The sequence below is a fragment of the Beta vulgaris genome, chromosome 6 (genome assembly GCF_026745355.1).
Source record: "Beta vulgaris subsp. vulgaris cultivar EL10 chromosome 6, EL10.2, whole genome shotgun sequence".
Taxonomy (NCBI): domain Eukaryota; kingdom Viridiplantae; phylum Streptophyta; class Magnoliopsida; order Caryophyllales; family Amaranthaceae; genus Beta; species Beta vulgaris.
The window spans coordinates 27,493,489-27,565,577 of record NC_079207.1 but is presented as its reverse complement, the minus strand read 5'-3'; the positions used below and the strand labels follow the sequence as shown (position 1 = coordinate 27,565,577).

The window sequence follows — 72,089 nt, the reverse complement described above, 5'->3', positions numbered from 1 at the left end:
TTCGCCGACTCGAAAGCATCAACGACCTCTTTCTTCAGGTCGTGATTTTTTGCTCGAAGAAAGCAATTCTTTCTCCGAAGCTCAATGGCCGTCAGAAGGGCCGTGTTTCTTTCGTCCTTCAGAGTCCGCTCAAGGACAACCTTCAGCCGAGATGGAATCGGCCAACAAAAGATATCTAGAAATAAAGCCGCTGAGAAGTCGTCATCCGATAGGAACCGTTAGGAGCTATCTCAGCTACCCCTTTGCCTTTATCTGAAAGAGGAGACTCGTCAGTATTTCTGATGGGTATAACCACGACCATTTTGTTGGACGGACTCATCGGATGCCCGCCAACGCGCAAAGTCCTAACAATGTTAGAGTAATAAGACTCACCTGAAGATCGAGAGGCCGATCTATAAGCCTGGGGAATTTGTGAAACAATCCCCGCTACAGGGCCGAAAAAAGTCGAGCCGTCCTTAGCCGCGTTCGGCTGAGAAACGTTTAGTTCGGCCCCTTCCGCCTCGTCCAAATTCACAACTGCGTCCGGTTTTTCAGTATAATAGGGGGTGCCAAACCTACTTGGCCAGTATAAGGAACCATGGCCTTTTCTTCGGTTGAAGGAGGAACTTATTCCTCCCTTCAAGGGGGAATCTCGACCTTCGGCAGGGAAGGCCGGTCAGTTGTCTTCTTCTTGGCCGTGAAGCCTTTGATTTTTTGGGAGGAGGGGTGTCTCCCATTATAGCCGGTCTTTTCTTCGAGGCTATCTTCTTCGCCAACGCCTTAGACGTTGGGGAATTTTCCTGAAAATAAAAGACACAAGTTAAATACGTAAGCATCAAGAAAAAAGAAAAGGAGATCGTCCAAAAGAACGACAAGACTCCAATTTGGACGAGGTCCTGCCAAAAAGGGAGATCGTCCAAAAGAATGGCAAGACTCCAATTTGGACAAGGTCCTGTCAAGAAGGGAGATCGTCCAATGAAAATAAAAAGTGTTTCCGGACGACGTCTCCCCACGGGAGCAAACCGGCCACAAAAGCATTGGCCGCCTTTCTCCTTGAAGCCAGAAGCGTCCTTATGAAGGAGCCCGTCCAAGAAGTTAACAAACATATCGATTCTCTGGACGGGGTCCTGCAAAATAAGGAAGTCAGCCAAGGGAAATTTGGCCGGCTTCCTCTTTGAAATAGGGAACGTCTGGATTGATGCCCGTCTAGAAAACCAATACATTGATTCGCTGGATGAGCCTCAGGGGTTAAAGAAGGTCGACCATATGATTCTTGGATGCCTTCCATTTTAGGGAAAGGTTCGTCCTAAAAAAAATAAAGAAGAAATTTTTACTTACCAAGGTGTCCGTCCTCTATTCAAAGCCGGGCTTGCTGTACTCCTTTCATAGAGTGTTTCTGAACTTGGACATGCTGATATCTCTTGTCCAAGACTTCTTCAGGACGGCTCTTGCAGAAGCTACACAAAAAGAAAGGCGTAGATTAGTTAATTATAATCATCATATGAGGGCATTTACTTGGGAAAAATTCAGAAGTATACCTCTATCCTCGGCCTTCCGCAAGCCTGCAACGACCAAGAAATTATCATTATAGAACATCTCTTTAAAAGGAATCCAGTTGGACGGACCCTTAAAAGAAGAGTTGTTTGGGGTGGAATACTCTGATATCCTGAAGTATTACATCATCTCTTCAGCCGAGTCGTCCTCTAATTCTGAGAAGGACGCCGTCCATCCAGTATTGGTGGTAGCTCGGCTGAAATATCGATATCGTCTAGCCACAACATCATTAGGGGTCTGGATGTATAAAAATTTTGCCTTACAAGTGTGCATCTTGGACGTTTTGTCCCAAGACGTCAAGAAGCCATGACGGTTGCATGCGCTGAACCAAGCCCCTTCCACTGTCCTGGGAACTTTAGATACATAGTGTATCTGGGTAAAAGCGGCCAAGGAGGGAGCGACACCTTTCAGCTCGCAGACGGCCAGGAAGGTTAAAATATTTTGCCAAGAATTTGGGGCAAGTTGGTTATGGCCGATGCTATAGTGTGGGAGAAGCCGGCTTATAAAAGGGTGCAAAGGAAAATGCAAACCTGCATCTAAAGCTAGACGGTAGACAGAGAAGTGGCCGGACGGGGCACTAACTATAGTATCCTCTCATCCTAGCAAAACAAAGGAGTACCCCGGCATAGGCATGGCCGAGGAGAAATGCTTAAGGTCTGAGCCTACTCGTCCAAGCCAACTATTTTCAGCTAGGATGAACCTAGGGTCAGATAGAGGTCCTAAGCGGCGCCTAATTTCAGAAGAGGTAGTAGAGGGGTCGTCCGAATTATTGGACGAATTCAGAGTAACATCTATCTCGTTGGCCTCGTCCACCGTCATACCTTGTGTGGACGGGCTCGCTTCAAGAACTCCCTCATTTATCCTCTCATCCTAGATGCTTTCAGGAGAAGGGGTTCTGTTTGCTGGCCGAGCGCTTTGAATCTTGCGCTCCCCCTCGGCAGGGATTCGACCGGTTGATGCCTCCATTTCTGAGCTGGAGGCCGGGAGATTCACCCCTCATCTAATGCGAGTTGTTTGCTTGACGTGCAAGATTACCCTGCACAGGTAAAGACTGGGTCGTCTGACTTTGTCGTCCATGTCGAAAAAAATAAAATGCATGGCTGGCCAAGATAGGCCCAACTCTAGAATGTGCCGAGGAAGAAAGGCTCTCTATTCTAAGGTCAAGACCAACCCTTAAGCGGCCGGGGATATTCGATGAAGAAGACAAATTCATTTTTTCTTGAAAAAGAATGAAAAAGGAAAAGCACGAAATAAGAATTAATAGAAGGAATACATGTTGAATTGCTCGGACGGATAGAGGAAACTTAGCGAAGTCTTGGATGAAGGCTCTTTCTCTCTCTAAAGTTCACTAAAAATTTAGTAGAGTCTCTCTCTCTGAAAAACTCTCTCAAGGATGTGAAAATGATTTCAGAAAGGACAAGGAGTCCTACTTATAGGGAGGTAAAAATGACCCCCCCTCCTCCGATAAAGTGACGGTTGCATGCCAAAAAACTCTTGAAGGTTGACCTGTTGAGACCGGCTAAATGGCGCCCATTTTATCTTGAAAAAATATGGGGCAGTTCCCGTCGGTTAAAAGAGAATTCCAACCGTCTTGGCACCTAAATGGTAAAAATCCTCTTTTAAGGGGCAAATGTTGTAGCATGAAAAATCAACGGCTATAAATGAGACACGTGGCCCCATCACAACCCTACAAGTGGCACTTTTTACCTGTTGTAAAGTACATGGACCAGAAGCATGTATGGACTAAAGTACATTTTTCTGAATAAAGAAAGGTTTACAAGCCCTTCTTATGGCCCAATCTATACTTAGGCCCAGTAAAAACAAAGAGCATCTTTTTGTAATACATGATGTGTGCTCTCCAATCAATGATCGCCACGTGTCATAACATTATTGCTTAGCCAATCAGATGCTCCCAAATTAGGGTGACATTGTAATCCCCCATAATTTTAAAGGATTTTATAATATATTTTAGTATTTATATATTTATATTTAAACATAATTTAGTTTTAAAATGATTTGACTATTTAAAAATGTTGACTATTTTAAAAGTCAAATGAAATTATTTTAATGATTTAAGGAAGTTAAAAATATTTCATTTAGGCATGCTTTGAAAAACGTTGAAATACTAATTTGACTTGGAAAAGAAGTCTAAGTGGGCTTGAGGAACCCAAAATATAAATAGATGAGGAAAAAGGAGTTATATTAATGTTAGGAGTTCTATTTTATTTATCCTATTCATCATCAAACTTTATATGAGCCCAATCTCCTTTTTCCTAAGCCCAAAAGGAAGTTTCCTTATAAATACCTCAATACCCAATTATTTTACCCCACACAAAGAATATTTTCTATCTCCTCTTCATCAAACCACACGGCCAGCCTTGTGTTTCTCTCTCCTCACCGATTTTCGAATTCTCTCTCTAGACTTTTCTTCTTCTTCATGTAACGTTTCTTCCTCAACAAGAAACGTCACAAAACCTTAAAAAAATTTCATCTTGGGCGACGATCTACTGCTACATGGCCTGCTAAGTTCCGGCGCCTTTGTCTTCTTCTTGGTTCTTTGTTCCTTTGGTTAATTTCTTTTCTTCTTCCTCAAGATTCTATTAAAGACTATGTTTTTATGCTTTCTTCTAATGTTAATCACGATTATTGGTTCTAATTTACTGTTTTAATAAATAATCTTGATTCATGTATATTATATACTATAAGAATAAAAATTCAGATTTGTTTATTATGGTTAGATTGAAGTTTAATCATTAAAGCATGGATTTTTAGGGTTTTAATTACTTAAAAATCATAGTAGCATGTTATATACTATGAAATTGATTTAGATTATGATTTTAATCATGTCTGCATATGTTTAAAGAGGGTTTTATGATTTTTAAAGTTGCTGTAATTTCATAAAGAATTTTATTAATGGAGTTTTAAGAGTTCTAATTACTAGTATGGTAGTACTATGCTAGGAATTAAAAGTAATGGAAGTTTTGATAGTAAAATCAACTTTTGAATATGTTTAATGGGGATTTTAAATATTTTAGAGTTGATGTATTTTTATTTAAGAGTATTGATTTTAGTTATATTGATTTCTAGGCGGAGAATACTCTGTAGGAGACTTTTAAAGAATTAAAAGTGGTCTGTCGACTAGTTTACTCAAGGTACGTACATACCTATGTGCTATGTGATTAGTATCATGATTTAAGGATAATGAATTTTAGTATCATGTATAGGAACTTATTAAGTTCATATGTGATTTCTGGTATTATTGATTGTTACATGTTTTATGTCTGTGTGCAAGCATGTGATTTTTGAGATTTATTATAAGTAAAGATTTTCATGTTTGTATGGAATAATTGATGCAAGCATGTAGAAGGGAATTTTATTTATTAATTCACATGAGGAATTAATATATGTTATGGAGATTGAATCATGTTATTCATATGTTCCCGTACAAGTATTATTTTCACTATCTTATGAGGACTGTGGGCCTTGTTTGGTAAGTTGATAAGTTGTGCCTTTTTAAAGGTAAGTTAGATTGTTGGCTAGTTTCAACAAAATAAGAAATATTGAGATTAAAGAAAGTAATCTTGGATTGTAAGTTGTGTGATCACTTATTAAATCCTAAGATAAAAGAAGTTCAGTCGTGAATGTTTGTTATTTATGTGTTAAGTTTGTGTGTCATAACAAGTAATAATTTGTAATTAACGTAAAGTGTAACAAGAATAGTTGTAGACTTTAGACTTGTTCACGTCTAGAGTTGGACATTAGGAGTTGGAGTACATGGTGGTAGCCCATGGCTTTTCTAGGAGATGGATTGATCACCATCCCTCTTTTATTTTCAAAGGTTCCTCGATATCGCAGGTCATTCTGGAATACGGAGTCGCACCCGTATTTTGTCTTCTTAGTGAAGGCATTAGTAGATAAGACAACACAGTTCCAATAACTATTCCATTAAAGTAATAAAAAGATGTTTAGTTCAGTTAAAGTTATCTGCAGATTATTATATGATTATACTATTATTTATCCCTGCATGTTATTTATTACTATCATGTTAGGAATGCTTGTGTGTGTCATCATGGCTTTGCCTTATTGATCCTGTGATGACCCATTTTGGTGAGCAGATTCAGTAAAGTGTTGACATTACAGGTTCGCAGACGTGCATCATTGGGAATCTGGAATGGAGAGAATGTGTAACTAGTTTGTTTTTATTTTTCTGCATTAGTAGGGTTATACATTATTAAGTTGGTTTGAATAAGACTCATTTAGATTGTTGATTTTTAAATACTTGTTTATTTATTTATAATAAAAGGTTAAGATTAGTTATATGTTTTCCGCTGCAAAATTCTAAATAAGCCGATACGTTATCATACGGGCGATAATACTTGGGTAATTCTCTAAGTTTTATATTATAAAGGTATTTCTGAAAAGAGAGAATTATCAGGGTGTTATAGACATCAAGGTACAACAGTCATTTCACACACTATAAGTAGTCCTTGAAATCAGGGGAAAGGTACCTTTTTCAGAGTAGTGTATTATAATTCTGCCATATATTCTCTCTTTATCTCTCTACTTTCTCTCTCTAAAAGTTCCTTTCTACTGATACCTAACTTAAGCTTCGTAGGGGGGAAATACCACCCAAACCTCCAGTGTGGGTCCCTTTTTGCAGGTTTGGAGGCGGAGCTCGGGTTTGGGTTTTGAGTCCAAGACATTGTTTCACAAGTCTCTTATTAGTGAACCTACTGTTGGGGATAGTAGTATTATTGTTGTAGCCTAAAAATCAACGGCTATCAGGCTGACACGTGGCTTCATCAAGGCCCTACATGTGGCATGCGTTTATGTAAGCAAAGTACAAAGGGCCAACAGTTTGCAGGGCTAAAAGTACGTTTACCTGAAGGAAGAGTACTAAAAGTCCCCCCTAATGGCCCAAAAATTGTACTTCAGGCCCAGTAAAGGTGGCCTGCACCTCTGCATAAAAGTGAGGTGTATTAACCAACCAACAGATGCCACATGTCCCATTTCATTGATTAGCCAATCAGATGCTCCCAAATTAGGGTGACATCAAGGTACATCAGTCATTTCAAACAGTATAAATAGTCCTTGATTTCAGGGTGAAAGGTACGTTTTTCAGAGCATAGTACTGTTACTCTGTCATAAATTCTTCTCCTCTCTCTCTACTTTCTCTCTCTAAAAGTTCCTTTACATCCCTGACATCTGACTTAAGCATCGGAGGGGGAAATACCACCCAAACCTCCAGGGTGGGTCCCTTTTTGCAGGTTGCTGGTCAGGAGTTAGCATCGGGATTCGAGCCAATCATTGCTGCACAAGTCTCCAGTTTTAAGAACCTATCTTTGGGAGTTGTTGTATTAGTTTACTAGTTTTACACTACGTAACATTTGGCGCCGTCTGTGGGGAGACGCACAATGACGGATTGTCATTCATCGAATGTCGCAAGGAACAGAAGTTTTAGATTCAGGTGGAAGACACTGTGGATGAGGAAGGCCCCTCTGGACGAGATCATGGCCATGTGCCGTCCATCTGAGGGTAGGACTGTAACTCCAGTCATCCAGGAGATCTGACCGTCCAGTGACAGCTGGTCACTTGGAGAATGTGTTGAATGACTTCCAGCAAGAATGGCCGCTGTCATGGAGAGCAGATCAAGAACAACATGTTGTTCTTTCAGCTGATCCAGGAGGAGAGACGGCTGCACCGCTCAAAGGGCGATCCCAAGAGGGTCGTCCAGGACCTAGTCGGCCACCTCGGCCGAGTTGACTAGGCCGCCTTCCAAAGGAAAGCAGCCAGCTGTTAGTGATTCTAGGAGGAAGATGGACTGGAGCTGGTAGTCCGTCCAGCAGATAATATCCCTCCTACTGGTCACATGATGGAGACTGATGCTAGGGAGTTTTGGAGGCTAAGAGGGCGGCAGCTCAGCAGCGTTCAGCCTCTGGCTCCACGCCGTATATGAAGGATCCGTCCTTAAGACTCCCGTCCAGAACAGTGGCACGAAGCCGTGGACCATCAGCTTTTCAGCCAAGGCAGGAAAAGACAGTTTTGCAGCCATGGTGTACAGGCGTCAAGCCTTAGCTAACACCTCATCTAATCCGGTACTGAAAGAGTACCGTCAGGAGCACATACCCATTGAGGGTCAGGTTGCGGCACTCCAGATCAATTGGCCAACTCCTTTCTCGGTCAGGATATGGAGTCCCCTCCTTTCCCAAAGGTTAAGCTCCCGACCATTGAACCTTTCGACGGAACTACTGATCCGGACGATCACCTATCAGCTTACAAGCATCAGATGTATGTCCAAGGGGTGGACGATGCTACTTGGTGTAAGAATTTCCCAGCTACTTTGAAGGGGTAGCGCAAAAATGGTTTAACAACTTGCCCCTAACTCAGTGAATAATTTTACTGAACTTAGCATTCTATTCACCAGTCATTTGTGGCTAATCGTCAAGAACAAAAGACAAGCATGCACTTGGGAAAGTCATCCAAGGTCCTAAGGAGCATTGAGAGGTTATGTGAAGAGATTCAATCTAGAAGCATTGCAGATCCAAGATCTAAATGCAGGTGTGGCGTTTGACGCCTTTATCAGAGGTTTAAGACCAGGAAGTTTTAAGTTTGATTTGGTAAAGAAGAAAATCACTACTTTGACGGAAGCTTTGAAGGAAGCTGAAGCATTCATTCATGCCACAGAGGTTGTGCTGAGGCAAAGCAGCCAGAAGTGAGAAAGTGAGGAAGCTGTTCAGCCAAAGAAGAATCCGCCCAAAAGGCTGAGACTTGGGCAATGACTTCTTGACCACCTCGTCCAAAAGAAAGGCGATCGAGCCGGCGGCCTCAGTTGAACCAATAGAGTTCAACAAAGATCAATATTCCATTTTGATGGAAATAAAGGATCAGCATGAGCTAAAGGCGCCGGCCGAAATGAAGACGCCTTACCGTAACAGGGATAAAAGCAAGTATTGTCACTTCACAAAGATTGTGGGCATGAAACCAATGAATGCAAGCACTTGAAGAGAGCACTAGAAGAGTTGGCTCGAAAAGGAAGATGAACAATTACCTGCCTTCGTCAGGAAGGAAGTTCCAGAAAAGAGATAACCGTCAAGGAAGAAGATGGACGGAGATAGCACGGATGATGATGTGTAATGGTCATCTCAGGAGGATTTGCGGCTGGAGGTCCAACAAATCGGGCCACAAAAACTATTTAAGGGAGCTCAGTCAGGTTATGCTCACTAACCAGGCCGAGTCTGATCCTTTTCCAAAAATAGTGGTCAGCGAGCTGGACCGAGGAAATAAGGACGCCGCAGATGATCCACTAGTTGTGGAAATGAAGATTGCCAACCTTAGGGTTAGGCGAATTCTGATTGATACTGGAAGCTCCACTGATATAATCAGTGCTGATTGTTTGTCTCGCTTGAAGTTTGATAAAATGATTTGATGCCGGTAAATCATCCTATAATTGGTTTTGGCGGAGGGGTCATCCATCCCATGGGGACTGTCACTCTGCCCGTCAGGGTAGGGGAAAAAGATGCTGCCAGGACGCTTTTTGTGAAATTTTTGGTAGTACGAGACTTGACCGCTTATAATGTCATTCTCGGACGACCTACCTTGAATCACATCAAGGCGTCATTGTGACCCACTAATGTTAATGAAGTTTGAGTGTGATGGGGGAAAGATTGGATCTCTTATGGAGATCAGCAAGCTGCAGAGAATGCTACTCACCACTCTTAAACCATCATCATGGAAAGAGAAGGCAGAGCGTCCAAAGGACAAGGAGGATGATCGGCCGAGAAGTAAAGGCCAATTGTTGAGTTAAGCAAGAAGTTGAGAAGGTTCAAGGATACCTCTTCCTGAAAGCAATCCGTCCATGCTTTTGCCAGCAAGAAGAGAAAGTGTTTGGCAATCAAAGAAGAAAAACATTCATCTGAGAGATCATGGCTATAATGATCTGGGACTAGAACGTCCAGAACCGGTGGAAAGTCCAGTAGAGATTTGCTTAAATCCAGACGTCCGGAAAGGACATTGAAAATTGGATCAGTTTTGAGATCAGAGATTCAGGACGCCTTAGTTGCGTTGCTGCGAGAATTGAAGATGTGTTTGCCTATGCTGTAGAGGAGATGCCTGGGATAGACCCTGAAGTGGCCGTCCATAAGCTCAACATTGAGCCGGGGCAAAAGCCTATTCGGCAGAAAAGAGGCACTGGGCCGGCCAGAAATAAGGCCGTTGATGAAGAATCCAAAAGCTGCTCAAGTCTAAGTTCATCCGGGAAACATATTACCCAGATTGGGTAGCAAATGTTGTGATGGTTCCAAAGCCGAATGGCACTTGGAGAATGTGCGTTGATTATACGGATCTGAACAAGGCTTGTCCTAAGGACAGCTTTCCGTTACCTAAAATTGATCGTCTGGTGGATTCAACGGCCGGCCATGCCCTGCTGAGTTTCATGGACGCCTATTCCGGCTTCCACCAGATTCCTATGTGGCCGGATGATCAAGATAAGACTTCCTTCATTACTGAGAAAGGATTGTATGGATGGCTCAGAATGCCCTTCGGCCTAAGAAATGCGCCAGCCACATTTCAGAGGCTCATTAATACGGTTTTCCAGCCGCAGCTTGGGCGAAATATCGAAGCCTATATCGACGACATGATCGTCAAGAGTAAAGAAGAAAAAGATCATCTGGACGATCTGAGGGAAACCTTCCTCACTTTGAGGAAATTTAAGTTGAAGCTCAATCCGCAGAAATGTGTGTTCGGCGTAGTTGCTGGGAAATTTCTGGGATTTTTGGTTGATCAGAGAGGGATTGAGGCAAATCCCGATAAAATTCAAGCTATTATGAATATGTCTTCGCCGTCCAAAGTCAAAGAAGTTCAGCGGTTGACGGGCTGTTTGGCTGCTCTTGGACGGTTTCTCTCGAAATCAGGGGCAAATGTCACCATTTCTTTGCAATATCAAGAAGAATGCCAAGTTTGAGTGGTCGGAAGAGGCTGAGGTGGCGCTTCAGCAAGTAAAGATCATCTTCGGCAGCTGCCTAGATTGATAGTCCGGCCGAAGGAGAAAAATTACGTTACCTGGCGTATCACCTTTCGCGGTAAGTGTGTTCTCTTGGCTGAGAGAGACGCAGTGCAAATACCCGTCTATTTGTGAGCCATGTTTGCAAGAGATGCGGAAAGCAGGTATTCGTCCATTGAGAAGTTCGGCTGGCTTTGTTGATGGCCAGCCGGAAGTTAAGGCCTTACTTCTAGCCCACAGCATTCTTGTTTATACTGATCAGCCGCTGAGGCAAGTTGCATAAATGGATGCTCTGGCCGGATGTTAAATGGGCCGTTGAGCTCAATATGTTTGATTAACATTTGAGCCTAGGCAATCAAAGGGCAAGCTTTGGCTGATTTCATTGTAGAGCTTACCCGGCCACTATAGAAACCGTCCAAGATCCACAGAGGGAAAGCGTCATTGGACCCTTATGGTGGATGGATCCTCAACTGCAATGGATGTGGGGCAGGATCATCTTTCAATCCCAGAAGGGGATAAGTTTGAATATGCAATGAAGTTAAGTTCCAGGCGTCCAACAATGAAGCAGAGTATGAAGCTCTCTTAGCCGGCATAAAAATGTGCAAAGCGGCTGGAGCCTTGGAAATTGAAGCTAAAACTGACTCTCTGCTGGTCGTCAGTCAGGTCAATGGTGAGTTTGAATGCAAGGAAGCGTCCATGAGCAAGTATATGAATTTAGTAAAGGAAGAGATCAAGTCTTTGAAGAAGGTTCGTCCTAGATCAGTGCCCAGATCAGAGAACATCAGGCTGATGCCCTCTCTAAACTGGCCAGCTCGGCTGAAGGAAGACGTTCCTAGAACAGTCTTCTGGGAGGTAAAGGCGGCCAAGAGCATTGAGGCCGGAGAAGTCTGTTTCTCAGCCGGAAGATGAGTGGATGAGCCCAATCATTGAATTCAAGAAAACTGGCCGTTTGCCTCTTGACCCAATTGAAGCCAAGTATGTAAAAGCAAGGGACAAGTGGTTTGAGTTGTGGAATGAGACTCTATACAAGAAATCCTACAATCGGCCTCTTCTCAAAGTGCATCAGCCGAAAGGAAGGTCTGGACGTTTTAAAGGAGTTGCATGAGGGAGCTTGTGCTTCCACATTGGAGGAAGAGCTTTGGCAGAAAGGCTCTCAGGACGGGCTACTTTTGGCCGTCCTTAAAAGAAGACGCCTTGCTATACGCAAGAAATGTGATAGTTGCCAAAGCATGGTAATATCTATCAAAAGCCGTCCAATTACTTGACTCCCATTCTCTTTCCTCTTCCCTTTGCTAAATGGGGAATGGACATTCTTGGGCCTTTTCCTATTGCTGCCGGCCAGAAGAAATTTGTAATAGTAGCTGTGGACTACTTTACAAAATGGGTTGAAGCTGAAGCATTAAGGGCATCACCACTAATGACGTCAAAGGATTCATCTGGAAGAACTTGATGACGAGGTTTGGATGCCCCAGTCGATCGTCTTTGATAATGGGCCCAATTTGAAGACACCGAAGCTCCGTCAATGGTTGGCTGACCAAGGAATCAAGGCTCACTTTGCCGCAGTAGCTCATCCACAGGCTAATGGGCAAGTTGAGGCTTTTAACAAGATTCTTTCGGCCAGGATAAAAAAGAAGTTGGACAATGCAAAGGGGCTTTGGGTAGAAGAATTGCAGCTGGTCTTATGGTCAATAAGGACAACGGCCAAGAATTCCACAGGAGAGACTCCTTTATGATGGTCTATGGCTCTGAGGCCGTCCTTCCTATTGAGGTTGAAGAACCCATTTAAGAGTAATGATGTACTCAGAAGATGCTAACTGGGCAGCTCTTAGGACGGCTTTGGACTTAGTTCCTGAAGTCAGGGGCAATGCTTTGCTGAGAATGCAACTATACAAGTTGAGAATGGCAAGGGACTTCAACAAAAGAGTTGCAAGGCGTCCGTTAAAGCTGGGAGACCTCGTCTTAAGAAAAATGGAAGCGGTCGGCCGAGCCAAAGAGTTAGGCAAGCTTACCCTAACTGGGAAGGACCCTACAAGATAATCGAAGTAGTTCAGAATGGCACCTTTCGTCTAGAAGGTTGGACGGACGTCCCATTCCTAGGACGTGGAATTCTGACACTTTGAAGAAATACTTTGTTTAGGGCATCCTGCTAAATTGTAATCTTTTACTAATGCATTACAAAGAAAAAGTAGAATGTATACATGTATCTTGACTATTCGTCAAGCAAACTTCATATAATACAGCTTACTTCTCTATGACTTTGTTTGATTTATTGTTTAAAGTTATTACAATCGTCCAAAGTCACTAATTTAACAAAGCAAAAAGACAATGCACCTTTCATTAGGAGGTCGGCCGAACATGTTATCGTCCTTAAATGGATAAATATGTAAGATTTGGCCGGTTGTTTACTTAAAGAGTTAACACTCCTGAACAAGGTCGGCTGGAATTAGGACGCCTTAGTAAAGGTATCTACTTTCCGTCAAAAGCCACAAAACTTCGAAATAACAACCTTAGTAAAGGAACAAGTTATTTCATAATTTAACAAAGATGGACGAGTTACAATCATCTTAGAAAAACGTCCAAGTTATTTAAAAATTATCTCTTAACTCCTTCTTGAACAGTGAAAGTTATAAAAACTCCTCGTCCAAGAAGGGGGCATATAGGGGCATAATTTATAAATTGACTAAGTCTTTGTCCAATGACGAATGATTACCAGGTTCTGGCCGAGCAAACTATTAACTTGGCAGTTTTTGAAACCCAAAAATTAAAACAAGTCTTTGCTTGAGCATCTGGTGATGAACGTCCAGAAAAGAGCTACTGGGTCAGATAAAAAATGATTGACGAATTACTTTTATACTTAGACATTAATGAAGGTTGTAATGTAATCGGCCAAAAGAGTTGATTAGATCGTCGGCCAAATATTATGACGAGTTTCTTTTGTACTTGGTAAAATATGGGTTGTAATGTAAGACGTCAAAAACAGTAAAGCATAGCACAATGAGATTGAAAAAGTTAGCTTTTCATATATGAAAGGATGATTACAATCTAATCTAAAAAAGTACAAAAAGAAAAAAAGTACAAGTGGCTCACGGCCAAGATACAACAAAGATTAGCGGCAGGAGGATCATTGTTCTCTCGTCCTGACCTCCATATCTTCTTCTCCTTCTTCATCCTCGAGGATTCTTCGAAGACGGAGTTCGTCCCGATATGGTGGCTTGTGCAAGACTTTCTTGGAACTCCAGCCGACGAGCATATCTGGGAATATCCTCTTCTTCGGCCATCATACCAAAGGCCTGCACCGCCCATTCTTTTGTGGTATCATGACGGTGTTCAAAGCTCCCTTGGCCGCTCAACCGTGGCCGCACTCATGCGGAGAGTTTGATTTTTAACCTTCAGGACGAGGTTTTCCTTGTAAAATTCAGCAGCCATGTCATGACTGAGTTCCTCTCGTCCAGAAGGTAGCGTTCCAGAGACGCCTCTCGTCCAGCATTTCGGTCAGCCGAAGAGATACTTTATTTTGGGACTCATATCGGCTGACCGCATCTCCCAGGCTAGCTTGGACTCTGATGCAGCACTTCCTGCCGCCATTTTGAACTGAGCAAGGTCCGCGCCGCGGTCACATCTTGGACGAGCTTTTTGTTTTCTTTCTAAGCTCCTTCGCCCAATCTTCAGTTATCATGCTGCGAGCAAAGAGCTGAAAGTGGAGGAGGACGAAAGTCAGGACGAATGTTAGAAAAATTTATATATCTTAAGTATGGAATTGGAGCGTCCAAAGAGAAGCTTACCTCTGCAGCCAGCTGAGACATGTAGCCAACATGCCCTGAAGAGGCTCCCCTTAAACCCTTTATGTAAGGCTCAGGGAAGCATTTGAAGAGCTCCAGCTTGAGCTTCTCCCTTTTGGCCGGGCTCATCCTCGTAAAGGCGGCCGAAGCTTCGTCATCCGAGAGGACGGGAGAGCCGGCTGGAGCCTCCTCAGCTTTGCCCTTTCCCTTATCTGAAAGAGTTGACTTGTCAGTATTTTGATGGGTATTACGACCGTCTGACGGTTGGAGGGACTCATTGGCCGTCCGCCAACGCGCAAGGTCCTAACAAAGTTTGAGTAGTAGGACTCACCAGAAGAAAGGGAAGCCGTCTTATAGGCCTCCGGCATCTGTTTACCAACTTGCGACCGGCCCTGAAAAAGCTGACCCGTCCACAGAAGTGTCCGGCTTCAGCTCAAATACTCCAGTGAGCAAGGGCCTCTGGTTGCTCAAGGTCTGTCGGCCGCGGCGGTAAGGGATCAGGCCCTCTCCTCAGTGGCGGAGAGGCATCCTCGGCCGGGATGTGATCACCACTTTTGGTGGAGGCCGGGAAGGTTTCTTCTTTTGGCTGTGAAGCCTTTGGATTTTTTGGAGGGGTCCTCGCCAATGGGGCCGACCTCTTCTTTGAGGCCGCCTTTCCCCAACGCTTTGGACGTTGGGGCGTTTTTCTGAAAAAAGATGCAAGTTAGAACTCGTCTTAAGATATATTTTGATGCAAGATTAAAGTGCAAGGCGTTCAGATATTATTTGAACGATCCGCTCTCCAAGAGTCAAATCGTCCAAGCGGATTCTGGGCTTGCTCTCGAGGGCAAAGCGTCCAAAACCAGTCAGGACGACTCACTCTTTGAAGAGCAAGCGTCAAAGAGGATTTCAGACGTTGCTCTTCTGGAGCAAAGGTCCAAAATCAGTCAAGACGGTTTCTCTTCGAAGGCAAAACGTCAAAGAGATTTCGACGCTTGCTCTTTCAGAGGCAAAGCGTCCAAAACATCAAGACGGTTTCTCTTCGAAGAGGAAAACGTCAAAGATGGATTTCGGACGACTTGCTCTTCAAAGGCAAAGCGTCCAAAACAGTCAAGACGTTTGCTCTTCGAAGAGGCAGAGCGTCAAAGATAAGATTTCGGACGACTTCTTTCCAAGGCAAAGCGTCCAAAAACAGCCAAGACGGTTTGCTCTTTGAAGAGGCAAAACGTCTTGAATTAGTAAGGACGGTTTACCCTCCATGAAAGTAGGACGTCCAAAAAAAAAAATATATATATATATATATAATTATGTACCAGGGTGTCCGCTCTTTTTCAGCGCCGGACTTGCTGAACTCCTTCCATAGGGAGTCAGTAAACTTGGACGCGCTCATGTCGCCTTTCCAAGATTTTCGTAACTTTGCCTTGGCTGAATCTGTATAAGAAGAGAAAATATCAATTTCTTGAACTCAGGACGAAGAAGTTTTTCCCTTATAACTTTTGAAAGATATACCTCTATCGGCGGCCGGCCTCAGCCCGGCCGCGACCAACAAGTCGTCATTGTAGAACATCTCCTTGAAAGGGATCCAGTTGGACGGACCTCTAAAGGAGACGTCATTGATGGAATACTCTGAGGTTTTAAAGTATTCCACCAGGTGCTTAGCCGAGCTGTCCTCCAGCTCCAGAAAGGACGCAGTTCGTCCAAGATTGGTGGCACCCCGGCTGGTATAACGGTAACGTCTGGCCACAGCTTCGTTTGGAGCTTGGACGAACAAGAACTCGGCATGAAGCCTTGCCTATTGCAAACGTTCACCCAAGCCCCATTCACAGTTTTGGGAACTTTGGAGACATAGTGTATTTGGGAGAAGGCCGCCATGGATGGCTGGACGCCCTTAAGCTCACAGACGGCTATGAAGGTTAGAATGTTTTGCCATGAATTTGGGGCAAGTTGGTTGAGTCCTATGTTATAATAATAAAGAATCCTAGTAATAAAGGAATGAAGAGGAAAGCGTAGTCCGGCATATAAAGCTAGACGGTAAACAGCAAAATGGCCAGCAGGAGCACTAAGTATAGTGTCCTCCCGGCCATGAAGAACAAACCGATACCCCGGCATGGGTATGGCTGAAGAAAGGTGGTCTAGATGGCGACCTACTCGTCCTAGCCAGCTAGATTCGGCCAGAATGTATCTAGGGTCAGACAAGGGGCCCAGGTGCCTCCTTATCTCAGAAGATGTGGTTGATGGCTCGTCTGAGCCACTGCCAGCAGAAGAAGAGCTCTCGGCCTCATTTGATGCATCAGAGGCCGTTCTTGGGTTTGACGGGTTAGGCTCTGGAGAGCCAAGTCTTTCAGACTCCTCCTGGACGAGTTCAGGAGAAGGAGTTTGGTTAGCAGGACGAGCGCTTTGGGTCTCTCGTTCTCCTTCAGCAGGAATTCGGCCAGTTGATTCCTCTCTTTCTGAGCTAGAGGCCAGCATGGTAACCCCTCTTCTGATACGAGCCGTCTGCTTGACGCGCGCCAGATTACCCTGCACAGGTAAAGACTGGGTCGTCTGACTTTGCCGTCCATGGCTAAAGAAAAACAATGCATGTCCGGCCGAGATAGGACCAACTCTAGAAGATGCCGAGGAAGTTAGGCCCTCTGTTATAGGGTTAGCACCAACCCTTGAGCGGCCGGAATTGTTCGAGGAAGAGGACGAATCCATTTTCTTAAAATATGCTTGAAAATATAAAAAAGGATGAGTGAAGAAATACCTGTAGAAGAAAGCTCGGACGAATATCAAAGACGACTTGAGGCCTGACGAGCAGAGTGGCAATTGCAAGAGCTTGGACGGGAGTAGTTTCTCTCTCTAAAAGCTCAGTAAAAATTGCAGAGTCTCTCTCTCTAGAAAATTTCTCAGCAATGTTAAAATGATTCCAGGAGCGCCTAAGTCACATATTTATAGAGGGGTGAAAATGACTCCCTCATCCGGTAAAAAGTAATCGTTGCTCATAGGAGTTGACCTGTGGAGACCGGCAAAATGGCGCCTCTTTTTTGAAAAAGAGGAGCAGTTCCAGGTCGGTTAAAAGAGGAAGATTAACCGTCTTGGCGCCTAGAAGATAATAACTCCCTCTTTTAAGGGGCAAATGTTGTAGCCTAAAAATCAACGGCTATCAGGCTGACACGTGGCTTCATCAAGGCCCTACATGTGGCATGCGTTTATGCAAGCAAAGTACAAAGGGCCAACAGTTTGCAGGGCTAAAAGTACGTTTCCCTGAAGGAAGAGTACTAAAAGTTCCCCTAATGGCCCAAAAATTGTACTTCAGGCCCAGTAAAGGTGGCCTGCACCTCTGCATAAAAGTGAGGTGTATTAACTAACCAACAGATGCCACGTGTCCCATTTCATTGATTAGCCAATCAGATGCTCCCAAATTAGGGTGACATCAAGGTACATCAGTCATTTCAAACAGTATAAATAGTCCTTGATTTCAGGGTGAAAGGTACGTTTTTCAGAGCATAGTACTGTTACTCTGTTATAAATTCTTCTCTCTCTCTACTTTCTCTCTCTAAAAGTTCCTTTACATCCCTGACATCTGACTTAAGCATCGGAGGGGGAAATACCACCCAAACCTCCAGGGTGGGTCCCTTTTTGCAGGTTGCTGGTCAGGAGTTAGCATCGGGATTCGAGCCAATCATTGCTGCACAAGTCTCCAGTTTTAAGAACCTATCTTTGGGAGTTGTTGTATTAGTTTACCAGTTTTACACTACGTAACAATTATTTACGAGTCTAGCACTACGAACCAGAATGTTCAGCTCGTAAAACAACGTTTTGTCGAGGAAGACTACAATTCAATCCTCCAAATTTCATTACCCATGTTCCCTTCAAAGGATGTGTGGTACTGGGACTCAACAAAAGCTGGATTGTATAATGTCAAGTCGGGCTACTGGTTTGGGCTGATGGGTGGTTGAATAGAAATGCCTAATATGAATGATATCTGTCGCATAGTATGGAGCCTTGGACGCCCACGAAAACTCTCTCACTTTGTATGACAAGTGTGTAAGGGCAATGTGGTTTTGAATAAGGAATTATATAGGCGCCACATTGCTCAAGATGAAATATGTTTGTATTGTGGTGTTGAGTTGGAATCATGTAATCATGTCCTCTTTGAGTGTGTCGAGGCACGTGAAGTTTGGAGGAGCAACAAGCACGAGGATATTGTTTTAGCAGTCCCTGCTAGATCTTTTTTCTTTAAAGCTTCTGTGGTGGGTGAATAAGGTAGGCATGAATGAGGTGTGTGAGATCATGACAGTAACATGGGCCATATGGTTCTGCTGTAACAAATTCGTCTATGAGAATGAAAATGTCAATGCCCAAGCTATGGCTATGAACTTCCTACGAATGGTGGAGGAATACAAAAAATACTCAAGGTATGTGTTCCCCTTTGTCTCGTCTGGTGCTGATTTGAATCCATCAGCTATGTGCTGGAAATGTCCACAGGATGGGATGACTAAGTTCAATCTTGATGTGCACATTGTAGAAGGGAGGTATGTGAGCTTGGGCGTGGTGTTAAGGGATGCATGTGGCCCGATCCTACTAATGGCAACAAAGCGGTTGGAAGCGAGCCGAGACTCGACTATGGCTGAAGCGGAGGTGGTACGGTACGGGGTTCAAGTGGCGCAGAGATCAAGGTATGGCAATGTGTGGATTGAGTGTGATGCTGAAGGTCTTTCTCCAATTTTTTTGATGTAGGATGATATAAGAAATTTGTCCAAGTCTTTTAGTTTGTTTCGATTCTCTCATGTGAAAAGGATCGAGAATACAGTAGCCCATTTGGTGGCAAGATGGAATACAAAAGGTAGTGATGAGCTAGTTTGTATGTTCCAATTCCCCAAAGTATTATCACTTTGGCGGAATATGATTTGCAATAATATCTCAGCTAACATAAAGTATGTTCATCGTAATTTCAATAACTATTTGTGCCAAGCATCTATACAAATATATTAAAAGGCGTGCGAAAACAAGAAACTATGCCACGTGGCGCTCTCCCTAGGGAGTTTTAGTTCATATAATCCATGTACAATAAAAAAAATAAGAAATTGCATAGTATAGGATTTGATCCCAAGACCTCAAGTACATATACTAAAGTTCTAACCACTAGGCTAAGTTGTATTTAGCATTATTATCATAAAGTATTATATTAATAAATGAAACTTTTTTCTTACCCGGAGCATAGCTCGGGCCTAATAATTAGTTTATATTGAAAAGATGGGAAAATCTATATACAGCCCTAAAGGGCTTCATATAAGAAGTTAAAAATGAATGCATTAATTGATCATTTATTACATCGATTGATGCATAATTTTTTTCATAAATTCATAATTTATTTTCATTTTATGTAATGTACTTATGTCTTATATCAATATGCAGCCATAAGGGCCTATTCTCCCCATCTTATTTTCAGTTCAGTTTAGTTCAGCTCAGTTCAGTTCAGTTCAATTCAGTTCAGTTCAGCTCCATTCTTTTATAACCATTTTGTTAAATATTACTCCCTCTGTTTTTTTTTATCATTCTCACTTTTCTATGCGCGTCTCCCAATGCACTTCTTTGAACTTAAATATCTTTCATTACATATTAGTAAAAATTATAACGATTGAATATTAATAATGTACTAATTGAGACTAATCAAACAAGACGTCACATGACTATATTTTTTCTTATAGATTGACAACCATTAAGAAGATTCTCTCTAACTATGAATAGTGTTAGATGCTAAGTGAGAAAGATAAAAAAAAACAGAGGGAGTATTATTATGTTGGTCTAATTTATTTTACTAATTACTCTTATTATTTTTATATCATTATTATTAAGTATTATTACTATTATTATTATTTCTATATATTATATTGTTTATTATAGCTTTACTTATTATTATTCCTATTATTATTAGGAAGAACATGGTTTAGGTCAGAAGCACAAATAAACCCACGTTTTTTTAGCCCATAAACCAATCAAATCGCCTCAAAACGGTTTATGATGAAATTTTGTGCGGTCCGACCTAATCATTATTTTTATTACTAAATATTATTATATTATTAAATCTAATTATTAAAATAGTAATATTAGTTTACTTTTTAGATATTATTGTTATTATATAATCATCATCAAGTATTATTATATTAATACAAATACTATAAATAATTTTTTTTAATATCATTATTATCATTAATTATTATTATTATTATTAATATTAATATTATTATTATTATCAATTTATGATTAATAATATTATTTATTTATAACTATACCCTCTGTTTCAAAATATAAGGCATGCACGCTTTACGAAAATTTACTTTGACCATAAATATCTCTCAAATACGATAAATAAAAATTATAAAAATTATACCGTTGGATTCGTCTTGAAAAATACTATAATAATATTACTTTTAAAAATTTTCTATCAACATTAAATAAAAGCAATTAACGATCAAAGTTCGACCTCGAACATCGTGCGTGCATTATATTGTGAAACGGAGGGAGTATCATTTAAAAATATCCAAAATACTATTAATATTATTCATTATTAATTATTCATTATTATTACTTATTATTATAATTATTATTTAATATTCATATTATTATTGTTTAAATATTATTTATATATTTATTATATTTAATTTAATTCAATCCAGTTTAATTCAATTCAGTTTAGTTCAGTTCAATTCAGCTCTAATCAGTTCAGTTTAGCTGTTTCATGCCGAAAAGAGCATGCCCTAAATACTGCATATAGCATCATCCTTAAAAGATTAATTTTTTTTTGAAAGAAAAGGGATTTCATTAATATTTCGCCAAACGGCACTTACAAGTCATTTCTGAAAAACATAAAATTCTAATAAAAATACATATCATCTTAGAAATGTAAACATCGCAGATTTGACTTAATTTTGCCTTATTAAAAATCTTCATCTGAAGCAATGCAATCTGTGAGTTCGCTCTGGTTCAGCATATGATCTGCAGATGCGGAAATTTTGGGATGAACGTACTCCAATAGTCTTCCATAATTTTACAGAAGTTGTAAACCCTAATTCTTCATATTGAGTCTCGAACTTCAACCAATGAGAATAATTTCTCATACCTAAAAACAAAAGAACCATACTCACAACTCCCATAGGGGAGAAAGAGATTTCCAAAACAGAAACTAAAAACCCCATAAAAGGGTTTGAGAAGATCTCAGAAAGAGATACTAATTTATTGAACAAAACAAGAAAATAAACTAAAAACTGAAAATAAAAGGAAAAAAGGGGCTTACCATGGATGAAAACATCCATGGCAGCCCCCTAATTGATGAAGAAGGGGTAAGGGAGGCTAGGGTTTTAGGGAGGCTAGGTTTGTACTTTCGTATGAGCATAATTTCCTTAAAAGATTAATTTGAACATTAACTTTAATGCAACAATTAATTTAGCCGAACAACTCCAATGAAGTGGAAAACCGCACATGGATTATGGTGTATGGGCTTCCTGATTCCAAATTTTGGATGGACCCAAATTAACGGGCATACGTATCAGTTCCAACTTCGAAGTTCCAACTGGTGGTGTGTATGTCCCGCTAATCCTCTTCAGAATTTTGTCGTCCTTGTTGTCATTGTCACCAAGAAGAGAAGAATGCTTGAGCTCCACAAAAACAAATCCTTCCATTTTAATCTCAAAATATGGCTGCAACTGCTTACCAATCACAAAAATTTACCAGAAATAACTGTCGCTTTATTAAATCATTGTAGTAACCCAGATTTTTATCATCTGAAAGGGAGAAAATGTATGAATTTTGATGCAAATTAAAGTTTATTACTCAGATAATTTCTTACTCAGATGTTTCCCACTGCAAAGTGAAAGTATTTTCTTGCAATTGTAGCAAAATAAATGGCGGCAATTGCAGCAAGCAGGGTTGGATTAGGACAAATCAGCCCCACTTTCAAAACCCTCAACCCTAAAAATTCCCACTATCAATTTCTAGGCAAACCTCTTTTCTTCAAACCCCAAGTTGGTTCATTACCTACCTTGAAATCCAGGAGAAAATGTCTTGTTTATGCAGCCGGGATCGAGTTATTCGACCCGATTCGAGACCTTTTTCTGGGTGTGGGTGTTGGCCTTCCTTGTACAGTTATGGAGTGTGGAGATATTATATATAGGAGCACTCTACCTAGGTCTGATGGGCTGACACTCACTGTTCCTGGAGTGGTGTTGGCTCTTGGGACAGTTTCCTATCTTTGGGCTACCCCTGGTGTGGCTCCTGGATTCTGGGATATGTTTGTGCTTGCTTTTGTTGAGAGAATTTTCAGACCAACCTTTAAAAAGGTCCTTAAATCTGTGGGGTTTTCGCGGTTTTTTTTAATTAATCATGGAGTTTGGCTTATGTGTTTTCTTAGTTTGGCTACTTATGGTGTCTTTTAATGGGTATGTGTTCTTTTTGGTAACAGGATGACTTTGTGTTGGGAAAGAAATTGGGAGAAGGAGCTTTTGGAGTTGTTTATAAAGTTTCTTTAGCCAACACCAAGAGGTCCTCTATGAAGGTATCTTAGTTTTTTAATGGAGTCTCTTTGATGAATTGACAATTTGAAACTGTGTTATAAGGCAAAGATGTCTATATTGGTGCTTATGTTTTTCATATCACGACTCTTTTGACTGCATGCTCATCAATTTTAATTGTATATTGATTATTGAATCATTGAGATTGTAAATTGAAATCAGAGTTGCCATAATCAAATAAATACTGACGTGAGAACAAAATTTGATCGTATATCATACCACACATTTTTGTATACTCAATAGTTTTTACTGGTGGACTGCTGCAGAATTCCTTGTTTCATGGGGAGATAATGTTTGTATGAGATATATTTTGTCGTTCCCTTTACACATTGTTTCGATAACAATCATGGAGAAAAGGTGGGGAGAAAAGGTGGGGAGAAAAGGGGAAGGAAAGGAAGGGGAGGGTAGAGCGAGCTTAAATTTTACATTCAAATCTTTCCGACATTGGAATAATTTGGTTTATTAAGATGGAAGGAAAGTGAATCCTTTCGTTTTTCCTCCCTTTCCTTTTCCTATTTTATATTCAGAAAAGGGAAATTCAATCTCCCCCTTTGCCCTCTAGATTTCTCTATCCTAACACACTCTTAGGGTTTGAGAAATGGCTTAGGAAATTATATCTAGTGTGAGGTTGCTAAAGTGATAATATGAAAACAACTGGAATTTGCTGCTACACTCAAGGAACCAAAATGAAGAATTTCCTTGTATTTGTCACTTGCCAGGTGACAATGTTTGATACATACAAGTGATGCAATTGTCGACTAATGGTCATTTAGCTCTAGAACGTTTAGCACAAGTTTGCTAAATTCTTCAGGTCATTATAATAATTTTTCAGTACTATATTATAGAAGTGATTTCAGTTCTTTATTGACTATTTAGCTTTCCAATATGATGATCTCGTACGATAGCATACAATCATTGTACTTTACAGCAGTGCTTCTAGGTTTTATAGATTTACATTTAAGAAACTTGGTGTGGAAATGATACTACAATGCTTATTAGTGGTGATTTTGCCTATGAAGGAAGGTGATTTGGTCTTGAAAAAGGCTACTGAGTATGGGGCTGTAGAAATTTGGATGAATGAACGCGTGCGGAGGGCTTGTGCTAGTAGCTGTGCTGATTTTTTGTACGGTTTCATGGAGGTACTGTGGTTTTGTTTGTACCTTTAGTAATTTATAGCCTAGTAACCATTTTTTACAACTATTTTTTCTGTTATGATGCATCTTCATCTTTTTAGGAATTGTACTGAATGTACTTTCATGTTCCAGAGTTCTTCTAAGAAGGCTGATGAATATTGGATTATATGGCGTTTTGAGGGTGAATCAACACTAGCGGATTTGATCACGAGCAGGGATTTCCCCTACAATGTTGGTATTCTCTCACATCGATCTAGCAGAATATGAATAGTAGTTTGCAAAAAGTTGTGCATTATAACACTATAAAATTATAAGGTTTATATTCATTTGGTTGGCCAATCTTCTGAGTTTTACATTTGGTGCTGTTGGATATCAAGTATCATTTCTTAGATTTTTTTTTTCTTCAGTTATAATATTTTCTCTTTTCAAAGGAAGGGAGCCTTGCAGCTGAACCATCTTGGGAATATACAATTGATTTTCTTTGTGAACTGTTATGGTCTAGATTATGCGCAAAGGCTTAGTTAATGAATAATTGAGTATGAGAGAGGAAATTGACTCCATAGGACTTGTTTATGGACACCCAGTATCAGAAAATATTGGAATCTTATTGTTGCTGCTACTTGGCACTAGCTGTTGCCCTGAGTTCTCATTAGCATTGAGCGACGCGACCATGGAACAATATGGAATGTTCCTCTGCCGTGAAAGGTGATCTGCACATTAATAATGATGCCATGCTATGTACCAGAAGTTCGGAATAGGTTCTATATCTCTGATCTCTAAAGCATTCCCATTTGTGACTTACACTTGACCTATTGGTTTCTTCCCCATGTCTTCAACCAGTTTTGGCATTTTCATTTGCAATTTTGTTATTTTTGTTGCTGTTATTAAGATTATCTATTGGTGTTATTGCACATTAAGCAACTGTGAAGAGCACATAATATTGGGAACCTTGTGTCTTGTTCCATAGCGTGAAGTGTCTAAAAGTACTTTACTAATAGCATGCGTGGCTTCATACTCTTATTCTTGTATAAAGCAAGATCATCTAGGAGTCTGCAGTGTGCTGTTGGTGGGTGTTTGCAAGGTAAATATGTATGTTGTATAAAAGATATATTAATAAAGCAGTGAAGAACATTAGCACTTATATTTTTTGCGTAATTATATAGTAAACTCAAATCAATAGTAATTATACAAGAAAGGGAGAAAAACGATGGCTTTACTAAAGAATAACCAGTCGAAGCTAAGCAGTAAGGACAACAAAAACAAAGTTGAGAGTTGAGACCAGAGAAACAAAATAGAATCACATTCAGAATGGGGAAGAGGGCTGAGAGGGGAAGAGAAATAGTACACACAGCTAGAGCAATGCAATTTTGGAAAAACCAGAGTGGTGATTGTTCTGTTTGTTTTATTAAGTCTAAGCACATCATAAACAGAAATTGGTATGCCTTTCAAGAGTATAAACAATAAAAGGCTTGATGTTGCAGATTAGATCAAGTTATGAACCTTGATTTGTAGTCTTATTACGCCATCTTATGTATGCATTTACTGAAGGGGAAAAGCTAAAGGAGTAAAGTATGAACTCCAAGACATATATTGTTCATCCTAGGATAAGGTGATATTAGTAGATGCTAAAATCCTTAAGCGCAAACGAGTTGTGAGTCTAATTTCGCGTAGCCAAGTTTATGGTTTAAATAAGCAACTGCAGTGATTTAAATTCTGCCTTCTGTGTTTCAGATTTTAAAGGATTAAGCTCTTGTTAGAACCAGAATACCATAGAATGGTGGCTCTATATTGTGTAAGGTCCAACTAAAGATCCAGGTATCATAAATTCATAACTGGCTGTAGTAGTTTAATTCTGAACCTTCACCTTTACCAGGAATCTAAAAGTCAAAATAAAGGATCATGTGATTGTCAAATTGTCAGAAAATTAGGTTGCTGATAGATAGCTGCATTACGGGTTCTAGTGAATGTCCATTTGTCAGCAATTTTGCTATGAATTAACATAGCTTAAGCATCATTAATGGCAGATATAAAGGTAGAAGAACATGGATTAATAAACTGAAATTACAGCAAATAAAGTGATAATTACAGGCTTTTCAGAGGCTTGTTCTCTCCCATTGAACTCTTAAAACCTCAGTGAAATTCTCATCAATTTTAATATGCTTTCTCTCTCCCTAACTATGAGTCTATGACTATATATACAGATTTTTCCCTAACAAACTCCCTAGCTTATTCTCCAAGCTATCTATAACTAACTTCTACAGATAATGTCTAAAACACCCCCCTTATGCCAGTTCATTGCAGAATGGTTTTATTATGGACAAATTTTGCACTGGGCCTAATTTGCAATAATGAAATAATACAGAATAATTAGAAATGAACACGATAGAAATTTTTTACGTGGAAACCCTTTAAATGGGGAGAAAACGACGGGGTAAATCGGTGTTCCGCAAGTCCATTATAGTAATATCAATTTGTAGTACAAGTACACCATTTTGCCTACGAACAGAATGATTCTAGCAGGTTGTTTTTTAGAAGGAGATGACACATTAAGAAGATGAAAGAAATGTGATGGAGAAAGAGGATATGATGGAGAAAGAGGCGTATTGATGTCTTTAGATTTATGAGTGAGTGGAAGATACTTCATCTTTTTACAAGGCTTACAATAGGAGTATTTATAGTAAAAATTATGACCGTTTGAGCATAATCTGTCACTTGCCTTTAGCATGTTAGTTCCAACATTTCAGGGATTCTCGTTGCTCTTCTTAACTAATTGGCTCTTTGCTACCTTCTTTCATTCCTCCTCTCAAGGGATGATCTTTGACTCCTCGTATCAAGGGGTACTCTTTAACTTCTTTTCCCCATTTGCTGAAATTTGAATATGTTCCTTCCAAAGGTTCAAGAGTATCCATACGATATGTTGACCAGTCCGTCATCGATACATTGACCTGCCCGTTGGCAGACGAAATGCCGATCCGTCTGTAGCGGAATGCCCGATTCGTCCATCAGCCGCGGAATGCCAACTGATTTGTCATAAGCTGGCGGAATGCTTTTCCCCTTGAGGACAAATTGATGATTGCCACATGTTTAGAATATTAATGGCACAACAGTTTTCTGCTTCCCTAGCCATGAAGCTAGGTATTTATGCCCTTAAGTGCATAACCAAAATCAAGCACTAGAAAGCACTCATCTAGAATATGGAAGGTTGAAAGTAGAAAAGGGTGCTTGTTTGGTGGTCTCTACTAAATAGGCCTACTTAATGGCCATTATGAATCGCCATGATATAGTTGACCTATACACATTAATAAATAGAGTAATAGGATGTCCTCTGAGCAAACAGCACACACGCTGCTGAACGGCACCTTCTAATTTTGATCCAGGTCTAAAGTTATGTCATTCCCCTTAATGAAGCATTCCTAGCTCTTTAATCTTCATCTGTACCTTATAATATGGTGAAGTGACTTGTGAACTCTTGTACTCTGCTGCACCAAAAAATATAAACATTCTTTTTGGGCACAATAGTTATAAAAATTTAGCTTTGAGATATTGCTGATGGGGAGGCTTATTACAACCACATAAATCAGGTCAGAAATGCATGGAAGCTAGGAATCCTGTTACTTACACGCTCTGTTTCTTCACTTTGTTTCATGTTAGCTAGATGGTTCCATTGAGTTTGATGCAAAATAGATCCTTACACTTAATTTTGATCTTTTCTTTCCCATTGCTAAGTATTTTCATTTGAGGACTTTAAGATGATGGAAATTTTTAGAAGACCCAATCAAGGTGGAATTTATTTGCCAAGGCCCAAGAGTTGATGTCTTGGCTGAACAGAGAGACGAGAGAAAATTCACATGATAGGATCCTCTGTTGGAAGCCTTTTTGTCCTTGGTGGCTGGTGTTTGTGGGTATTGATTCTTGTGTTACTGATAATGGGGTTATTTGTGTCCGATCCAACCATAGGGGTATATATCCAAGTGTCGGGTATGCTATGCAGATTTTCCAAGTTTTTGGTCCTAATTGAAGGGTCAATATCGATGTCGGAGTGTTGAGAATCCAGCCCAGGTACTTCAAATGAAACAAAACGCCCATAGATCGATTCGATACATTACACAGCACAAAGAGACATCTTTTGAATGAAAATATTAATAACTAAATGAGAACAGAGTCTGAAGACTTTAAAAGTCAAATAGGATTCTGCCTGAATTTAAATACTTCTGGATGAATGTACATGGATCCTGTCTGTTTTAAATTAGCTAGAGAAAATGGATGATCTGAGATTTCTTCTTAGAATGCCCCATATTGTTTGGAACTTTAGATCTAAATCAGACGTTATGATGTGCAGCCTTGACTTGTTAATGTATTTTCACGACCATAGTTTTGCCACCTGTCAACTTTATATTCCTCTTAGCAATTACTTCCTCCATTCCATATTAATTGCAGCATAAGGGTTGAGACACTTTTTAAAGGAGTCATGTGAAGAGGAGAGAGAGAGAGAGAGATAGATAAAAAGGACCCATGTGATAGGAGAGAGATAGAGAAACAAATTTCAGAAATCAGAAATCGAATATTCACAACGGATTTTGTTTGGACTGCAATTCAAATTAACATTACCCCAGTGATTTTTGTTTGGGTCACTCGCATGGTAAGCGGAAGGTTGTTTTCCTGTTGATCCTTAATCCAATATACAATGACAATCTGCTAAGTCACAATAAATAAGAAGTGCAAGTTGTTTGATAGATTGATTTTATATAGTCCATTGTACTTTTAAAGCCAAAGTATAGAGATCCTTTGACTTTATTGGATATGAACAAATTGGGTGTACTACAATTTTATGTAGATGTTAAAATCCTTAAATCTGTTGCATAAGAGGATGCCTTCTCGTGCAATCTCCTATATCCTGATGTGAAGGCTCTATTTTTCGAGAACACATTATAAGCTTATAACACCTCTTTCCAGTAGAATCTATTTTTGGAAAGCTTGATTCAAGCTAATTGATTCTGTAACTATATGCTTCTGGCTTTGTCTTTGGAGTTTGAATTGTTTTCCTCATTCAGTTGGATTGTACTGACATTGAGATGAATATGGTTTTATGGTGTTGTTGCTATACAGCCCAGGGAAAAAAAACGCGCTCGCGTTCGCGGGAACGGTCGCGTTGTCGCGGGAACGGCTTGTAACGGCGAAATAGAACGTTTCGCGGCCGTCGCGGCGTGAATTTTTTTAAAAAATTCACATTAATATGTTTTAACCTTATTTGAATTTTTTAGTTTATGAAGCATTATTACAACATAATATAATCAAATCTAATAGAATATCATGTTTCCTCAACTATATAATTAAATCATAAAAAAAATTTGGCCAATGTTTGAAAAGAACGGATGTAACGGGGATAAAATCGTTCTAACGCGGCGAGTTCGCGTTACGGAACGGACAACGCGGCGAGAAGTACGTGAATTTTATTATGGCGTTCCGTAACGGGATTTCGCGGAACAGCAAATCCAAAATCCGTTACAGAACGGCCGTTCTGTAACGGAACGGGAGAGTTTTAATTCCCTGATACAGCTATGCTTGTTTAGCATATATATTAGATGGAGCACACGATATATCAAATTTTAAATATTATAGCTGGGCCTCTTCTTGTGTAATATGGTGTTCTTAATTTAATAGCGGGGTTTCTCAATAATATGTACTCCAGGGTGTATATTCACCATTCATCAAGTTGGAGAAGAAAGCATTGTGTTGTGATACTTTTTCTATTTATTTTTGCTTCATCGGAGGACTTGTCGTTTTAAATACTATGATTATTTAAGGTACTGAGCTATCATTTTACCTTTAACAGTCCTTACTCATAGACCTTACTTTGGCAGTAGATATAGGTTTATCAAAGCAAAAAAGAAATATAAAAAGAGGGATCTAAGAGTTTCTGTAAAATTTATAGCAATAGAGGAAGTCTTATATTATGAAGAAATACATTCAGATCTAAGCTTAATTTCTGAACACATTGCCTTCTGTTTTGACCAAGAAAAAATACCTTTTTAGTATTAAAAAATTTGCTATAGGGTCTTTTGTACTATTCTGGAAATATAAGGTATGCAGATTGAGGGGTGCTCAGGCGTAGGGATTTCTTAAAATACGCTGCAGGCTGGACAAGGTGTGGCAGCTGAAGCTGATTGAGTTTGTGAAGTTTGAATAATAGTTCAGCAAACTAGACAAATTCCTTAGGAGTTGTTTGGTTAACATTATCTAACATAGGAAGTTAAAATTCCTCGGAATTGGAATTTTTTGGTGTTGTTTGGTTGACAAATTCATGGGAAGTAGAAATTCCTAGGAAGTTTCACTTCCCACAAAATGGAGGAAGCTACTTACCTAGGGGGACCTAGGTAAGTGGAAATTCCCATGAGAATTTTCATTTCCCTTGATTCACCAAACAACATCTAGCAAATCCTAGGAAATACAATTACATGGGAAGATAATATTCCAAGGAATTTGCACTCCCTACATGCAACCAAACGAGCACTTAGATATGTGTTCCCAATAGAGGTAGTTGCTATGGATCAAGATAATGCTGGAGTGGAGATTGGAGAGAGAAGAATGCTGCAAAGACATTCCTTGTTGGGTGTTTTTAAGTGATACACGATCATTTTTGTGATTATATATTATCCTTGGCAATGAGCTAGTTGCTGTGCAAGCAGCTTTACTTTAATCATAGCTATGCTTGGCATTTTATAATTTGACGAATCAATTGAGTTACACATAGATAAAACTCATGTCTGATGAGGCTCTTTCTTTCATTGATAAGATAAAACAGGGATTGAGAGACTGCAAGTCAGTAATGACAAGGGGCTTTAGAAATGTACATCAAAAGCTTGCTAAAATTTGTCATTGAAGTGCATGATATTTGCTGTAGGCTATGATTGAAGAGTTAAATAGCTGCAGCTGTATATTTCATTTTTATTACTTTCACTGGACGAATTCGTATGGTCTTAAATTGAAGCATTGCAGTTTCTGTTTTGTAGTTCATCCTAGCTGGGTACTGTTTGTACCTAGTAGATTATTTGATGATTATTCCCATTCATGGTATATTGGAGATATTCGTATCTTATTGTCGATTGGAGCACTTTGCGAAGGTATTTTAGTTATGAAAATAAGTGGGGTAAAGTGTTGAAACTTGAATGTTTTTATAGAATGTGTCTATATTAGCATATTTTCGCCTTGCAAGATTGCCCCAGCACATGGCGACATGCTTGAGAATTTTAACGACATTGGGTTCTCAGACATTTGGTGAATTTGACATTTTCTTGTGGCACAGAATGTGCTGAAATTGATTGTCATACATAAATGACTTTAAATCTTCTATCAGATTGTGATCTGGGTGGTAGTAAAAATTGCCTACGGTGAATCCTAGTTATTACTCCCTCTGTTTCTTTTTATTCTACACACTTTCCTTTTTAGTCCGTTTCTTTTTAATCTACACACTGTTGCTTTTTCTATATTTGGTAACATATCACATCTACTTTCTCCTCTTTTTCCACCCATGTCATTCACTTTTTAATATTTTAACCCACTCTTTTGTTTCTCTCTCTCACTTTTCAATTTCTCTCTCCACCTTTTCAGTTTTTCTCTCATACTTTTTTCTCTCATACTTTTATACTTCCTCCTTGGTTCTCCCCCAGAGTGAAGTGAGTAAATTAATATGAAACGGAGGGAGTAATTATTATGCCTTGCATCATTTGCTATTTATGCTTTTCATAGCTCTACCCTAAACTCTGACAGTATGCTTAGATTGCTTGTAGCTTTGCTCCAATTTCTGGGGTTATATTGAATAGATTTGCTTAGTTATGTTTGTTATCATTTATATAATAATTTGTGATTGACTATTATGTGTGGTTGCTTGCTGCCGTGATGTTTTAGGTTGAAACACTGATCCTCGGAAAACTGCAAAAATTACCTAAGGGATTAGAACGGGAGAATAGAATCATACAAACAATAATGAGGCAACTTTTGTTTGCATTGGATGGTCTTCACTCAACTGGAATTGTTCACAGAGACATTAAGCCTCAGAACGTAATTTTCTCTGAAGGTGATGGTTGATGCCTATGTTTTACTTTTTCTTTTCTGTTTCTGATTTCTGCCTTCTGATTTGCTTCCTGCTCCTATCATCATTTGTCCAGGTACTCGCACATTCAAAATTATTGATCTTGGGGCAGCTGCAGATCTACGAGTAGGAATCAACTATATCCCTAAGGAGTTTCTTTTGGACCCAAGGTGAGTAATTTCTCCTCTATAGTCTATATCCTACTTTTGCGTTTTTTTCTTGGCCTCTGGTTTATGACTTCCTCTAAGATGTTTCCGAGGAAGTGATATTTGCAAGAATTTATAAGTACTTATCTTCTAAAAACTTGATATAATCTAAAATTCTGGCAGGTCATTCCGTTTTACGAGAGAGCACAGCATTGGGCATTTTATCATGTTCTTATGTTTTATATTTTTGTATCTGCATATAAAATCCATGACGTGCTTTCTTTTATGACAATGATGACCTTTGTCTTTTCTCGCTAGATATGCTGCACCAGAGCAATATATCATGAGCACTCAAACTCCATCGGCACCATCACCTCCTGTGGCTGCTGCACTTTCTCCCGTCTTATGGCAGGTCCTGCAGAATCTATGAACTAGTTGACTTTAGTTGGTGTCTTGTATTGTTAATCTTGCGCCGTAATTTGGCTCCTTAAACTTCTGAGGGTTTTGTGCTTGACAGCTAAATTCACCAGATAGATTTGACATATACAGTGCTGGTCTCATATTCCTACAAATGGTGAGCAACATTACCTTTTATTTAAGACATAGAAATATGCATAAATGAGTAACTTGAGTATTTTTCAACTCTTTGCCAATGACTGAATCTCTTCATCAGATTCTTATGTCTGTTCCTATGAGAGGTTTTGGATTATCTAATTACTCCACTCTGATTTACAGTGTATATAGTATCTTGAGATCAGTAATACCATCCCAAAAGTAATGATAACCTTTACTGATTGGAACTTCATCGACAGGTTTTATGGGGATGTTTCATGTTCCTTTCAGTACATATGCGGATCCGCATGTTCTTTTCTTCATACTTTATATACTTGTGCTTGCGTGTTTCAGCGCATTTTTTTCCTACACTTGCATGTTCTTTTAAGGAAAATTTGTCAAAAAAAACCTTTTGAAAGTTCAATTTTGCGAGAAAAAACCTTTTAAAGCATTCTTTGCGAAAAAAAACCACAAACTTAATTCTTCTTGCAAGATGAAACATATTCCCATTTTCCGGTGTGGGTTTTTGAGATGCATAGGGGCGGTATTGTAGTTAATGGAAATAGAGGGTTAAAGAAAGATAGAAGGGTCAGCACCGGAATTGAGAAAAAATACATCGGAAAATGGGAATAGGTTTCTTCTTGCAAGAAAAATTAAGTTTGTGGTTTCTTTTTGCCAAGAATGCTTTATAAGGTTTTTTTCGCAAAATGGAACCTTTAAAAGGTTTTTTTTGGCAAATTTTCCTTCTTTTAATGATGATTTAATGCAGCTTTATTTGAACATGCAATAGAGTGCCATTGTGAAAAGAACATGCAACTAATCATGCTACCGAGTTTAGAATCTAGCCGTTGGCTAGATATATTAGTATATGCAACTACAAGAAATGTATTTCATGTAACAAAGTTCTTCCACTTCTTTCCTTAATCTGCTTAATCACTTGTCCTGGATATTTCTCTGGACAGGCCTTCCCTTCATTTCGTTCTGACAGCAACCTTATCCAGTTCAATCGTCAGCTTAAGAGGTGTGGGTATGATCTGAATGCATGGAGAAGTTCAGTGGAGCCACGAGCGACGCCTGATCTCAAGAAAGGCTTTGAGCTATTGGATTTAGATGGAGGGATTGGATGGGAGCTCCTGACATCAATGGTTCGGTACAAAGCACGGCAACGCTTGAGTGCAAAAGCTGCCCTGGCCCACCCGTATTTCAGTAGAGAAGGCCTATTGGCTTTGTCCTTCATGCAAAATTTGAGGCTTTCATTGTTCCGAGCCACACAACAGGACTATGGGGAGGCTGCAAATTGGGTTGTTCAATTGATGGCCAGGTCAGGCACAGAAAGGGATGGTGGATTCACAGAAGCTGAGCTGCAGCAACTCAGGGTATGTATATTGTGGAATGATCTTTCCTTACGGTTGCTTATTTCTTTTGGATTTTTTGCTAATTATTTAAATAAATAAAGTATATATGTCTCTATATTAGCGGCGTAAAACCTGTTCTCACACCTGCCAAATAACCTACCACAACCAAGCATAACTGCATAAGTGATAAGCCTATGCACAACCAATAATTCGTGATTCTCCTGGAATTAAACATAGGGAGTGGTCGAAGCCCAGTTATGTTGGTGTTGTTGGAGTACGAGGTGATACTCAAGAAGGAAGGGTTGAATTGAGTGACAAAATCTAATCGATTTTTGCAAAAACAAACGTATAGCACATTGCCTTACACTGCATTAAACACTCGCAAACTCGCTTTTAATGTTCGCGCTCAAATGAAGTTGTATTAAAACAAAAACAATGAAATCAAATAACAAGACACATGAATTTAAAGTGGTTCAATCCACCTTTGAGATCTACGTCCACACTACATACTCTTTTATAATTTGAATCTTAAAATATCAAAATTTTGATACAATTTGATTACTCCGCTACTAACTCTAGTAGTGCTATCCAACACATAACCCCTAAGTGTTGCTATTCTCTATAGTGATGAATTGATGATATTACTGAAAGATTAAGTCCTCACAAGTGTGCTTCTTAGATAAGCAAATCGAGGAACGTTATAATCGTTATATAGAACATTTAACGCACTAGAACTCTTTGTTACACACTGTGCTATGGTGATCCGTTTTCAGCTCTCAAAATTTATCAAAACAAAATTTGAAAACGTAAATTGTTATTATGATCTTTATCCCTTATATAACCTATCAACTGAATAAGAATTACTCTCAAGGATATGATTATCTTCTTGGATAATTTTATTCCTAAAATTAAGGGATGAAATCTTTTCTTTTCCAAAATCAAAGATTATTTTTTCTTCAATAAAAACTTATTTTTACTTTCTTTAAAAGAGACAGATTCCTTCTTATATTTTGCCAATTAAAAATTCAGCACATTGTTGTTAACAACTTCTTTTGCAAGAGACTTTTCGTATCTTAAGGCGTTTGTCTCAACAACATTTTTTTCAAATTCATCATTCTTTTTCATCGGTCCTTTACAGTCCTTTCATAAATCCTTATATTCAAATTCCAACCCAACCTTTTGCTTAGTTAAGTTTTTCACTTCTTTTTTCATGTTTGAATATTCATCATTCATTTCTTGACAATCATCAATTACATTTACAAGCAAAGTAACGAGGTGGTTTTCAGAAAGAAGGTGTATTGAAGGTGTTAGAGAAAGAAGGCTTACCTCACTGTCTTCAACTTTATCCACTAAGTTCAAATTTTTTGCCATTAGACACAAGTGAGTCATCCAGCTGCCTTTCTCTGAGTTGTGTACAACATTCAGGCATAATGACTGTTTGCTTTTTTCTTTAGGCTTCTCATCATCTCATAAGGGACATTCCTTTATCCTATGATCGTACTCACCACACTTGAAACAACCGGAATTAGTAGCACTTTTCTCAAAGTTAGAGGTAGTATCTTTGAAATTATCATCTTTTTTAGGATTGTTGTTTTTGTTCTTTTTGAGAGTTTTTTTTAAATCTCCTAATTAGAAGATCAACATCATCATTGCTATCATTATCTTTACTTTCCAATTCAATTCTTAAGGCTATACCCTTATTTTTTGGTTCATTTGCCTTAGTATCTAAAACAAGTTCATGAGTCATTAATGACCCAATTAGTTGTTCTAGTGAGAGTTTTGTCAAATCTTTGGCTTCTAGGATAACTGTTATTTTAGGACGCCAACAATTTGTTAAACTTCTTAAGACTTTTCTTACTAAATCTGCAGAACTGTTTTGTCTAGAGAACGCAATTCATTAGTGATTAGTGTAAAACGAGTGAACATCTCTTTGGTTGATTCTTCCTTATTCATAGTAAACAGTTCATATTGTTGTACAAGCAAATCAATTCGAGATTGTTTTACCTCATTCGTACATCCGTATGCCAATTCTAAGGTGTCCCATATCTCCTTTGTCGTAGAGCAACAGAGTTTCTTAAGTATTCATCAGGTCCAAGTCCAAATATAAGGATATTCATTGCTTTGAAGTTCTTCCCGACCTTTGCATAGTCGATTGAATCGTAGTCTTCTTCGTCTTCGTCTTTGTCAAACAACTTTCCTTCAGCATTTTTGGCTTGGATGAGCATTGGCCCTTTCCTTATGACATTCCAGCATTCATAATCCGATCATTGGATGTAGATCCTCATCCTAGCCTTCCACCATCTGTAATCTTTTTCGTTGAAAACCAGACACTTTGAGTGTCTTTCTCGAGAATCATCTTGCATGTTCACGACTTTTATACCCTAGGGATGAACCTTTCGAGAATAGTCTGCTTTGATACAACTTGTTGTAAAAGGTGACCTTCAAGAAGGGGGTTTGAATTGAGTGACAAAATCTACTCAATTTTCGCAAAAACAAATCTATAGCACAATGCCTTACATTGTGTTAGACACTTGCAAATTCGCTTTTAATGTTTTCGCTCAAATGAAGTTGTATCAAAACTAAAAACAATTCCCATCAAAAAAACCAAAAACAATGAAATCAAATAACAAGACACATGAATTTAACGTGGTTCAATCTCACGTTTGAGATATATATCCACACTACCTAATTTTTTATTATTTGAATCTTAAAATATCAAAATTTTAATACAATATGATTCCTCCACTACTAAATGTAGTAGTGCTCCCCAACACTTAACCCCTAAGTGTTGCTATTCTATATAATGATGATATTTCGTAGAGATTAAGTCCTTACAAGTGCTTCTTAGATAACAAGTCGAGGAATGTTACAAATTACAATCGTTGTATAGAACTTTTAACGCAGTGGAACTCTATGCTACACACTATGCTATGGGAATCCGTTTTCAGCTCTCAAAATTTATCAAAACTAAATTTGAAAAAGTGAATTGTTATTTCGATCTTTATCCCTTATATAACCTATCAACTGAATAAGAGTTATTAAGGATATGATTATCTTCTTGAGTAATTTTATTCCTAAAATTAAGGGATGCAATCTTTTCTTTCCCAAAATCAAAGATGATCTTTTATTTTCCAAAATCAAAAATGATATTTTATTTTCCAAAATCAAAGATGATCTTTTATTTAATAAAAACTGATTTTTACTTTCTTTAAAAGATAAAGATTCCTCCTTATCTTTTGCCAACTAAATAATCAGATTTCATAAACCAATATTTCCGAAAATCTTTATCAAGAACGTTTATTTAAAAAACAGTTTATTTAAAACTCTTTTTCGATAATCTTTATTAAAAACGTTTTCTTTAAAAATCAGTTTTTAAAAAACTTTATTCCGAAAATCTTTATAAAAAATATTTTACTTTCAAAACTAATTTTTGAAATTAAAAGGTCTACTTTTTATATTATTTAAATATAGAAACATGAAATTGATATCATTACCTATTTTCTTGACTCTAAGAAAATAGTTAAGCATCCTAATTTCATATTTCTAATTTACCACAAAATTTCAATACGTTAATTACATTGCATGCATATGAAATTAATATAACTAGACCCAAGCTTCCATATCTTCAAGTCATTGAGCTTTCGCGAATATTCAATTTTGATAGCGTTCTTAAATTAGTGTTACATATATTCATGTTATAGCATAAAGTGTTTATCATCATCAAAATATTCAAATTTAAAATCACAATAGGTGCGGTGTGAGTGAAAGCTTCATTTGTTTACCATAACAGTGCATGATTTATCTTCACTCTTTTATCAAAACAAAAATGGTTAGGCATGGATATACAAGCATACAATATATGTCTATAAAGTAGACCTCATAAGGCATAATCCACTACACGACATAAGTCTTTGGCATGACCCGCAATTTTTGCTGCTGCTGGGATCGATCTCAGGATGTAGCTGGAGTCAAGGTGCGGTGTGAGAGAAAGTTCATTGCTTTTTCCATTTTCTTGCTGAATCGTTTCTATTTCTTAGCAGAATAGTGTTACAAAATCTCTGTGACTAGCAGAAAGTCAGTTTTTAACCGCTAGTGTTGAAAAAATAAAGAATGATCTTTTGCCAAGTCGTGTGTCTCTACTTCTCCCTTCTCCTAATAAATCCAGTTAGAGAAATTGGAAGTGGATGATACTTTTAGGTCATCTCTAGGACAGTGACTTTGGGTCGTTAGGATGAATAGAGTATTGAAGCCTTCAAAGGAAGGGGATAAGTCAGAGAGCTGAAAATTTTTTACGAGATTTCTTACGATTGCAATGTATTGTTTGTACTTGAAGGAGATGGAGCCGAAAAAGAAGGGTGGTGCGCAAAGAAATGTTCTCGCATCGGTTCTTCGGGTGCAGAAGAAGATCATTAAAACACTAAATGAGAGCATTGATGAACTGACCCAAGGAAGGAAAAGCATGTGGTGGAGCAGGTGGATCCCTAGAGAGGACTGAGTATTGTATATATATATGTGTACACTATATAGAATAATATATCGACTTTTATCTGTAAAGTTTGTAAATCTATACCTGTCATCTGGTCCAGACTTGAAGAAAGGTTGCTGTCAGACTTCTCTTATTGGGTACTTATGGATTTTACAGATAACAATCTTGTACAGGTTACATCGTGTAGTAAATTGAGAACTTAAATACAGAACATTCAATGTCAGACAGAATCAGGACTGCAGAAGAATGCAACCTTAATTGCCATGTTTCAGTTTCACTTCAGTGGCATGTTTTTGATGTATTCTGCAAATGGATGTGTGTGCGATGGCAACCTCTATGGCCAGATCATTTAACTCCCCATAATGGCTTAATCTGGATTCAGAATATACCTCTACATTTTCGGGTATCTGTGAATGTGGAAACATAGTTTGGTCCGGCAAAAGTAATATGTAACTTGTTATCGGAACTGATTTACTTGAACTAGATCAAAATATACTCGTAGTCCTGAAAATCAATGAGTAATATTGATTGATTTTCACATGATTTGGCCTGAATAGGAAATAACTAATTACTCATTACTTGAATGATTTGAAATGTTCTTAATGTAATAAACTCGAACTCGAATAACTAGTGTGGCACCTTAAGGATGGTGGTTTGCACTCTTTTTCTTATTATTATTATTATACATATATATATAAAAAAGTGAGTTCATATGAGAATGCATACTTACATGAGAAATGAGAATGAATTTTATGTGCTATAACTCTTATGAATAAGTGATGTAACTCTAATGAAGTAGTGATATAACTCCAAAAAAAATATATTAGAGAAAAAAAAAACTGGACTTGTGGGTTCAAATTAGGTTTATAAAAACATACTTGTGGAAATTATTGTAGTAGCTCTCTCGTTGTCATTATTAATAAGGGGAAATTCTATAATTCACTCGTGCACTTAAATGAATGTATACTTGGCCTTTATTTAGGCATCACCCACCACTAGAGAATAACCATGTCCAAATGTATGGTAGGCATGCTAGTTCACAAAATCCTTGATGTTGAGTTTTGGTCATCATTAGCCTATTTTTTCTTCTATCTTGAAAACTCATTCATATTTCTTCCAATAATCTTGAAGACACCTCAGCTGATAGTTCTTTATTTGAAATTTCTAATAATTTACATCGACAAGTCACATATTACAAAATGGACAAATTGTTTTTGGATAAAGGGTGTAGTTGCCCTCAGGAATAAAAGTGAAGGATGAGTAAAGATTCAGGGTTGAATACTGTTCTTAAAATTTCAAAGAGTATTGATAAATGATAATGTGGAGCCTACTGACTACCAAGTGGCATATGGTGCGTTTAAATTCTGTCTGTTGACATGTACTAATCTCCTGTTTGGTTGGTTTTTGGTTCAATGAACACACATGAAGTTTTTTCAGCATCAAACAAATCTACCCACATGTGCAGATGTGCTACTTTGGTAAGACTTTGGACACACTTGGACAAGTTTGAGTAATAACCCATTACTGCTTGGGACCCATAAGATATGTTTGGCCCATCAAAGGGTCCTAGACAGTTAGTGCTGCTTCTTGTTTGAGTAACCAATTCCAATATATCATCATCTTCTTCTTCTTCGTCTCGTATATTACTACGTCTTGTAAGTTATTATACTTCTATTATTAGTTGTTACACCGCCCCTCTCTCTTATGTGAGTATATTTTTATTATTATCTTTTGATTTTTTTACTAATTTTTATCTAGTATGCAAATAGTTCATATAATGATAATTTAGAAAAATTGATGGGCATTTTGTGTACTTCCAAGACAAATAAGAGAGTATTGATCTTACCATAGTGACTGTTTTTTTTTTTTTTTTTTAATATAGTCACTCTTTCTCACATTAGTTTATCATGATGAAATTTTCACTTTGTGACATAGTAACCTTTTTTTTCATATAGTTAAACTATCACAATCTATATCTACTCATTTTTTATATCTATTTTTTGTATAGTGATATTTTTTTTCAATAAATCACATGAATTAACATTAGGTCAACACTAGTTTAGTATGGACCAGTCCATATAAGTTTTTTTACAAATTTAATAGATGTAGAAAAAAAAAGAATAAAGAAAAAATACAAATGTCAGCCACAATTTTAACTTTTAATTATTAGCACATAAACACTAACACATATAGAATAGAAGATGAGAAAGCAAAAAAGAAGATCATAATGATGGTATCATGAATAAATTAAATTAAATATAAAACTAACCTCTATTAATAATCGAAAAATATTTCCTCCGTTTCCTAAAGATCTTTCTTGTTACTGTTCCTACATATACCAATGATGATCCATTTGTGTGGGGTGTGGGGTGTGGGGTGGGTAAAGTAGGAGAGAGAAAGGGGTTAAGATAAATAAACAAATAAAAAAGGGTTAAAGTAGGATAGAGAAAGAGAGTAAAATTGAATTAATAATGTAATGGTGGACCATATGATAGGGGCATGGGAGGGTAAAAAGGGGAAAAAAATTCCAAATAAGGAATAAAGTAAAAGAGGGAAGATATTTTGGAAACGCACTTAGGAAAGAGGGAAGATCTTTAGGAAACGATGGAGTACTATTTAAGAGAAAAAATATTTTCATCAATCATGACAATATTAAGACTTATCAAACCTCTCCTTTTTTATGATATGCGACCTCAAATAGTCTAAAAACTCAAACCTTGATTTTTTAATTAGTTTCAGTAATTAAGTTATTCATTAAGAAAATAACAAGATATGATATATATATGAGAATGCATATACTTACATGAGAAATGAGAATGAATTTTACGCGCTATGACTCTAATGAATAAGTGATATAACTCTAATGAAAAAGTGATGTATTAACTCCAAAAAAAGAATATTAGATTTTTTTGGGGGTTCAAAATATTTTAGGGGGATATAACTCTAATGAACAAGTGCTGTAACTCTAATTCAATCGTGTGGTTGAGATTCATTCTCATTTCTCATGTAAGGAGCATTCTCATCTGATCGTGCCCCTGTATATATATATATATATATATATATATATATATATATATATATATATAATATATATATATTATATAATATAATATATATATATATATATATATATATATTTATATTTATATATATATTTATATATATATATATTTATATTTATATGTATGAAAAAGAAAAACATAAATAGTTATTTATACAACAAATATTCTAGGAATAAAATAGTTAGTCAATTTCATAATACCTCTGCAATGTCATTGACAAATTGTCATCATGGTATGCTATAGGTTCAAAATTATATGTTTGTATTTTTAATCTTTATACTCCCTCCGTCCCATAATATAAGTCCCCTTTCCTTATAAGGTGTCCCAATTTATAAGTCCTATTGCTAAGTAAAGCCATAAATTATCCCCATTCTATCCTCATGGAAACAAATAAATTTCCAGAATGCCCCTCAAATTTGAGGAATCCAATACATCAGATTTAATGAGAAATGGGATCTTTGACCCATTCTCTCCCTTTTTAATGCGTTTATACTGGCATAGGGTGCATCATTCACACGCATTTCTTTCTCTCTCCTCTACTTTCCTCTTTCCTTCTTTTTCTCTCTGCAATTTTGGGTTTTCTTCTCTGCATTTTAGGGTTCAAAGTCTCCTGTTCACATGTAACCCTAGAATATATTGCATCAATTTCTTCAGATGCGTGAGTTTCTTCAGCTTTTGTTTGAAATCTGCAACTTTTTTCTGTTTTTAATGTTTTCATATATGAATCCCATCTTCAATTAAAGAGATCTTTGAATTTTTTTTCGTTCCTAAATTTCTTATTTAAACGCAACAATGTGTTTGATTTGTCATGAATCTACTTTTAATTTCATAATTCTCCTTTTCTCCTTCATATTTTCTCTGTTTTCATATCATGAGTCATGGATTTTCGCATAAATCTGGTGATGATCCATCAAACGGTACTTATTCATGCTCTGAATATCCTTACTGTGAATTGGGGCCAAATTGTAAAGGAATTCACTGTTACAGTGGTAGATCTGATGAATCAAAGACAGTTGAGTTTTTGGTTAAGTATGGTACTCTGTGTTTGTAATGAGGAAGTGAGAAAAAAGAAACTGAAATGCCCTATATTTATACTGTATCCATGGCGCCAAGAGCTTTAATTTGGCAACATCCTTAAGTTAATTGATGAGATTTACTTACAGCCGTTAGATTTGGCTTAAGAAATGTTGAATCTGTGTAATGGTAATTCTTGTGATTTTGTTGGGTGAGAGAAATTAATAAAGTGATTTCATTGGCCAAAGTTGTTATGGATGGATTTGTCATTATATACTGCAGTAGAAGCAAAAACCTTTGAGCTTCCAATATGATTAAAAGTTGCACGCCTAATCCAATACATCAGCTTCTTTTTTTTTTTTTTTTTTAAACAAAAATTATGTGCTTCCCAATACAAGTGAATCATGGTACATTTATCCAATGAAGATTCCATTTGCCTTAATACCCGCGTAAAAACGGAATCAGGACTTATATTATGGGACGGAGGGAGTATAACTCAATTTTTAAAAAGATGATTTTGAAAGGCATAATTGGTATTGTTACATATAATATGCTAACTTTATCGTTAAATTTATATGTATTTAAAATAAATAATAAATAATACGTTATTGTTCATTTAAATAAATATATTTAGATGACTTGTAAAATTATATTGTATATGAGACTTATTTCGAAGCATATTTCAAACACTCTGGATGGTAAAAAAAAAATATAATATTGTGAATTATGTAGCGAAAGCTATATTTAATTTATATAGTTGAATAATTTAAGTTGTTTATTCAAAATCAGAGTGTAATCTTCACTTATTAAAAACACCTTATATGTATTTATATCTATGTTAAACACTATTTTTTTAAAATAAAAATTAAAAAGAATGACATGTCATCCTTACGTTGACCTCTCCATAATATTCTAAGGTTGTTTTTGTAAAATTATACTCTAATTTTTTCATCATATCGCTATAGATTTTAATTTTTGTTGTAACAACAAAGTATTCTTAATAATTTTTGTTGGAATACTAAATTGTTTTGGTTCAGTTGAGTAAGGTTGGTGTTTGGATCCTCTAGAGTTTTGAAAGAACTCTACAGTATAGAGTTTGAGCAATATCAATCATTGAATATAAAAAATCAATAGCTAATATATTATCTAAAACCCTCTATTTTGTCTCATCAAAATCCACCCCTTTATTTTCCCCCTTTCACCAATACACGTTCTTGATTTAAAATGTATGGTTCATGTACAATTGTACCTTGTAGAATTTTATTATACTCTAGAGGATCCAGACTCGTAAGACTGAGGTTTTGAAAGATAATATGTTTAATCTTGTAAGTTGAACCTATGATAAAATGCTACAGTCACATACAATACACAATAGCTATAGCTATTATTATATTTATTTAAACGAAAGACTAAATAATGCCTTACCATTCATCTAGTTAAATATATTTTTATGAGTTGTAAAACTATATTGTAAATGGGTCTTATTTTGAAGTATATTTCAAGCACTATCAAATGGTGAAAAATTATAATATTTTGAGTTATGTAACAAAAATTATATTCAATTTATAATATAATAATTTAGGTTGTTTATTCAAAACAAAAAAACTCTAATTTCTCGTTATCCAAAACTCCTTTATGTATTTAGATATATGTAGGACTCTATTTTTTAAAATATTTAAACTAAAAATTAATGAAATGACAATCCTACATGGCGCTCTCTATTTCATAAGTTGTAGAACTATATTGTAAATGGATCTTATTTCGGAGCATATTTCGAGCACTATCCATGGAACAAAAATTATAATATTTCGAATTATGTAGCAAAAGTTACATACAATTTACATAATATAATAATTTAGGTTGTTCATGCAAAATCAAACTCTAATTTTAGCTTATCTAGAACTCCTTATGTGTATTTAAATATATGTTGAACTCTATTTTTGTAAGAGATTAAAATAAAATTTGATGACATGACAATCCTACGTGACGCGCTTTATGACCTCAAAATCTTAAGGAGCTCTCTATGTCACGAAAAGTTTCTAGAGATAGTCCACTTTTCCTAAGCTAGAATATACATGTTGATAAGCATCTAGTTTCCTTAAACTAATCCTATATCAGCCAAGAAACCAACATAATTTGAAAATCTCATGCATGCTAATCTTGATGCTGAGATTAGTTATAAGCCGTAGTAGCTAAAAATTATTTTGATATGTAATGACAAGCTTTAAATATTTAATTAGTAGAAATTAATTTTAACAAGTAAAAGTTCCTGTAAAAAAAAAAGTCAAAGTTTGTTTTAAATAATAATAAAAAAAATCAATCTTTGCATATGACGATGCTCATGCTAATCAAGACAAGTCACTTTGATTAGTGATAATTAGTTATTGGACCCAATAGTGTTATAATAGTTTAAGATGGCTAATCTAATTGAGTTTGTCTTGTAAGAGACTGCCTACTTTTAAATTAAAAATTAAGTAATGGTAAGCTCAATATTAAAAAGAGAATTAGCTCAATAGTGACTAACTTAATTTATTTTGGTAATTAATTTAATCCATTTAGTAACTATGTCTACTTTTATATTAAAACTAGGCCGTCTCTTTTAATAATTTTTGTATCTAATTAGCTTCCATGGAACAATTTGCATTGGTTATGACTTGTCTTTTTTGTTTAATTAGGGACTGTTTAATTGTAATTTGTTTCTTATGTACATATATAATTCCTTTGGTCATATAGTGGCCATTTTGTTCATAAGTTATCATATTACTCCATTTTCTGATGCCTCACATTATTTTTGTCTGCTATATTTAAGTAAACCAAGTCAACAAATGTCCTTATATTGTCATATAATCTTATGATTTAAGAATAATTGATTCTAATAATATAACCTTTCATCGATTAATTTTTAATAAGTCAACCTTCTAATTCTTTTTGAATAATACAACCTTTTGGGGGTATTTTTCGTTTATGGGTTTTGACGTGTTAATTATCAGTTTGTTTGGCAAGCCACATTTCCCAGTTCGTTTATTTTTCCCTTCCCTTGCCTATATGCTCCTACTTCTATGGTAAAGAGTTAATATTTTAGACATTTTAAGTCATTTTTACTCAGTAAAAGTAGATAGTATAAAGGTTGCATTATTCGGGAATAATTAAAAGGTTGATTTATTAATAATTAATCAGTGAAATGTTTTTTTATCAAAATCAATTATTTCTATGATTTATGCCTTAAGTATGTTTATATTTACATAAATCTAGGGAGCGTTCATTGCATAATTTTTTGGCTTTCTAAAGTCGCATTTTAATTTTAGTTATAGTGTGAAACACAATTGCATGCTAATAAAGCCCAAAATTTCATTTGAGTATTCTCCCAGCTGTCTTCTTGTATCTTCAGCAACATTTTACAATATAATTTTTCATCAGGTACCCCTGTGGTTTTTCAAAATTCATGGGGTACCCCTCCTTTTTTTTAATGAACCAAGTACCCTTACTTTGGGGTAAAATATACGAAATGCCCTCTAACCCTAATTAACTAATTAAACCCTATCCTCTAACCATACCCTACCTCCATAACTTCAAATCCTAACCCCACCACCACCACACTTTGACCACCCAACCGCCACCACCACCACCTCCCCCCCTCCTTCCCTCACCCCCTACAACAGCCCTCCCCCGTCGATTTCCCCAACCCACCCCCACCACCACCCCCAATAGCAGCCCGCCTCCCCTGTCAATTTTCTCAAAATCCCACCACCTCACCTCCTCTCACACTCCCGTCGCACCAGACCGCCAATACTGCGCTGCTCATCAACATCACGACACTAGATCATCCACCACCTTACCTCCTCTCACCCTCCCTAATCGATTTTCGAAATCCACGAGGGAGGAGAAAGAGATTAAGAACAACAACAAAAGGGAAAGGGAATTCGACGGGACTGGGAGTGGGGAGGGGGGAATTCGACGGAGGTGGGGGCGGGGAGGGTGAATTCGACGGGGGTGGTGGGGGGGGGTGGGAGGCTGCATGGGTGAGGGAGGGGTGGGGGAAGGTGGTGGTTGGGTGGTTAAGGTTGGGGTTAGGTGTTAGGGTGTTAGGATTAGAGCTTAAGGGTTGGGGTTAGAGAGTTAATTAGGATTATAGGATTAATTAGGGTTAATGACTAACGAAAACTTAACACCGTTAGGCATTAAGGGCATTTCGTGAATTTTATTGAAATAGTAAGGGGGGTACCCTATGAATTTTGAAAAACCACAGGGGTACTAGAGGTGATCATGGGCCGGGCCGCGGCCTAAAAAATTTGCCCGTTGGTCGGGCCGGGCCAAAAAATAGACTAAAAAGTCATTTTTGGCTTGCCCAAAGCCCGCCAAAAGCAAAAAAAAAAAAAAAAAACGGGCGGGCCGGGCCGGGCCGGGCTGGGCCAAAATGATCACCTCTGAGGGGTACCCTATGAATTTTGAAAAACCACAGGGGTACCTGGTGAAAAAACCGTTTACAATATCATCAAGTTGTAGTTTTCCAGAAAGACATGGTCTTCTATATACAATAGCAATTCAATTTAATCATAACAAATCCGCTTGTCTATTATTTCAAATTGAAATAATTTTATATTAAGATTATAGTATTGAAATTAAGATTTGTAAAGTCTTTGTTAATTGGTTTAGACTTGTTAGCTAGGCTTTTTTTTTTTTTTTTTTTTTTTTTTTTTTTTTTTTTTTTTTTTGAAAAAGAAACGAGGGGATCATATTATTAGATCTTTCAAAGCAAGAGAGATAATATCGATCAAGACATCATACACCCAAAGACGTTTGCCAGCCTTGAGAGTTTGGGGGGTTTTTTTAAAAGAAATTTTCAGTAGGTGAAATGATGGGTATTGGCGTAAAAGTTTGTTACAAATAAGAGCTTAAATTGGTGCGTGATACTTTAAATAAGAGTTAAGGGTTTGAGACATCATAAAGTCTTTTGATTATTTTTAATAATACTTGATATTTGCAGCTTAGTATAATTTAAGTCAAGAGAAAAATTATAGAATTCATAAAATAATAAGTCAATATCATAATCACCCCTGAAAATAAACGATTAATGACTCTGATACTCCACTTATGTGGAGTACTAAATACTTCCTCCGTCGCATAATATAAGTACTGATTCTGTTTTTACACGGGAATTAAGATAAACTAGAATATTTTTTATTTAAATAAAAAGATTCATTTTTATTGGGAAACACTTACATTGTTTTTTTCTTTTTAACAAAAAATAAAAACTTAGTATTGATGTTGCATAGTTTAATGTGTAGAGGAGTTCAATGGGTTATGAGATTCTATTTTATCATTAATAATGGTGCATTGGAAGCTGAAATTATGATGACTTTTTGGGAGTTACATTATTTTCATGAGGGTATTTTGGGTATAATTATTGATTAAAAATAGAAACAAGAGTTATATGTTGGGACACTTTAAAAGAAAAGGGGATTTATATTATGGAACGGAGGGAGTAACAAAACCTGCAGAGTTCTAATAAAACCAAAAGCCTGATCCAAGTTCCAAACTAATAATATAAGATGACATTGTAGCTAATTATGATTTCAAATTATCTTTGTAATGATATTATAAAAGAAACCAGATTAAAGACACTAATAATTTTATTTCTTCAAATCATTCTTAATCGAGATTAACGTATCTTAATTAGCATTTTCATTATGAGAGAATAATACATGGATGCATTAATAACATCGAAAGTATATATGCTTCAGATTAAAGGAACAAGAAGAACAAGTACAAAGGTAATATATTCAACACAGTAACATATTTGATAATATCTAAAGAAATCAATACTAATATGTTGTTTTGTGGATTCAAACTTTGGAATTAGAAGAGATGATCGTATATAATTGTTTTTTTCTTCCTAAGAGTGTATCAAAGGCAATGAAGGTGTCAATCACGAGAAGTTCACGTGCAACTCTGACTAGCTTGTTCTATTGGGAAAAACACTGCAATTTTAATAGTGTTTACTGTAAAAAAAACCAGTGTGAGACAGTTCAACCTGACTTAGAAAATCTTTATATATTGCTACAAATCAGGGTTGATTTTAAGTCATTGGTATTTTTTTTTTTTTTTTTTTTTTGTTAAGGTAAGAAAAATAAATTTTAGGACATCCACCTCGCGAGAGAAACACCTAAAAATGTGTTGACAAGGATTTTATGGAGCACAAAAGTAGTACAATGATCAAATTTGAAAAAGAGTGAACTAAATGACTGACGTTTACTATCCAATCAACAGACTTATTTGCTTTTCGATATATGCGCTGAATTGAATGCGCAAAACCTAAAGTGAAGTAAAGGGATTTATTATCTTATATGATGAGTTGAATTTGCCAAGGAGCTAGCCAAAAATTTTCTTAACCACATTAATATTGATTATTAATAGATTATCACCTTGATGTGGACATGCTAACACATTGATTACTAGCAGATTATCACCTTTGTTATGGATATGCTAAACGCCCCGTTGTAAAGCTAGAAGAAGGCCCTTTTGAAGAGTCGAAGCCTCAACAACAAAAACTCGGGCAAATCTTGAATTATAAGCTTCTGCAGTTACGAGGTGCCCTTGATTGTTACGAATCATGATTCCAGCAGCTGCATAGTTGTGGGAAACCGAGCCGTCAAAATTGAGCGTGAAAAAGGATGGAGGTGGCGGAATTTAGGCAACGGGGATGATGGACGGATTGCGAGGAGGTGTGGAGTTTTGCATGTGTAAAGTGAAGGGAGTACCTGCGAATTGACACGAATCAAGCATAGTACATAATTTCCATTTTTGAAAAAGAAATTTAGTGTTGTGAAGGACTCTATGAATATTAAATGAATCAGTATTAAAGATAATATCATTCATATTTTTCCAAATGAACCAGATTAAGAAAACGAAGTTAATCATAAGAGATTTACACGCTTTGAAGGACTGGAACGTATTAAGAATCGATGTTTGTTTGGCGTTACACACAATCAAATGAGACATTAAACAATAAAAATATGTGTTTCAAAACTCGAACCCATGACCTCTCATTTGATATGCTAATGCACTAACCAACTACACTACAATGCTCATGTTGGTCTTTGTAAGGGAAAAAATCATTTAAAGATAAAAATTGCTATTTTTGAAGATTTCAAATGCACATCGGTAAATAACTGAGGCGTATGGTCCAAGACAAGAACTAGTACTATTCTATAGTACAAAAATTAAAAGAAATACTGTTAAACTTTAAGACCATATAGTACTTCCTTAGTTTTTTTTTTTTTACCTCCAACATTTTCCTTATTGAAAGTTTTACATTAAGTGTAACGTTTCTTTATTTGATAATCTATGATTTCTCTATATCAACAATATATAATGAAATGGATGGAGTACATCAAAACGCTATGTTATTTCATGTTTAATATTTCTACGTTGAGCTCAGAAAGCTTTACCTTTTAGCTAGTACTAGCAATTTTATTCTATTTGAACAGTCCTTACTGGTATCAAGTTAAAGTCCCAACTTCCAACGCTTAGGGTATCTTATACTCCACCTGCAACCCTTTCCAAGGTAATGCATGCTTAGTTCTTTTGGTTTTTAGCACATAGATTTTGTGATACTGTCAAGTGAACCATACATGTGTTACTTCTTTCCATTTTGAATTAAAAAGTTAATTTCTTTTTACAGAAATCAAATACTTTATATAGAAACAAAACTCGGTGTTTAAAACATAAATGAAACATAAATACAATTAAACTATATATGATCAACATATTAATTTTGTGGCTGGTCCATTATTTCATTATTTTGTTCGAAAAAGTATTTTAGAAGTATTATGAACTATTTTATGATACATGAATTAAGGTGGTGAGTGAAGCAACAAAGAAATGGCCTGAGCTCGATCATTAAATTGACAGCCTACATTAGATAGGAGAGGGTCGGCCAAATATATTTAAAAAAAATAGGATATAATCGAAGTTTGCATTGCTTTTCCTTGTAAGATGGAAGCAGCACAAGATTAGACAATTGTGGCATATATTTTACTTTTTCGACTAATGGAGTAATAATCATCTCATAATATTGCTTTAGATTTTCTATAGAAGTAATGAGAAGCTAGGATAGTGGTCCCCACTCCAAACCAAATTGACAAAACTATCCTTCTCTCATTCTCCTCTTTCCGTTTCTTAAAGATCTTCCCTCTTTCCATTTAAGTGCGTTTCCAAAATATCTTCCCTCTTTTACTTTATTCCTTATTTGAAATTTTTTTCTCCCTTTTACCCTCTCATGTCCCTATCATATGGTCCACCATTACATTATTAATTTAATTTGACTCCCCTTTTCTCCTACTTTAACCCCTTTTTATTTGTTTATTTATACCTCACACAACTTGATTCTCATTGATATATGTAGTAATAGTAACAAGGAAGATCTTTAGGAAACGGATATAGTATTATGTAAAATCATTGTTTAATAAACCTAAATCTTATGCTATGTCATACTTAAAATAGTCTGGTAATTAACTGACTTTGCTGTTTTAAACAATGTTCATATCTCCTGACACACAGGAAATTCCTCATAAAATTCCCAGCTATTAGTACTTTAGTTATATTAACTATGAGCTAGTTAAAATGTTAATGCGTAATTGTAATCATCTTAATATATGATAACTAATATTCATTGATTAGATTTCGATCTATATCACTATTCACATGTTCCAGCTAACTGGTGTAACAGAAGTATTCTCAAGCTTGGGTTAAAAAATTTATCTGATGGACTACTTGGAACTTTCAAGCCAAATTATTTTGTAGAGTGATTATAATATAATGTAGCTTCTCTATTAATTAGAAATAAGAACGTATAATATGTTACCATTTTGATTCCATTTTGGAGTTTCTGAGAGTAATCGAGATTCCTCTGGTAACATGGTATATCTCACAATTATATGAGATACCCTTTTGCTAGATACTAATAGTTAATGATAATAGGTGATTAATTTTAGTGTTATTGTGTGGAAAAGATTCTCATGCTAATACTGATCGATGGTAATGAAGAAAATATAGTACCATAAACATTGACGTGGGACTTCTATTTTTTACAAATTCACAAACCTAGCTATCATTTTACTGTCCATTGGATATGCTTTAGTTCAATGAAACTAATATTATTGATAACGCATACCAATTTACTTAGCTTTGATAACAATATTCGAAATTGAATCCGATTTACATCACTGTTTTTGTGCTTCATTTAAGAGTTGCAGTCTACATTGTTACCCTTGTGGCATTCTTCAAACATAAGATCAGGAATCAAATCTGGTTTACATGTATGTCTCAACTAATTAAACAATTTCCATCCAATGATCCAACTTTGAGTTCAAACATCACAAAAACTGAAAAATTCAGCACAAAACTCATTCTCACAACTCACTTAAACTGATTTCAATAAGATTGCACACCCAAAATTATCTTCACATATTTTCTTGCAATTACATCAAGTACTCTCATTTAGCACAGGATTGTACTTGTTTTTGGTAGCACATCAAATTAAAGTCCCTTGCAAATTAGCAACCACAAGTTGTACAAAAATCAAAAAACTTTGCAAATTGCCAGGCCAGTTGGTAATAATTTAACATGAAGTGATCTTCATTCAAGCTATTCCGATGTACAAGAAGCCCAAAAGGCAGTATCAAATGGAAAAAGAGAGCAAAATTGGTGTCAAAACTTTCTCAGTACATTTATCTTAAGTAATCTGTTACTCATTAACTACTAAGTATATACAATATGAATATATAAATTAAAAATCTCCTAAAAAGATGGGAAAAAAAGGAAGAATTTTTCTTAATCTTCCTAAAAAGAAAAAAAAAAAAAAAAAGGTATGAAATAATTCTATTCATGCCAACAAAGAAGCATAACCACACATCTCCTGATAATATAAAGCCTTGCTCTTTGCTCTCTCACCATGCCACTAAGTCCGCGGTTGAGGAACTTCCTCTTGCTGCCTCCCATGGTTGGACTATTAAGCTTCATTTTTCTTATTTTTGGAGGGTAAAAGTTGTTGAAATAAGATAGTTTTTTTTATTTATTTTTGAGAGTAGGATTAATAAGGTTTATAAGATATAAATGAATGAAAATGTAGAGATTAATGAGATTGGAAGAATTGTTTGTGGGATTTTATAGGAAGGAAGGAATAAGGATAGTGGTCCAAGCATGCTGTAGTAGCCTTGACTAAAAGACTCGAAGGATGGGGCATGAAAGGGCGTGCATTGCCCTCATAACAACCAGACAAGCACCATTGGGTCCCATTAAACTGCCCACCTTACTTTGTTTTTCTAATATGAACGATTACTACAACTATTACCAAATAGTCGTCGTGTATAGTATGTAGGAGCGAGTATAATAGTATTAGTATAGTGCTCCTCAATTATGTTATTTGACTATTATAGTTACAGGAGTTTATGCCGTTGTGGTGCGCTTTGAGACGTAACTCTAAATTAAAATTTCAATGTATCACTTTGCCAAACTAAACTCGACTGTGTAATGAGCCAAATTGGCCCGGCCATGAAAAAAGTTTCGGTGGATGGAGTTTGCCATGTATGTTATTCAAGTCTATGGGTAAATTATTGCTAGTAATTCGTTATGTATCAACTTTCCATCTCCTAGCAATATTTTATCGATGTCGTTTTCATTTATTATCAATATAAAATTTATTTGAAACCCACAAGGCCACAACCTGGGTACACAAAGGGATCCATCTATCATTCTTCTATACTTTTATTACTACTTCTTTTATCAAGATTGAAGATAATGTTACGAATTATAAATGAGTTTCAAGAGTTACGCTACAACATTTTAAACGCATATTTATTATTAATAAATGGACTTGATTTCTGCTAAATTATTAACATTATTTATCTTTCCAAATCAAACAACATCAATTACCTTAAACTGCTAAATTATCATACAAAAATACCTTGAGAAACCATCCGGACAACAATTAATAGTCTTTTGTTCAAAACTCATGTGTAGTTTCAAGGTCTAACTAGAGACTACAATAAAACTTGAGAAAGTGAAAGCATTATATATACAAAGGTACACTTATAACTATTGTGAACATGTGTAGCCACATATGGTCACAGTAGCATTCTTTGAACTTTCTAAACTAAGTTTTAACTATTTACAAAACAATCATTCAATTTTCAAACGTTTTATTACGGTTTGCAATTTTATTTGGTTATACTTCTTTTGGTTTCATTTTCTATTATCAGATCTAAGTTAGACTTCATAATAAACGTCCATTTATTCTCTATTGGAGATTTTTTGTGAGCATATATTTGTCCATCACTAGTAGTTTAGAATCTGTATTTTTGCTTTTCTACTACAAATTGGTTCATTAATTAAGATCAATCCTATTTGGCATTAGATGTCGGTTCTTCATCTACAAAAATGTCATACTTCCTCCGTTCCGTTTTAAATGAAACGTTTGCTTTTTCACGCAACCCAACGCACTTCTTTAGTCATTAATATCTTTAGTTGTGTAAACGTAAAAAATATAAAAAAGTTATAATTTGATAGTATCATCGAGACGAATCTAACAAGATCCCACTTGACTATGTTTTTCTTTATATAATAGCGATAAATTGGAGTTAAAATTGATTAGTGAATAGTGTCATTTCATCCAATGTTTCATTTAAAACAGAACGGAGGAAGTATCTCATTTATGAAAAATGTATTTTACCTTTTCAAAAGGGGAATTTTGTTTTAGTTTGATATGTATTTTTTAGATACTTCCAATCATATTATAGACTTCGCACAATTTTCAATAAATGAAATCATTTTAGATTCTAAAAAATATAAAGATCATGACACACGAAGATTGAACGTGTAAAATCGAGAAGTGAGAAAAGAACCACCAACAATGCACTATACTTCCAACAATGTGTATGACAATATAGCTTGTTTTTGCTAGTCTAGTTGCTAGCATGTAGGTTGTATTTTCAAGCTTCAACATATATATATATATATATATATATATATATATACCTTTCTTCGTGACCCAAAAAAGAAGGAGCAATGTGTATGATATGGTAACTTAATAATAATACGGCTTTTAAGATATCTCGATCTAATATAATCACTCTAGCTGTGTGGATATCTATTGATATCACAAACGACCTGATTTTGAGTCCTAACTTGTATCAACCAAAACTATACATATTGGGCTTTTCTCTTACGATTTATTCCCCTTCCATGACCTATACATATAGTCACTAGAAATAACTTCCGACTAGCAATGCAACTTGTTGTCCAAGCTAATAATAATCTTAGATTGAATTTAATACAAGGCAATATATATAAGCCTAATATTATTCCTAAACACAAACATAATAGTATGATTTAGGAACCTAATATTCCACTATTAGGTACTTGTCCAATTATTAAAGATTTCCATATCCCAACAATAATATCATAAGACAATTATAATTGCAGAGATAGGAGAATAATACAATTACACAATTACAATATTATGATTTTTCCCTATACAAAATTAATCTATGATATATGCTAGAAAACATATAAACTAGATCAACGAAAAAACAATGAAGTTCTTGTACTCATCATCCCTTAGCCCATACATTGCGCATGTATGTTTAAAAGTTTTCTTTTTGGAATTAAGGAACAAATAATTCATTAGTACATATAGAAAGATTTGCAATAGACAATGATTTCTCCTAATATGTGCCACTCCAAAGGGCATAAGCCATACATTACACATGCTAATTGAAAAGTTAGTAAAATATAAAATGATAAGTTAGAAAATTTGATGCTCAGTTTCGGATTTTCAAAAATTAACTATTTTGGGTGCATATAGTGGTAGGAACCAAAAAAAGTTTACCTGCCTAATTAAACCAGCAAAAGCGTTGAATTTTTGTTTGTGATAGATATTGAAAAAAGATTATCTGGTATATTATTAACAGGTATAGTATATAGTATATAAGATGTATTATTGGCAAGTATTTGTCATTTTCTAGGGGGCTAAAACTTTATCTTAAGATTATGTAGGTATCAATATCATGAGTGTCACCCACCAACAAGATAGGTCGGCCACTATGTCGAGTAAGGTAGCAAAGAGTTGTAGAGTTTTGTGGTATGCTCCTACAACTATACGTTGGTGCAAATCCTCCTTCACTATGTGTTTGATAGAATGAGGTACCTCTAAATAATATGGGGCCAGGGGACATTATGTTTCGTCTTTTCTTTCATTTTTATTGGTTGTAACCAACTCAACATGGATAATACAATTAGACTGTTTAATTCTACGTACGTACTTAAGTATATATGTGGCTCGTTATCCCTTTCAGATATTCCAAATATATAGTTGTTTCATGTGGGACATGGTATCACCGTATCAGTCATTATTATAAACTATAATGTGATTATTTCTAATTGATTAGGAAAAATAAAGCAGAGCATGCCGTCAAAGGAGTTTTGTGGAATTTAAACAAGACTAAAGGAAAACAATCTTTTTTTTTTTTTATTAATATACCATGTTGATACTTTATAATTTTTTTAACTAGTCTATCTTTATTGCGAGTTTGCGAGTGCTGGTGCGATATTGCGAGAAACTTATTTAGATTTGCCAGTAGCACCATACATGATACATGTTATATCTCTTATTTGTTAGGGATATTAGACAAAGCAAATCAAATATGCATCAAAAAAATAAAGAACATAAACACAACATTTTAAGGTAATTTTGATCGCCTATATACTTCTGTGGCCAAAAGTTTGAATTATAAGAGTAATTCTCTCACAAATAACCTCACAAGATATTCAATCTTAGGATTCTAGATGAAGTTGCGATTTTAAAGATATCTAAGAGTGGATTAAAAACTTCAAATAAGGTATGAAGGTAATGATAAATTCTCCATGACATTCCAACACCTTAAACAAGTCGAATACTTTGCCACGTAGTGTTGTTCTCCAAGGATAGCCTAGTGCCACATCATGATATTTTTCCAATATATTACATGACATATTCAAAGAAATGGATATATCATATATCCCTTATTCCTTAAAATTTATGAACAATGAATTTTGAACCAATGATAGCTTACTTTTTGCCGTCTCATGCTAAACAAATGAATATGGTTAATTTCATTGAATATTGATAAATGGCTAGATGAGATCTCAAAGTGTTAAACTTAAGAATATAGAAAATTCACTCCTTATTATACTTTAGAGGAATATATATACAATATAATATCAAAAAAATCTTACTAAACTAGATATCCTAACTATTTTACAGATAGGAATATAATACAAGACTCCTAATAAACATACTATTCCAATACTTCCTCTTAATTTGGAGCATCAATATCACAAATGCCTAAGTTTTTCTATCTAGATGAGTCAGCAGAAAAAGTTTTTTTTAGGTATCTGAGTTAATAGGTTTATTACTATTGATGCTTTGGTTTAATGTCTTGCCCATTTTGCGGAAAAGAAACCATCTCATCTCGCAATTTTCTTTTTATGCCTGAATATAATACAGGACTCCTAATAAACATACTACTCCAATACAAAGCCTCATTATATGAATGACCATAACTTCCATCTTCTCATATCTACCATGGGCAATAATGATGTTCAAAATATAATATAATGATATGACCATAACTATTTGTTACCAAACACAACCATGACACCATGGTGTAGGCTTGTAGCCATTGTTGGTTGCTTGATATGGCTTAACCTGCAAAGATTGTCCTCTGTAATTTGTAAATATTGTTGTTTTTTCATCTTTATATAAGACACTAGCTAATTAATAACACTTTTGTTCATAGGTCAAATGAGCTCAAGCCCAATCATGATGGTTGTTTTGAGGGGCAACCGCCCAAGGTCCATGAGCATAAGTGGTCCAGTTTCAGAGAAACTTGAATAAAATAAAACAACTTCAAGTTCTTCAATAAACAACAAGACTATTAGATATGTTAGTGGTGAAAGTTGTGTATAGGCAAGTATATAAATAGTAGTAAAGGAAAGGAAAAGGTTTTCTCTCCATGGTGACAAGCGACAGCTCGGGTGATTTCTAGCCGTTGTAAAGCATCTATGGGTCGCTGGAAAAAACCACAAGTATCAACTCAATCGGTACTAGCCAAAGAAGGAGCGAATAGTGTTTCGCAATCCACACAAAAAACCCATCCAATGGAACAGTAAATCGAGCGAAAGAAACACCTAAGAATGCGATTGACGAGATGAATGTGATTTTTCAAGCTCAACGTTCTACTCATCTGAGTTCTAGTGCTCAGGTGGCTAAGAATGGGGTGAGTCAAACACCCACAACCCCTGTGATTGAACAGAATGTTGGCTCAGAGCAAAATCAAGGAGGAGGAGGAGATGCTGGGCGATTGAATCTTTCTGCTGGAGCTAAATGGGCGTCTATTGTAGCGAGGAAGGCTCTTACATCAAAAGGAGCTTCTCTTACATATATTCCTCAATTAGTGAAGGACGATAAGCAAATAGCACAACTCTCTCAATCTGAGGTAGATGCTTTAGCAGAGATTTGGTCTACAGCTGCTATACTATATGTTGTGGAGGTAAACACCATCTATAGGAGCTATTACTAGATATATTGAGCAATTTTGGAATCATGTTGCTAAACCTAAAATTTTCTTACATGATATAAAGGATATTTTGTTATTAAATTTGCTTCTATTGAGATAGAAATGAAGTGATGTATGCTGGACCACATATGTTAAACAGTAGACCTATCATTCTAAAAGCTTGGACATCTAACTTTGACTTTCAAGCTGAGATTCTTAGGGTGATCCCATTGTGAGTGAGATTGTATAATCTGCTTCTGAACTATTGGGGTACCGAATCTTTGAGGAGGATTGGTAGTATGCTTGGTGTATCTCTTTTTGCAGATGAATGTACTACACAACTATAGAGGATTGCTTTTGCTAGGTTGTTGGATGAAGTTCATGTAACTAAATCCTACCTGAGTCAATAAATATTGAGGATAGTAATGGTAGGATTATTGAGCAGGGAGTTCGTATTGAATGGGCACCTTTGTATTGTGTTAAATGTTCAATTATAGGACATGATTGTTCTAAGAAAAAGCCTAGTAAAGGGACTATTAAACCTGTTCAAAAATGGATATATACCTACACCTGTTGTCCAAGAGGCTCTTGTGTGGAGCAATGTTGATGAGCTTATGGTGGGTGAGCATATTGTGCAACAGGGTGTTAGTGAGGGGCTGGATATGCAAGCTGTTGTGCCACAGGCTGATGGTGCTGGTATAATATTGTTGTTTCTACAGCTGCTACAAATGATGCAGTGGCTAAATGTACTACTTGCACAAGTGCTAATACTTACTGTTGTGAGTGGTACATCTTCTAGTGCTGTTTTCGTTAGACCTATAATTGAGCCTGTTTGGAATATTGTTACTAGGGGACAGAAAGGAAAAGAAGTTGTTGATATTGGAGGGCCTGGGTGGTGACTCATATAGTGGATGAAGCTGGTGCTAGCTCATTCACAATAGCACCAGGTTGATGATAGTGTATACATGGAATGTGAAAGGGTTGAATAACCCTGTTAAAGTAGGTGAAATAGAGCACTTTGTTCATAAATATAAGCTCTCTCCTTTTGCTTTACTTGAGGCTAAGGTCAAAGAGCATAATAAAGATAGAATTATAAGTAAGTTTCGAAGGCAATGGAAGCGGTCTCACAGTTATGAACACTCTAACAGAGGGAGAATTTGGCTTGCTTGAAATTCATCTTTGGTTGGTATTCATATATAGTATGTTTCCTCTCAAATGGTGCACTACTTGGTGAGTGACAAGTTATCTGGAATTTCTTGGTGGTTTACATTGATTTATGGGTTGTATACTGTTGAAGACAGGAAAAGTCTGTGGCTAGATCTCAGAGATAGGGATAGTTCTATGGTGGAACGGTGTATTATGGGTGATTTTAATGATGTGTTATCTTCAGATGATAGGATGAATGGTGTACCTATTTCTCATAAACTCAAGATTTCTCCGAGCTTTTGAGAGATACTGACTTGAGTGAGTATAAAACTTGTGGCCATTTCTTTTCTTGGTCTAATAAAGGGTTAGGGAATGTTAGAATTTGTAGTAGAATTGATAGGTGCTTAGTGAATTCTAATTGGGTTACTAAGTATCCTAACTTGGTGGTGGAGTATCTGAATCCAGATGTGTCTGACCATTCTCCTATTATGCTCAGGTGGTCTAGTAACACTCTGATTAGAGGTAGACCCTTCAAGTTTTTTTAGCTACATGGCTAGCCATGAGCAGTTCTTGGCTGTTGTTGCAGCTTACTATAATGATATTGGAATGGTGAGTACAAAATGCAAGATATTTGGCAGTGTCTGAAAAGAGTGAAAAGAGACCTTAAGATACTGCATAAGAGAGAGTTTGAGAATCTGAGTGTGTAGATTGATAGTGCAAGAGAGGAGTTACAGGAAGTGCAGTGTCAGCTTGCCAATAATCAGAACTGCCCTAATTTACATCTGGCTGAAAAAGCCTGTCTTATTCAGCTAAGATGCTGCAGGTTAAGGAATCTATCTTGAAGCAGAAATCTAAGGTGTAGTGGTTGCAGCTAGGGGATTCAAATTCTCATTTCTTCTTTCATGCTTTGAAAGAAAGATACTTGCAGAATAACATTGATATTTTGTATACCACAACAAGAATGTCAGCCTTTAGCGTCCGCAAAAATCAGACGCTAAAAACGCGGAATCGGACGCTAAAAGGATTAGCGTCCGTCAACGGACGCTAAAAGAATTAGCGTCCGTCAACGGACTCTAAAAGTCGGATGCAAAACCCCTGGTCGCTAATACTTGGATTAGCGTCCGACAGGCGGACGCTAAAATTAGCGTCTGAAATGACAGATGCTAATTAGCGTCTGAAAATCAGACGCTAAATGCCTAAATCGGACGCTAAATGTCCAGTCCAGTGCAATATACCCTGTCCATTTCAGTAGCTAGTTTCTTTTTCTCTTAATACTGTGAACACAAAATGAAACATAAATGGACACAAAATGAAAAGAAAAAACATTGGAATTGAAACATGAAAATGAAACATAAATGGAAGTACTTCTTATTAATTATTATGGTAAATACAACAATTTTACATCCCTCAGTAATATCTAGAACAAAATTACTTGAACTAAAATGTTAAATAAAAAAATTACATCAACTACAATATGAAACAAAACCAATCTCTTCTCATATGGAAGAGAGTATTTCAAAAATACTTCTATTCACTTATCAAAAAAAAAAAAATACATCTATTCAACTAATATTTGGATTCAATCTCTTCAAATAATCCTTGAACACATCTGATCTGCAACCACCAAGATCTGCAACCATAGAATTAAAACAACAAAACATTAACACCAAAATTTAACCCAAGCATAATTAAATGAGATTAACCAAAATTAACCAAATTAACAAGAAAAATAACCAAAGATTAACTGAAAAATTATTCAAATCCGAACTCCATAATCAAAAATCAGAATGACAAAAAATAAGTACGAAAAATCAAAATCGAATATAAATTTTTTAAAAAAAAACAGAAAACGAAATTAAAATTAAAAAACGAAATTAAAAAAGCACAAAACCCAATTTTTTTTTAAAAAAAATCAAACAGAAATATATACAAATACTTTATAGCGGAAGATAGAATTTTTTTATAGAAAAAAAAGGACAAAGATGTTCTTAAAAAACTTAGATCTACCACAATACTAACCCCCTAAAAACAAAAAAAAAAATATCGAGAAATATAAAAAAAAAACATTCTAAATAAAAACCCCACCCACCCCGAAAACCCACCCACCCCACGAACCAAAAAACCAGAAAACCCACCGGATCTTTGATGCTGAGCGGAGATCTTCGATGATGAGCGACGAACACTTTCGACGGCGACAAAAACCCACCGGATCTTCGATGCTAAGCAAGGATGGCAGGGGTTCGAAGAGGAGAGAGAGGGGAAGGAGGGCCGCGTAAGTGAGAGAGAGAGGAGAGGAAGGGCCGCGTAAGTGAGAGAGAGAGGAGATGGAGGGCCGCGTAAGTTAGAGAGAGAGAATGAGGAGGGAGTTAGGGTTTGAGTGAGAGAGAGAGAATGAGGAGAATGAGGAGAATGAGGAGGGAGTTAGGGTTTGAGTGAGAGAGAGAATGAGGAGGGAGTTAGGGCCGCGTATATGAGGAGAATGAAAGTAAAGGGCTGCCACGTGTTTGAACGGGTATATGGTCGATTTTATTTTAATATGGATTATAATTAGCGTCCGCCTTTTCAGACGCTAATTAATCAAAATCGGACGCTAATTAGCGTCCGGTTAAAAGTCGGACGCTAATTTGCGTCCGGTTCAAAGTCGGACGCTAATTTTCGCAAAACGGACGGTAATTTGCGTCCGCTCCGTATACAGACGCTAATTTTAGAAAAATGGACTCTAATTTGCAACTGACTGTTATCCGACGGTAATGTTGAATTTACCGTCCGCTTACGGTGCCGGACGGTAAATTCAGACGCTAAAAGCGCGCATTCTTGCTGTGTACTGAGGCTGGGTGTAAGCTCATTTCTGCTGCTGATATTCAACTGGAAGTTTTGAGGTTTTATACAGGCTTGCGTGGGTCTGTTGCCACCCATCTACCCTATGTTGATATTGCTCTGGTTAGAGCGGATGCTCAAGTAATCTCTGCTGATGCTATGGCTTTAATTCAACCTATTTCTCATCAAGAAATTGATGCTGCTCTATGGTCTATTGACGAAGCTAAGGCTCCATATATTGATGGTTTAATAGTCTCTTTTTCAAAAAAGCTTAGCATATTATTAAAACTGATGTTTATGCTGTTGTTGGCCATTTCTTTGAGACTAGTGTAATGTTGCCCGTTGTTAATTGCACTTTGATCACCTTGGTTCTTAAAATTGCCAATTCTACTTTGGTTAAGGAATATGGACCTATTGCTTGTTGTTCTATCTTGTACAAAATCATTGCTAAGATTTTGACTAGTAGAATGCAAAGTCTGATTAGTAGTGTGGTTGATCTAGCTCAATCTGGATTTATGCCTGGTAGAAACATCTCTGATAATATCCTATTAGTTACCGAGCTTATTAAAGGATATATCTCTCCCAGGTGTATGCTTAAACTTGTTCTCAAGAAGGCCTATGATTCTCTTGAGTGGACCTTTCTTGAAACTGTGATGTGTGAGCTTAGATTTCCTACCAAGTTTGTGAGTTAGGTGATGGCTTGTGTGACATCTGTTTCTTTCTCCATCCTTATTAATGGAGTGCCTTGTAAGCCTTTTGCTGCTAAAAAGGGGTTGAGGCAAGGGGATCCAATGTCCCCCCTTTTTGTTTGCTTTGGGTATGGAGTATTTGTCCAGATGTTTGCTGCAGCTTAAGGAAAATTCTGATTTTCACTTTCACCCAAGATGTGCCAAGCTTAGTATTACTCATCTTATGTTTGCAGATGATCTGTTAATGTTTGCTATGGCTGATCAAAGCTCTTTACAGCTCTCGTTTGATGCTTTTACTAAGTTTTCTCAAGCTTCTGGGCTGGAAGCTAACTTTAGATAAGAGTAATCTTTATATTGCTAGTGTTAATGGGGATCAAAAAGTTGTTTTCCAGCAGATTGTGAGTATTCCCTTGGGGTCCTTTCCCTTCGAATACTTGGGAGTGCCTTTAAGTACAAGGAAGTTGTTCTATCATGAATGCAAACCTTTGATTGATAAAATTGTGGCTAGAGTTAGGCTTTGGTCTGTGAAGAAGCTCTCCTGTACTGCTAGACTTCAGTTGGTTTCTTCTATCCTTCATGGGTTTCAGCTTTATTGGTGTTAGATCTTTATTTTGCCTAAAAAAGTCTTCAAGGAAATCTAAAGCATTTATAGGATCTACTTATGGACTGGCTATGGTGAGAGGTCCAAGAAAGCCCATGTAGCCTGCCAGGGCCGTCTCGTACAATTTAGGGGCCCTGTGCTATAGTAAATTAAGAGGCCTCAAATGAGTAAAAAAAAAAACTCATAATATGAATATCAAAAGTTAAATTCCATACCACTAATAAAAGTTGTTTCCTTTCCGAACGAAATTCAATTATACTATCTAATACAAAAATCAACTTATATGACTTAATAATCGCAATACAAGAGCGCACAAAGTATAATCTCTACAAGTGAAGTAGACAGAAAACATCATTTAAGGTGTATTTATATTTTTGTGATATAAATGTCAAATCGAAATTCAAAATATTTCAAAAAATAATAATTAAAATTAATATATTTGTGAAATTACCTCTTCTTTGGCGGTTGAATAAGCTGTAACGACATCTTGTAAAGCCCGAAGTTTCTGCAAATCAAAATTAACATTAAAAAAATCTACTAAATCTACAACATCCGAGATTATTGGTGCGCAAATTGCCATTGTTAAAACAAACAACAAGAAAAGAAAAGGAGAAATTGCAAAAATGCAAATCTATACCAAAGAATGATAAATACGCCCGGTATTAACAAATTGCCACAATGTTGTTGTCCCTTTAGAACATATCGAAAAATTGAATCTGGAAAAAAGGAATTAATGGGTAAATAATTGATAGAAACAAAAGAGAAAAAATCAAAAAATGATAAAGTTGAAAGGATTTTTGATGGTAGTATAATAGTAGGTGATGGAGTTGTGAAAAAATGTCATTGTTAATCAATTGACTGTAAAAAATGGAGGGTGAGAAAAGTGGAGAGAGAAAGTCAGTATCTTGAAAATGAATATTTTGGAGAATGAAACGACACTCTATCAGTCCATCTTCATTAAGTGTGTTTTGGAAATTGGAAGAAAGAACAACACCACATAGTACAGACGCGTAAAATGAAACGTTATTCATTATTTAGGTTTTATTCACTTTGGGCAAACAACATATACAATTGGGCCCCTGTGTTTTGGGGGCCCTATGCAGTTGCTCACCCTGCACAGGGCCTTAGCCGAGCTTGTAGCCTGGGATATTGTTTGCCTTCCCAAGGGTTGTGGTGGTTGGAATATTAAAGATCTTGCTTCTTGGAACAAAGCTGATATTGCTAAGCATCTTTGGCTATTTCCAAGAAGCAAGATAAGCTTTGGATCAAGTGGTTGCATGTTTACTACATCAAACATCAAGATGTTCTCTCTATGCTTATTCCTAATAGGCTTTCTTGGTCTATGAAGATAAATATTAAAAGTAGGCACTTGTTTGGTGAGAATCAAGCTCCCGTCAATTTGCTTGTTGCCCCCTCGTTTTCTATTAAATGATTGAACAAGTTAATTCAAGGATATCATCCTAAGGTGGGTTGTAAGAGGATTATTTGGAACATCCCAACTAGTCCTAAGGCAATATAATATTCATCACTTGGCTTACTTTACATGGAAGACTAGCTACCAAGGATAGATTGTACACTTGGGGGTTGCTTATTGACACTGCTTGCCTCTTTTGTCAAGCTGATTGTGAAACTGTAAATCATCTGTTTTTTGATGGCAGTGTTACTATGAGAGTGTGGACTATATGTCAGCAGCAGCTTGGAATTCAGGTTGTGCCAAGGAGTTTCCAAGATGAAATCAAGTATGTCATTGATAGAATCAGAAGCAAATCCCGACAATCACAATTGTATTGCCTATTCTTTGTGGAAACTGTATACCAAATATGGATGAATATGAATGCTTTAGTGTTTAATAGGCCTGCTCTAGATGTGTTGGCTAGTTGTAAGCAAATTATGTTTAGAATTGCTTGTAGAAGCTCGGAGTCATTGAGGCTCTTGCTTGTTATTTGAGTTTGTGTAGCATGAGCTTGTTCAGGTCTGTTGGCTTGGTTTGGGCCCTTTCCATGTTGGAAAAGTATCCCTCTAGCCTGATTGATGATTGATGATGTTCTGTAACTCTGTTTTTTTTTTTTTCAACAATAACTTTGAATTGCCAAAAAAAAAAAATAGTATATTTTTTTTTTTTGAAATTGTTTATCATAAGAGCTAATTAATAATAATAATTTTTTAAAGGGTAAATTTTAATAATTATTATTCCATTAAATTTTGAGGGGTAGTATTTACGTTTGGGGTAATATTTATGTTATAACTCATCAATTTGTTTGTCTAACAAGGTCAAGTAAGTTCCAATTAGGTCCAGTAAGGTCTAATAAGTTTCAATTAGGTCCAATAATGTCTAATAAGTTTCAATTAGGTCCAATAAGGTCTAATAAGTTTCAATCAGGTCCAATAAGTTCCAATAAGGTTCAATTAAGTTCAATAAGTTGAATCAGGTCCAATCAGGTCTAATAAGTTCAGTTCAGGTCCAATAAGTTCAATTCAGGTCCAATAAGTTCATTTCAAATAAGTTCAGGGTTATTAACGTAAAAAGAACGCACATTAGTGGGGATAATCTAGCTCCGTCACCATATATAAACGGTCCTAAGATTTTGTTTTCTTCGAGCCTATAAAATATCAGGAACGACCCTAAATAAGCTTGGATCTATCCCATATACTAAAACCATTAAAAACATCTCTCTCAATACATAAGCGCCATATCTAGGTCTGTAGTATGGACTCGAAGAGGATAAAAGAGGAAAACCTATGCCGAGCAAGTGCGGCAAATTTACAAACAAGCTAACCAAGCTTTATCTCTCAGACTCTCACTCATCTTCCTAGGTCAACTACTAATTAGAAGTAAGAACCCTTTGCTTAACAGTATGTTGTATGAACAATACAATATAATCTATGCTGCTCACTTTCTGCAGCGAAAAGGAATCATTTATATTATTCCAAGTATGGTAAATTATTGTAGCTTCAATTGCAGTAGTTTAAACATTCCTTTGAAACTTACTTCCTCAATTAATAACTCTTCTCAAAAAGAAACAATTATCCAGTACAGGGTAAATATTTTTGAACGAACGTACGTGTTTTTTGATTCTTACTTTTTACTGTTTTTGTATGAGATTATGTGATCTTAGAATTAGGCTGCAAGTTCATTTTCGCAAATAGCTTAGGGTGAGTTTATCTCTCAGACCCAGACCCAACCTTTAGGGCCTGTTCTCCCCAGCTTATATTCAGTTCAGTTCAGTTCAGTTCAGCTCCAATAAGTTCAGTTCAGTTCAGTTCAGCTCCAACCAGTTCTGTTCAGTTCAGTCCAGCTCCATTCTTTTATAACCATTTTGTTAAATATTATTATTATGTTGGTATAATTTATTTTACTAATTACTCTTATTATTATTACTATTATTATTATTATTATTATTTATTTTTAGATCATTACTATTAATTATTATTATTATTATTATTATTATTATTATTATTATTATTATTATTGTTATTATTATTATTATTATTATTATTATTATTATTATTATTATTATTATTATTATTATTATTATTATTATTATTATTATTATTATTATTATTATTATTATTACTACTACTACTACTACTACTATTGTTGTTGTTGTTGTTGTTGTTTCTATATATTATTTTGTTTATTATAGCTTTACTCATTCTTATTACTATTATTATTAGGAGGAACATGGTTTAGGTCAAAGCACAAATAAACTCACGTTTTTTAGCCCGTAAACCAATCAAATCGCGTCAAAACGATTTATGATGTAATTTTCGCAATCCAACCCAATCATTATTTTTATTACTAAATATTATAATATTATTAAATCTAATTATTAAAATAGTAATATTAATTTACTTCTTAGATATTATTGTTATTATATATATTAATACAAATAATATAAAATAATTATTATTAATTATCATTATTATCATTAATTATTAGTATTATTAATTTATGATTATTAATATTATTTATTTATAACTATCATTTAAAATATCCAAAATACTATTATTATTATTATTCATTATTATTACTTATCATTATAATTATTATTTAATATTCATATTATTATTGTTTAAATATTTACATTCAATTTAATTCAATTTAATTTAATTCAATTCAATTCAGTTTAGTTCAGTTCAGTTCAGTTCAGTTCAGCTCCAATAAGTCCAGTTCAGTTCTGCTCCAATAAGTTCAGTTCAGTTCAGCTGTTTTATGCCGAAGAGAACATGCCCTTAGACTGTGCCACATCCGCTTTCCACTAATTTTTACCTACTTTTTATTCTTCAGACTCACTCCAGACTCATTCCAGTTTTACACTTTATCCCTCAGACTCACTCCAGACTCGCTCTCTACCAAAAGTTGAATATATTATTTTATATAACATTTATTTTATGTTTTTTTTTTTCTACAATGTTAATTACTTAATATGATGATAATATATAGTTCAAATATTTATCGACTATTATATAATTAAAATTACAATTTAGGATTACTTTAATGTTATATAAATTACGGGACACAAACTGAGTACACTTGAAGTAGTTTGCATACATAATTGCTTTAAACTATAACGAAGTACAAATCATCCACAACATGAAATATGAAACTACAAAAGTCATATACACACGAAATTGAAAATTATACAAACAAATGTCTATTTATAAGCATTTTCACAAAATATTACCGTTGGCCAAATTATTTTTTTTTTTAAATACAAAACCAGCTTTTTTTTTTTGAAGTTACCGTTGCTTTTTTTTTTAGGACCAAAATGAGTGTTGTTTGTATTCAAGGAAGACAAAAAAAAAAGGAAAATAATTTGTGGGGCCCATAAGCAAGTCTGAGATTGAGTTTGGGAAACCGAAACTCAATCCCAGACTCACCTTTGCGTTTCATCAGAATATCGCAAGTCTGGAGCGAAACTCTCCAAAGTCTGCGCTCAGACTTGCTCCTCCCGACCCGCGCTATTCTTACTCTTAGTTCAAATCCAAAAAGTGGGTGTTTCCCCGGGATTTCAGGCTGCAAGTCGATTTCCACCCGTAGATTAGATCTCAAAGATTATGTATTACAAAATTATCTTTGCTAATTGCTAACATAATTACAAACTGTTATAAAGTAATGTGCATCGCACGAATTTAACACTAGTTATTACCTACAATGTGAAACTAGGATTTGAATTAGATCGATGTATCTTAAAAACGTTATTCATTTAAGTAGCATCTTTGATTTGACTTGTATACATGATGCATTAATTGGTTCACATATAATCTACATATACCTGATACTCTTCGGAAGAGTGAGCCTTTTAGTAGTGCAGAGAGTTCAGTTTTACCTCTTGAGTCACTCAAGAGATCAACGATCCTTATTTTCAATACTCCCAAGGACACTAGTAGTTGTACCAAAACCCTGGTTTTGAGATTTTCTTGTTGGGCAGTTGGCCATTAACAATCGAATAACAAGATACTGGTGTTTCCTGCAATCAAGGACCTAATAAATTTTATATTATACATATGCTTTTTATAAAATACGTCCCTAATACAACATTACATATATTTTTTATTTTTTATTCTCTTCTCATGAGGGAAGAGATATATAATATCTTCTTTTTCTGTATGTCAATTGTGAGAGTATATTTACTACAGTTGTTTGAGCTTATGATCTTCGTGGAATAGCCAATTAGGTCGTTGTCTCTCACATATAAGTTAATTGTTAAACATAAAGTTATCTGACAAAGTTACTTTGATTTCTCTATAAACGATTGCAACTACTAAGAGTTTAAGATGAGTTTGATTCTTTTGACTATTCAACGAGGACGAAGCCTACGTTCATATAGTAACAATTTTCTTTTTGTAGGAAATGGTTACTGCACTAAAAAAAAAGAGTTTCGTAGTATTAGATTATGTAAATAATCTTTATTAATTATTATCATTATTGTACATATATTGTTGATCTCCTTCTTTGTATAAGAGTTTTGTCCTCGTTTTTGTACAGTATGTTTGTATTTTTGGATGAGAATGATCAAGAAATTATTTCTTACAAAATAATAATAAAGATTATTTACATAATCTAATACGTTTAGGTCTAGACATCATTTTCTTATCCCATATTCATTTACCTACATCTATCGGACGAGAGATACTACTAGGGATGACAATCCAGTCCGGATCCGACCCTAGTCCGCTCCGATCCGAAGGAAAAAAATTCGAGTTGATTCCGACAAAAAAAAGTAATCCGACTCCGAGTTGGAGGAGGGTCGGAGTCAGATCTCATAAAATAATCCGACATCCCGAATCCGACTTTGAGTCAATCAATCCTTTTTTCTTATTTATGTATAAACTGATGACTTCGACTTTCAGCCAATTATATTATGTATGATTTTTCCATTGAAGAAATGATTGTTAAAAATAAAGTAATATTTAGATTATTTGTACTCTAAAAGATTTCCATATGATTATTAAAATAAATTGTAATGATTAGATTATTGTATTATAGAAGACTATTCTATCATAAAAAATGGGCAAAAAATAAGCCAGATCGGATTCGTAGTCGGATGGTCAGATTTTAAGTTGGATGTTCGAATTTTAAGTCGGATCGGATTCGGCCGGAGTCGGATGTCCGATTTTTAAGTCAGGTCGGAGTCGGATTTTCATAGTCGGACTCGGACTTAGATTTAAAATCCGACTTCTTGTAGGGTCGGAGTCGGATTATGCATAATCCGGTCCAAGTACGACTCGTTGCCATCCCTAGATACTACTACATTTCTACACCCTATGTACTAAATGACTATAGTCCTCTGTGTACATAGTTTTTAGGAGAGCTAACTTGTGGCTTATTTTGTTGTTATTTTATCTTCTAATTATATGTGATAAGATATGTTGAAATATTGTCAATTGAGGGAGAAATGCCAAATGGGCCACGTATAGTGTATCTGTTATCAAGTATATCGATTATCTAGAATTTATCTATAAGTCAGAAACAACCCTTAAAGTAACATTGTCAAAAATAAAAATAAAAACCCTTAAAGTAAATAGAATTCACCCCCATTATGTTACTCTCAGTTAAGACTTTGCTGTTGATAAAAAGGTGCATGTAAATCGAATCCCATACAATGACTATTTTATTGAAAAAAGCCGTAAAAGTGATTCAAGTTGTTCTTAGTTTCCAAATCAATCATGAATGATGATCATGTAGGTCCAATAATCATATGGAGGATCTCTAAAAGGATTTGTGAAGATATAGGCGTGATTAAAAACAGTTGATCCTTTATTAATACGCATTGAGCCTTTGGTATCATACACAAATTCAAGTCAGCAAAGACTAATCAACTTATATAGGTTATGATTAGAGCTACCTAGTGATTTAAGTGTTCACTTTTAGGTATGCTTTAAAGATGATAATTGGAAGAGCAGTGGCGGATCCAGGAATTGAACAACGTGGGTTCGAACTTGTTTAAACTTAGAACAAAAAATTAGTCTTATATGCACGCGAAGCGTGCGGCTAAATTTTACTATGAATACTTATATATATTTAAAGGCGTTAAAAACACTTATACAAGTTTGACTAATAAATCCTTATTGCTATTAATAATTAACGACTCACCAACAGTTCGGTCTTTGTAATATAGGTTGGCTAATAGATTACTAATGCTATCAATAATTGATTGTTTGAGCAAGTTATTTGGAAGAAAAAAGAAATTAAATTAGATTCATTTCCTATTAATACATTAGTACTTGGTGGGAGTGGAATATTTGTGAATAAGCGAAGCTTGAAAACGGAGGATCAAAAGAAAAACAAAACCAAGAATAAAAACATAAGTTGTAGTAATAAAAAACAAAGGGAGGGAAAAAAAGTTAAAAAAAAATACAAGGTAGGGAAGCTATAAAATGGAGGATCAAAAGAAAAATAAAATCAAGAATAAAAACATAAGTTGTGTAGTAATAAAAAAACAAAAGGAGAGAAAAAAAGTTTTAAAAATATAAAGTAGAGAAGCTTTTTTTTTGACAGGATAAGTAGAGAAGCTATAAAGTGGAGGATCAAAAGAAAAATAAAACAAGAAACATGAAAAAAAGAAAAAAGGTTTTAACTCTTACATGAGGGAGGGAAAAAAAGAAAAAATAAATAGGTCTTAGTGGGATTCGATCTCGCGACATGGATTATGCCCAGCATTAATGCTTCCCACAGACAACGCGCTCCACCGCTGAGCCAAATCTACAAACTTGTATTATTTTAGGCGCTTTTTTTATATATCTTGGTTTTCTGCCCTGTAAATTTCAGTTTTTTTCCGGATCCAGCGTGGGTTCAGTTGAACCCACTGAACCCACGCTGGATCCGCCACTGCAGGAAGAGTGGATACATATATAAAGTGGCATATTTCTGATAAAAAACTGAGGAGCCAAGGTTTGATACTTCAACGATTCAATCTTACTGTCCAATAGAAGTGTACTAAATCTTTATGTCGCAATTTTTCTTACTTTAGCTTGTATATTTGAAAATACAAAAAAAAAAAAAAAAAAAAAAAAAAAAAAAAAAAAAAATCTAGGAGCAAGCCCCAACTGCCCCTGCGGTGG

At 36.0% G+C, this 72,089-nt stretch overlaps 2 protein-coding genes across 2 annotated transcripts; one reads left to right on the top strand and one right to left on the bottom strand.

The window, feature by feature from the left end:
* The first annotated feature begins 21,903 nt into the window (after window positions 1–21,903).
* Window positions 21,904–38,866, top strand: LOC104908403 (serine/threonine-protein kinase STN7, chloroplastic). The gene is made up of 10 exons (XM_010697524.4): window positions 21,904–22,610; window positions 22,733–22,825; window positions 23,861–23,980; window positions 24,107–24,205; window positions 31,880–32,048; window positions 32,140–32,233; window positions 32,528–32,621; window positions 32,727–32,783; window positions 33,724–34,137; window positions 38,450–38,866. Exons 1-10 carry the CDS (start codon window positions 22,176–22,178, stop codon window positions 38,609–38,611), a joined length of 1,737 nt encoding a protein of 578 aa, XP_010695826.2. The 5' UTR covers window positions 21,904–22,175; the 3' UTR covers window positions 38,612–38,866.
* A 13,420-nt stretch (window positions 38,867–52,286) lies between these two features.
* On the bottom strand, window positions 52,287–52,826 carry LOC104908402 (hypothetical protein). The gene has a single exon (XM_010697523.4). It carries the CDS (start codon window positions 52,696–52,698, stop codon window positions 52,558–52,560), a length of 141 nt encoding a protein of 46 aa, XP_010695825.1. The 5' UTR covers window positions 52,699–52,826; the 3' UTR covers window positions 52,287–52,557.
* Window positions 52,827–72,089: the final 19,263 nt, after the last annotated feature.

What these genes read in the sequence shown, in the direction of transcription:
- LOC104908402 (XM_010697523.4), bottom strand. Translation starts at nt 52,698, where the DNA reads ATGAAGCTTAATAGTCCAACCATGGGAGGCAGCAAGAGGAAGTTCCTC.
- LOC104908403 (XM_010697524.4), top strand. Translation starts at nt 22,176, where the DNA reads ATGGCGGCAATTGCAGCAAGCAGGGTTGGATTAGGACAAATCAGCCCC. An exon ending in TCAGACCAACCTTTAAAAAG is followed by an intron (nt 22,611 to 22,732) that starts GTCCTTAAATCT and finishes TTTTGGTAACAG; the next exon opens with GATGACTTTGTGTTGGGAAA. An exon ending in CTGAGCTGCAGCAACTCAGG is followed by an intron (nt 34,138 to 38,449) that starts GTATGTATATTG and finishes TTGTACTTGAAG; the next exon opens with GAGATGGAGCCGAAAAAGAA.